Source organism: Schistocerca piceifrons, chromosome 4 (assembly GCF_021461385.2).
Source record: "Schistocerca piceifrons isolate TAMUIC-IGC-003096 chromosome 4, iqSchPice1.1, whole genome shotgun sequence".
NCBI lineage: Eukaryota > Metazoa > Arthropoda > Insecta > Orthoptera > Acrididae > Schistocerca > Schistocerca piceifrons.
Genome location: NC_060141.1, coordinates 413,179,871 through 413,251,959, shown reverse-complemented (window position 1 = coordinate 413,251,959; position 72,089 = coordinate 413,179,871). Strand labels below are relative to the sequence as shown.

Below are 72,089 nucleotides of genomic sequence, written 5' to 3'. Positions count from 1 at the left end.
TTACATTTTTACATAAAACAGCGAACCTTTTTTGGCATTTACTTTCTGACTTAACCATATTTCAATATGTTAGTTCGATGTGATTGAAAAATGGTTTGTACTCAGGTTTTGAAGATGACCGTTATAGACCAAAATTAAGTAGATGAACTTGAGTATTATGAAATAGTTGCGCAATATGGTATGCCATGATTTCTTATCCATCGAGCGGTGCTCTCAAACAGGAGATGCATCGTCTGCTTCAAAACGTTCGTTTGATGCTCTGTAGCGAGTCCAATTCGTCTCCAGATATCATGTGAGTTATGACGAAGAAAAATTGTTTTCGTAAGTTGACAAAAAATTTTAAGTTTTAAAAATTGTGCCATAATTATTGAAAATGTACACTAACAATTAATACCATCCAATTTATTAAGTAAAATAGTCGTAAATCGTTATGAATTACTCCATTTTTGCTATGGCTCGAGTTGGTTCTGCTTTTGTGTTTTGAGGTCCAACATGGCCTGTCGGGCAGTATAGAATACTTTGTATTTCATAAAACTCAGCTTGACTGTGTGGGTGCTGAGAGCAAAGATTGCAGTTTTGATTTACGCAGATAGTTGAAAGTAAAGTTCTGTTACTGATAAGATTTCTTTTAAGAGTTTAAGAGCAATCTTTGAATTGTATTTTGTGTATATAAAATATGTTTCTTCCTAAATTCACGTGATTATCTGCATTGTTTACAAACCTGCTCCACATTTGGTGATTGTTCCATATTATCTTACTGATGTAAGATTTTTAAACTTTTTAGTGGTAATTTTTATAAATGAAATTAAGAGAAATACAAATATTTATTACTGAATAGCTGAAGTATACGATAAAGTGGTTTTAGAGCTAAGAATGAGTGCACTTTGTAGATACAACTACAAAAGTGAATGGCATTCCATAATGCTAGAACTTCATCTACCTGGTGCAAAATGTTGTAGTCCATAACTGGAATAAATATAAAAAAACAGTATTATAGTCCGTGTTATTACGAGAGTTGGAACATTAATGGTGGCAACTGATGTGAAATAAATACGTGTTTCAGAGCGCCACTTTTCTTCAGGATTGTCGCGAGCATTGTGTACAACCCGTTGCTGGCGATGTAGAAGTCGTAGGATACCATTAGCAGCTCGAGTTGTGTTGATAATTCGAAAGGGAACGGCCTGTGACCGATATATCACTATACCACTTCTGAAACAATGTCACGAAGTGCTTTCTTCTTCTTAGGAATCGAATCAAAGTCACAAGGGATCAAGTTTGGGGAGTACAGTGGATGGTACAGCACTTCTCTGCCCCATCGATCGAACAAGTCAGTCACAGATTACGTAGTATGCATCCAAACAGTGTTCTGCAAAATTATGGGTGGGTTCTGCAGAAAGTGGTGCTGGTTATGTTCCAAAAAATGAGCAGTAATACAGCACATTGACGGTCTGTCGTTGGAGAACGATATGTGTTAGAAAGGCATCGTCACAGTCGTATGTGTACATCGTCATAACTTTCCCATTGAAAATGGCAGCCACCTTTCTTTTCGAGAATAGTACCTATCTAATCCATGCAGCCGAGGCGTTACTAACTGAATTAGCCAGTAGTTATAGATGAAGTCTCCAAAACGAGCAGATGCGTCGTCTGTGATGGAAGCGTTAAGTGAAGCGGGGTATCCCATTCCCCTTCACTATACAGTACCGAAGGACCTCTGCTGCCTAAAATAAAACATTCCAATCTCATTTAGTAATAGATATAACAGTACAAAAGTTTATACAATAACATAGAAGATTTCTGCATGGATTTATCTGTCAGGTTTTCCGCCAATGGTAGGCTTCTTAGATGATCTTCGTAATGCTCGCCTCCCTATGTCTTTGTTTACTGTGTACAAGGCGGCGTCCATCCTTGTACCCTTCAACAGTATTACACCATATTTAGTAACTCTGAGGAAAAACTATTATGTCCAAATATACCGGAACTGTTACACCAGGTGTTCCTGCGGGATGATAAGCACTAAACTCTACCGTGTCTCTCCGACTAGCTCATGAATCGTTTGGCGTCCGTCAGCTCAGTATCCATGTTAAGATTTGACATTTCTTCTTCACTGATACGGAGACGACTAGGACCAGGATATCTATCACATTTTGAAGATCCTCCTTGAAGCCTGTTATCGACCTTGTCACTATTTTGTCAGGAAATGCAGATTGTCTGCAAGCCTCTTGAAGACTTTAGCGACATTATCGTGCTGTACATCCTGCGGCACACTCAGTTTTTATCCAACTTTGTTATTCTTGCTTCGAAAATATCGCAGGCAAGACACCAAGAAACTTGTTTACTGTTAAGCTATAGTTTCCTTCCTAATGCTTTCAAGATAAGTTCATCAAAAATACTTTCTGTCAACTGTGAAGACTTTCTTGTATTTCTCGGCAGTGGAGGTGCCTCGCGGACTATTCTAGAATAATGGAATTTCTCTTAGCTGAGAACGCCTCCGACTGCACTGCCGCTGCATTTCATTCTCATGTTAATGAGGATATCTACATCAGCGTTCTCTTCCCACGTGTTTTCCACACCGTGGGTGCAACAGCATCTGATACAAAAACAAAGGCTACCAAGAACGAAATGTTATCCGGCACCTACGTTCGCTGACTGCATCGATGTCTTTCGCAACGACAGAGGATATAGCTCTTCCTCATCAGATTATCTTGTTGCCACTTAGACAGAAAAAATAAGGTCTGTGATAGTCATCTAATTTCAGGGAAGAAAAGAGTGCTGCTGTTTCGTATCGTAGAGAGCATTTCCTTTAGAAAAACCGGGTCAGTTTTAAACTAATCGTGAAATTATCGTTATTCCTTTGCGTTGCTCTTCAAATCACGACTTTCGGTATATATTCCGATCACTTTCCTAAATCAGACATTTGCGTAATTGAACTTGTGTCTCATTCATATCTATTGTCCCCGTATAAAAATTTTATCACTTACGTACGACCCTTGCGTTTACGAAAAGCATTTTTGTCCCCATAGTTATTGGGATTCATGAATAAGAGGATGTTTAGTTGCATGAAATTATTGATATTTTTTGAATTTATTAGTACGCAGGGTATATGACATTCGTGATCGTTGACGTTTCCCGGCGTAATGAGTAATCTCTGAGCTTTGTGATTTGCAGCCGGATGACGTCGACGTCTTGAGACGATACTTCCGTTGACAATTCATCCCTCTTCAGATGAGTTTTACACTAGAGATCGTGATTCACGCCGCTGACCTTACACCGAAAATTGTCGCTGTAGCACAAGCATATAGTTTATAGGTTTTCGCTGCATGACTGCCCTCTGTCGAGTTTCGTGCCGTTTGTCGAATATTGCTCCATCTGAGCCTCGCAGGCGCATGCACAATGGTGATATTCCATGGCCCTCTATAGAATGCAGGCTAAGGTAAGTAAGACGATAAAACTGTTGCTGGACGTGTCATTAGGTGTAAAAATTTCGTCTTCTTGAGAATATAAAAGAAATTACTGTGTCCAAGCTTTATCAAGTTGAATGCCACCATCACGATCAATAAGATCTTCCAACAACCGTGCTTGCATGATTCTTTAGTAATTGAATCCCAGAAGGATTTCGTCATGCCCAAGACGTTCGTGATACTACAGTGTTGTGGAGATACGATGCTCGGATACGATGCTCGGATATGATTCTCGTATTGCCTGTGAAAGGCGAGTGTAGCAACCATGTTCCACGCGTCTTTCATGAAATGTGCAATGAAGGCTTTTCCACATTGACATGTTGTTCTGTAGACTACTTGAGTAGGAGAGTAGTGGGCATTGCAGATAACCTTCAAATGACCTTTTCCAGGAAATAGTTGATGTCAACATCAGCATTCCTGGAATCACGTCAGTGGTCTTTTTTCCTGGAATTCTTCTCCCCCCTCCCCCCATTTTCCTGGAATTCCTTCCCCCTCCAACCTTCTCCCATGGGAAATGGCGTTATGTACGAGCATCGACATCATCATACTCTCGGACAATCTCGGCCTATGGCACTGGACAATAGTAAGCAAGCTCAGGCCCCTATTCCTCGATTTTTATATTTCGACATCATGAGTCCCATCATTTGCTGTTTGCACTTCATGTAGTTGAGAGGACAAAGAGGCCCTTCTGGTGTAGGACAACATGCTCCCCGTTCTAGCTCGGTGCTCTGTCATGGGAGGATTATGGTGTGGATATTTGTTATAACAAATTAACTTTTTGTTGTCATTCAGGTTAAACAAGTTTTGTCATTTGCCATATTGAGAAGACCAGCAAAGTTAAAAAATTTGAGGTAAGATATTTGGCGCCATAAAATAAGGACATCGTAGCATAGCCTGCAAAATAATGGAACATGTTAGTCGACTGGCACCAAATCTGGAAATTGGCACATTTGTAGTATATTGAGAGTACTGGGTGTACAACTGGCAAACTGGTAGGACGCCAAATCCGGAAATTGGTAAAACTGGCAGTCAAATAAGATGCCAAATCCAGAAATTGGTAAAACTAATAGAATAAGCTAAATTGAAGGTATAACTTTAGGCGCATGTACTTCTACCTGCTTCATAAATGGATCCACTCTTGCAGGAAAATATGCATGCAATGCGGATGAGCATTTATATTAACTCAGTGATGTATACTATGCATTAATGATTGTTACAGACAAACTGAAATACTGGAATCCATTTATTAGAGTATGATTTTGTAAGGCATTTGTTTGTTATTATATGAAATGCATGACAGTCAGTTAGCAGCATTGCAAGCCTCAGCCAGTCCTGAAAAACAACACATGCACTTCGACTAAGTCAGTGACTGCTAGAAGTATTGACTCACTGACTAAGTGCATTTGCTGGTCCCAGCTGCTCAGCACTTGTTGATATGAAATTGCAGAAAAACATTCTGTCTATTAAATGAAATGGATGTTGTATGCAAGCCACTGCCTAGGGCACTGCATAAGTGCCTTTTTAAAGCAGGAAGAGAAAGATATTTTTTCATCACAATACCATCAGATAAGGGTATTACCGAATTATGACTGAGTCCTACAAACCATTTTAGTTCATGGGTGTTAAGGAAAAGAACCAGTGTATCTAATACAGACTATTATCTACCTATTTGCAGTTTTAATTATTTAAGGAGGAAACCCATACATTATTATGTAGGAGGTGGTACCACACCTTGCAGAAAATGTTTGGTTGTAGTATGCTCTGGGTGTATATCCACTCTCAACTCTGTCTGCAATGCAAGACAGCCTCCTTGTGAGTAATGAGAATGTAATAATTTTTCTTCCTCTGGTTCTATGAAGTGTGGGAGGATAATTTCCATTGTTCTAGCACCAGAGAGTACTCTGGATAATCTAGTTTTGATAACAGTAGGAGATGTGTGTGTTCTTACATCCAGGGTATCTACAAAGTATGTACTTCCCACACATGGATGTCTGACTTTTTACACATACTCACAAATGTATCACTGCAACATTGCTTGGAGGCTGCAAGTGTTCTCAAGCCACTCACTGGTTCATTTCTGAGAGATGTGCATGGCTATGAGTGTGACCCAGTAGCCTGCACACATCTGGTGCACACTGTTTCTCAGTAAACAGACACTGTTCTGCCTTCTGTTGGATGTGAGGTCTGAAATCAGCAGGCAGCTGCATACAAGCGACCTAGAATTCTGAGAATAAATTTCACTGACATTGTATTTCTAGGAATGCTGATGCTGACATCAGCGATTTTCTTTTCATAACAGGCAGTGATACCCTACTTATTACATGCACAAACAAAGTTGACACTCGGCGCAGTGGCTGATGGGAGCGACCGTAAAGGCATTTCCCATTTACAGTCGCTCCCATCGGCCACTGTGCCGAGTGTCAACTTTGTTTGCACAAGTAATACTCGGTTAATATACACACACCTATTGGCCTATACTGGCTCACCACCTTGCAACAAACCATAGGTGCACTTCGAAATCAGGTGGCCTGGGCACTCACAGTATCTGACAGAGACACCCTAACCAAGGGTCACACAACTGTTCATGAAAGGTGCATGGAATATGTTGTCACAATCTGAAAGCCCAGTAAGTCAGCCATAGCCAAGTGTTGCCCCTCCACAGCATTGGACGTTCTATGGATTATCCTAATCTGCCACAAAAAACTTGGTCACGATGAGATCCTTTAGACATTGAATTACTAAGGAATCTATGGAAATATGTTTGGTGGAAGAAATTAGTAAGCATGATGGTGGCATTCAACTCAATAAGGCTCAGCGAATGGGTGAGGTGGCACAGTGATTAGCTCACTGTGCTCACATTCAGGGGGACAATCGTTCAAACCCACGACCTGATTTAGGTTTTCTGTGATTTCCCTAAATCACTTCAGGGAAATACCAGGCTGGTTCCTTTGAAAGGGTATGGCCGACATCCTTCCACGTCCTTCCCTAATCCAATGGGACCAATGACCCTGCTGTTTGTTCCCCTCTCCTGAATCAACCAACCACCAACCAAGGCTTAGGACCAGATGATTTCTTTTATATCTTGAGAAAAATAAAATTTTTGTCCCAAATGACAAATACAGTAACAGTTAATTTTGATATTTTCATCACTCTGTATTAACTCTGAAACCTGTTGTTCGATAGGTACCATGGAAAATAACCATTGCGGCTGAGCCTGTGCACCTCAGGTGGAGAAATGTTCAGCAGAGAGTGGTAAACATGACAGACAGTAGCTAATGAGACAAAGAAAATGTACATGCTTGCATCAGCCATCAAATTCTGGCATAAAGTCAGTGGTGTGCACCAGCAATCTTCAGTGTGAAACTCACCTAAAGGTAGGTGAATGGTTTTGAGCCAAAAAAGCATGGTGACATGCCAATGTCATCTGGCTGCAAGCCCAAAACCACATGGAATATATGATAATTAATAGCAAAAACTGACAAGGATGTGAATGTGTACAATAACAGGAGCAAACCCATTCCAGTAAACATGGGTCTGCAAATGAACGATTTACAAGATAATTGTCACTGCGTGGTTACAATCTGAGTCTGACTTCAGTCTGAGATAGCGACATAAATAATACAGTACTGTATTTGAAACGTAAATTTTTAAGTCCCAGCTAATTTGGGCGAAATTCTATCCACGGCCATTGGTTGGCAAATGTGGTACAAGCATGAAGGGGTGCCAGACATCAGATCCCAAACAGTAAATAGGGAAAAAATAGGGAAAAGACAAGATGGCTGTGAGGAAGAGAATGCAGAATCGCCCAAGACAAGGTTAGGTAATAATATCGATTCCATAAATACAATGGCATAATTAAATTTTCACTGGAAGAAAAGAAATTATCATATAAAATCAAAGAAATGAAATGAAAGAAATAAAATTGTCAAACAAAAGAAAACCATATTGTACAAAAGAAATAAAATTCTCAAATAATAGACTTGAAAGTCGCATAGAAGAAATGAAAGTGTGAAATGAAAGGCAAGAGGGAAGAAACTGACGAATTAAAAATAGAGGCGAAATCAGAACTTCAAGGCATAAAGGATAATCGGGAAAAACAAAGGTTGCACTTTAAGAAAATATACAAAACTTCGAAAATAGGAATAGATGAGGAAATAAAATTGGTAAAAAGAAGAATAATAGAAAACTAACAACAAAATAATGTCAAAGTTAGTGAAACGAGAAATGTAAACATAGGAAATCTGAGAAAAACAAGAAAGACAGCAAGAAACAATATTGAAGAGGCTAGACAATGTAAAAGCACAAACACAGGTAAATATGCGTAAGAAAGATGAGGTCACATTATGCATAGTGCAGGTAAAACAAAAAGTAGACACTGTTAGTCAAGTGGTACAAGAAGTACAACAGATAGTGGAAAGACACGTAAAAAAGTTATAAATCGTTTGTTATGTCTGGAAGGAGGATTAGTTGGCAGATATCTGGCAATAACTGCTGAAAATGTTACTCAGGTGAGATTTTCAGTGTATTCGTTCAATTTTGAAATGTGGCAAGAAAGAATGGACTGTAAACATTTTCTTGGGAAATGGTACGAAATAGACAAAAATTTGGAGAATCAGTGTCATGCCCAACTATGCTGTGAGATTTGTTTCGCTGAATGTGAAAGGGAATTATTATCTTCCATCTCTGATCCCAGAATGAATTCAAAAAACTCTTCACGTCGCTATTTCTCACCATTTCGAAGAACTTGTAGCAGCTTAAATCTGTATGGTGTGAAATGTGAACGTCATGCATAGAAGGACCCTTTTGGTTCTCACAGTATCCCTCAGGAGGACATCCAACAACACATCAATGTGAAACCAAATAACTGTTTCCATAAGGCATAGAGGTGGACCAGCACGTTACTGACTTCTCAATTTGGAAAGCTCTTTCTCTTGAGTAAACCATCCAATTTTCCTGAAACTGTAACCATTTCTGCGCCTGTACATGTACATCACATCTACCGATGTTCGCCCCTTGGTGATAATCCCTTTGTAGTGAACCTTTTTTTTTTTGTCTTAGAGTGGAACAAGGAAACTGAACAATTGCCCAGTCCATACCAGAGTTGATATTCCAGATAAGTAAGTATTTCATATAGGCCACATAAATAGAGTCTGATGGTGTGTTAAGCTGTTGCCTGTTAGGCAGATGAGAGCAGCAGTGTCTTTGGTCATAAGCAAGTTGTTTCCTTCTTGTACTGCCAGGAGGTAGCTTTGCTCTCCGCTCACCATGATTGGTCATTTTAAAGCTATTAGGCACTGGATCCTGTGTAGTGTTTGTCTGTTGGCAAATGAGCAAAAATTGTTGAATTAGAAGCAGACATCCTGAATATAGAAGATTCCACAGAACAGCGATGACCAACATTGAACATGTTACATGTTATAGTATTAAGGTAATGTCTTGTGTGTGCCACTCTTTTTTAGTATATATATATATATATATATATATATATATATATATATATATATATATATATATATGGGCAGCAGTCATCATTAATTATGTCATTTATCAGAACTAACATGTCATTGTGCCAATGATGCAATCTGTTACTGGTCATTCAAACTTCTCACATCATCCCACTTTATCATCAGTTTTCTTCTGTCTCGTAAACTTCGTTATGTATCACCTTGGCACTTAAAAGAAACAGCCCTGCATAGGTTCTCAGCTGTCATACACTTCTTATTCGGAAAGCCTGGGCTGCGTTCAGGACTAGACTTTTAAGTACACCTCTCATTACTGCCATCTATGATACCTGCTCGCTAAAAGCAGTTATAACAGGATAAGTAATTCAGCAGACTGTCCTGAATTCTAGGGCATTGTGTCAATGAGCAGGTACTGTATCAGGAATACAGTATTGGTTTATGAAAATTTTATGTTCACCTATTTCAAGAGCGGTGTTTTGAAATGTGAGAACATTAACAGCTGTTATAAGAGGATGAAATGTTCTGCAACTGTCTTTGGGTCCAGAAATGAGTGGGCGTTGAGAAAGAAACTTTGGAGGGCATTGATTTTGTCGTTGCTTTCATGAACGATTTATCTATATACGCACATATATTCTCCAAACCACTGTGGGATGTGTGGAAGAGAGTAGTTCCCACTGTTCTATGTATTATGATTAACTCCTGTTCCATTCACATATGGAGTACAGTGAGAATGACTGCTTAAATGTCTCTGTGCACTTGCTAAATGGTCTAATCATATCATATGCGGTATGGTCGAGGCAGTAGTATATATCTGCACTCCTCACTGACTACTGGTTCTTGAAACTTTGTAAGTATATTTCCATGGGATAGTTGGAGTCTATCTTAAAGTGTCAGCAAGTTCAGGTTTTCTTTATCTTTGTGACCTCTCCCTTGGGGCAAACAACACCTGGGGCCATTTGTGTATAAATTTTGTATAAATTCATTATCCCTTATTACGCTTGTTTGGTAAGTGTCCCAAACACTTAAGCAATGTCTAATACTGGTCACGTGAGTCTTTGGTAAGGAATCTCTTTTGAAGACTTTTTTCAGATACTGTTTCATTAAAGATTACTACTGTTGCTATTGTCTACCATGTCGTTAATACACAATATGAACAGCAAGGGTTCCAAAACACTTCCCTTGGGCAAGCCTCAAGCTACTTTTATTGCTTCTGTTAATGATTCTCCATCCAAGACAACATGCTGCATCGTCCCTACCAAGAAATCATCAGTATAGCCACAAATTTTATTTGATACACTGGAAGTCTGTATTTTCGTTAATATGTGTTGTTGTGGTTGGTGTCAGAAAAGAAATACATTATTTACCTAATTTCTTTGATCCATGGGATGTCACATGAAAGAAGTGTGAGGTGGGTTTTACATGATCGATTTTTTTTGGAAGAAAGAAGGAAAGAAGATTAGAGTTTAACGACCTGTCAAAAGTGCGGTCATTGGAGATGAAGCACAACCTTGGACTGCAAAAGGATGGGAAAGAAAACTGAAAGAGCCGTTTTCGAAGGAACTATCCTGTCATTTACCTGGAGCGATTTAGGGGTGTCATGGAAAACCGTACTCTAGATGGACAGATGGGGATTTGAAGCATCATCCTCTAGAACATGAATCCAGTGTGCTAACAAACGCGCCATCTTGTTTGACCCTATATTTTCTGAAATCAAGCTAGATGCCATGGAAGAGGTCATTCTCTTAAAGATGCCTCATTATGTTTGAGTGAAGGATATGGACTGCAGTTCAACAAGAGATGGGTGCTAATGATTTTGGATAGTAGTTTTGTGGAACACTTTTGCACTCACTTAGAGAAGTATGACCTATGCTTTCTACTGGACACAGTCTTTTGCTGAGAGATATGTGGTGTATTATAGTCAAAAGAATCGCTAATGGCTGCTATGCTAAAAACAAGTCTGACACAACATGGTTTGCATCACAGCACACAATCGAAATTTTGGCAGGAAATCTCACCATAATGTATGCTAACTCTCTCGCAGCAGTTCTCACAAAAGTTGGATGGGAATCTCTGTGTTGTTTTCGTATTTACTAACCAAACGTCTGATGAAGCACATTGCTTTACTTTGGATGTTTTCTGTCTCCTCTAATAATTCCACCTAGCTAGGGTCACAATATGATAAGCAGTATTTAAGAGGGTTTTGTAAGCAAATATTATGAAAATGATAGACAGCTACTCACCATATAATGGAGCTGTTGAGTCATGTAGTGAGAAGCAAAACAAAAATATTGGCTTTCTAAAGTAGACAACACATACACACACATTCACAGAAACACAACTCGCACACGCATGACCACTGTCTCTGGCCACTGAGTGTCTAATATACAACAGTCATTTTGTTGTGAAACTTCCTGGCAGATTAAAACCGTGTGCCTGACCGAGACTCGAACTCGGGACCTTTGCCTTTCGCGGGCAAGTGCTCTACCAACTGAGCTACCGAAGCACGACTCACGTCCGGTACCCACAGCTTTACTTCTGCCAGTATCTCATCTCCTACCTTCCAAACTTTACAGAAGCTCTCCTGCGAACCTTGCAGAACTAGCACTCCTGAAAGAAAGGATATAGCGGAGACATGGCTTAGCCACAGCCTGGGGGATGTTTCCAGAATGAGATTTTCACTCTGCAGCGGAGTGTGCGCTGATATGAAACTTCCTGGCAGATTAAAACCGTGTGCCCAACCGAGACTCGAACTCGGGACCTTTGCCTTTCACGGGCAAGTGCTCTACCAACTGAGCTACCGAAGCACGACTCACATCCGGTACCCACAGCTTTACTTCTGCCAGTATCTCGTCTCCTACCTTCCAAACTTTACAGAAGCTCTCCTGCGAACCTTGCAGAACTAGCACTCCTGAAAGAAAGGATATAGCGGAGACATGGCTTAGCCACAGCCTGGGGGATGTTTCCAGAATGAGATTTTCACTCTGCAGTGGAGTGTGCGCTGATATGAAACTTCCTGGCAGATTAAAACCGTGTGCCCGACCGAGACTCGAACTCGCGACCTTTGCCTTTTGCGGGCAAGTTCTCTACCAACTGAGCTACCGAAGCACGACTCACGTCCGGTACCCACAGCTTTACTTCTGCCAGTATCTCGTCATTTTGTTGTGCCTGTCTGTGATTCATCATCTCCTCTATATGGAGTGTAGCAATCCATCCCTTTCATAATACTGTCATTATTCCATTCTGGATTTTCCATTGGTTGGTTTTGTAAGCTACCTCTTTACAGAGTTTCCTTGTGATTCTTCCAATGAATCTCGGTCTTGCACAAGATTTTTAAACAATATTTGCATGTAATCATTCATAATTCAAAAATTAAAATAACTGATTGTTTAATACTGGCTTAGTCTTATTGCCAATAATATTAGCACTGATTAATTGCCACAATGCTAAGATACAAATCTGGTAGTGGGTAAATATAAGTAGAAGCTAAATATTTTCTTAAATACTATTTATTGTGCAGAAGTGGTACAAAGCTGTACCACTTTTCAACATAATCTCCCCCACGCTCAATGCAAGTCCTCCAGCACTTACAAAGTCCATAAATTCCTTTCGAAAAAAAAATCTTTTGGTAGTCCGCGCAACCACTCATGCACCATGTGGCGTGCCTCTTCATCAGAACGGAATTTCTTTCCTCCCATTGCGTCTTTTAGTGGTCCAAACGTATGGAAATCACTTGGGCCAAAGTCTGGTGAGCATGATGGTTGAGGAAGACATTCAAAATGCAGGTCTGTGATTGTTGCAACTGTTGTGTGGGCAGTGTGGAACCTTGCATTGTCATGTTGCAAAAGGACACCTGCTGATAGCAATCCATGTCGCTTTGATTTGATTGCAGGCCGCAGATGGTTTTTTAGGATATCTGTGTATGATGCTCTGGTAACAGTGGTCCCTCTAGGTATGTAACGCTCCAAAATGACGCCTTTTTCATCCCAAAAGAGAGTCAGCATAACCTTCCCTGCTGATAGTACTGTTTGAAACTTCTTTGGTTTTTGTGTTGAGGAATGGCGCCATTCCTTGCTCGCTCTCTTCGTTTCCAGTTGGTGGAGGTGAACCCAGGTTTCATCCCCAGTAACGATTCTTGCAAGGAGGCCATCACCTTCTCGTTTAAAGCGCCAAAAAGTTCTTCACAAGCATCAACACGTCGTTCTCTCATTTCAGGAGTCAGCTGCCGTGGCACCCATCTTGCAGACATTTTGTGAAACTGGAGTACATCATGCACAATGTGGTGTGCTGACCCATGAATAATCTGTAAACATGCTGCAATGTCATTCAGTGTCACTCAGCGGTTTTCCTTCACTATGGCTTCAACTGCTGCAATGTTCTGTGGAGTCACAACTCGTTGTGCCTGACCTGGATGAGGAGCATCTTCCACTGAAGTCAAACCATTTGCGAGCTTCCTACTCCAGTTGTAGACTTCCTGCTGTGACAAACATGCATCACCGTACTGAACCTTCATTCATCCATGAATTTCAATAGGTTTCGCACCTTAACTACGCCAAAACCGAATAACAGAAAGCTGTTCTTCCCTGGTGCAAGTGGGGCGGCCGCCTTTATACTGATACTGAGACAGTATGTGTGCATCTGCACTATGCTGCCACCTACCGGCCATTCTGCATGCTGTTTGTAGAACGCTTACCAACTTACAATATAACAGCATGAAATTTCAATTTGTTATTACAAATTTTAGGTTTTTATTTGACTCACCCTCTTGCAAGACAAAGAGTGAATAGAAGTGTCTAGTGGTTGACAGCTTCTAGGAATATGGAGGTAGCCCACAGAAATGCTGGGTTCTATTATGATGCAACTGGCAGGTGCAGTGGAAGTATATGTGACTACTTGGTGAAAACCTGAGAAAATTGTTGCAAACTATGCTACACTACTACAGATCATCAAATTAAGCAAATCATGGACAGTTGAATCATATGAACAACAGTTAACTAAGAACAAAAAGTAAAACAATGAAACAATGCAGAGGTTCTCGAATGTGGAGAAAACTAATTTAGGAGCAGTAATGGATGTAAAAGTGAAATCCATGTTAAGCTTTCAAGTGTGGTCACTTCTTCAGAAGGACATTCTTGCAATGAAAATCAGAATCATAGTAGATATCAAGCTTTGTTTTAGAGGAATGTGATATTTTACATTTCTCAGGGCAGTTCTTCTGCATTAACAGTAGATAGCACAATAACTAAGAAAGGCCTAAGTGAACTATAATATGAAGTTCAGTGTACATAACATTTGCAGATATTCTTAAAAAATAGATTGTACAATTTCTTACAGTAGAGAGACATTCTACAATCAATCATTTGCATCTCATAGGTATATATATTTGTTTACCGTTTGCTGAAATTTAGATGATTTTAAAATTCACTTAATTATTCGTTTACTGTTTGCTGAAATTTAGATGATTTTAAAATTCACTTAATTTATTGCACTACAGTGTTTCTTTTCTCCATGCAGCATAACTGTTTACAGCAGGAACCAAGGAGAAAAATACCTTGTGTCCTAAATATTGTATTGTGCCATACTCTGTGAAATGCATTGAAATGAGAATGGTAAAATCGCCAAAAAGAAAACGGCCTCTTATGATGTGACACACACAGCAGTCTATACAGGTATAGTTGTGGAATTCATATCTGAGATGTTTACGTATAATATCCAAGGATAATCAAGTCAATTTCTGTTATCCTCTTACATCTTAAAACTATTTCTTAATTGCTCCCTCTTTTGTTTCTCCTCTACTTCGTGAAAGACTCTACATCACTTTAATGTCTATAACTGAAGAGCACTCCCAGAGTGTATTTCTTTTTATGATTATCAAGAAAAAGGATTATTACACGTGACTTCAACAACCAAGTACAATGTTATGATGGAACATTCGGTTTCTGATGTGGCTAATAATATTTATGTAGCACTTTCACATGATTCAACAAATTGTTTAATGTTGGCACTCTAGTCTTTCTTCAAATATATTCAGCTTTCCCAACAAAAGTAGTTCATTACTGTAGAAATACTACTCACTTATAAATTTATCAGCCTTTTCCCTGTCACATCACCTATGTATGTGCTTGAAACATAAACTGAACATACCTCCTTCTCTCCCTCTGGGTCCACCTCTTCCTCACTCCCTCTGTCCACCTCACCCTGCCACCTCTGTCTGTCTATCTCCTCCTCCCCATTATGTCTCTTCACCTCCTCCTCCCTCTACCTTTTTGATTTCCTCCAACTCCCTCTGACCATATCCTCCGAGAACTATGTCAAAGTTCAACTGGATATGAATACGATGTCTTCTGTTCTGTGTTGAATGTTATCTCACTAGCTAGAAGAGCTTATGCTGTAATTGTACCTAAGTAATTTTATTATTCAGCAGATTACAAGAATTGCACTTGTCACACTTTTATTTCACACACATATACCAAGCAAAACTAAAATAATTTTTATACGCAATGCACAGTCACATCCAACCAGTTTCACAGTGTCCAGTACATAGCAAAAAGTCAACTGTTCTGAGATTAGTTCATCTGAGATGACTTAACTATTATTCCTAAAACTGGTTAGACTCTAGCGATTGACAATGACTTAAAGAGTCAATAAGAGCACATAGCTTCCATAGTTTACATGAAAATACAAGATACCAGTATTATCACTTTCAAACCTACACACAACATATACATGACTGCTTCAGTTATGTAATGTGTTTCCAAAACTATTGCTTTAATGGTAATTCTGTTATTTGCAAAGACTCTAAAAAAACTCTTTTAATTACTATGGCAAAGCTATTCTCAATAGATAACCACTCTAATTAATTCGAGGTTGTAACTTCACAAAACAATCCGACACAATTCAGTTTAATTAATCCTGCAAAATTTTCAAGAATTTTTGGTTTATTCTCGTATACTGTCATTGATTGCATAATATATTGACACTCTTTCTGAAATAAAATAATTCAAATTAATTGCTTTAAACCTTTCATATGTGATTATTCTTCAAATCTTGTTATATATTGTAAAAATATATCTCTTCTTTTGTTGACTCAAAGATATGATAAACTTTCTCACTCAGATACTAATACTACAAAAATAGCGTCCTTGGTCTGGAATGCTTACTACTGAAGTATTAACGATAATTTTATTTAACTTTATTTTTTATCTCCACTTTGTAGTTGCTTTCTGTTAAATATTATCTCTTTTAATTAGTTTCATGTTTTTGTATTTTTAATTACTGAAATTTCATGTGACATAACACAAAGAATAACAAATACCTTTGGTTGAAAATACTGTTATGTGTCAGACACACTCACAAACAGTTTATCATGTGCAAACTTCTCTTTATTGAACCTATCTCCCTGCTTAGTACATCTCTACCCTTGAGTTTATTTTAAATTTGCATTCCCATATACTGGGGTGTCGGTCAGTAGAGTTTTAATTGATGTTGTGGAAGCATGAAATTTTCTTTGTGTCTAGTGTCATACATAAGTTTCAAATAGCTTTCTTCCATTAGCTCAGGGGTACTATGTAAAAAGATGATAATGTCAAATATGTACGATGGAGGGATATGTAATGTTTTTAGGTTTTTGAATAATGGGTGACAGGGAGTTCTTGGAGGGGCAGCAAACATTTCCCTAACAATTCTTTTTTGAAGTAGCTGGATTCGTTACATGTGGCTTGAATTTCCCCAAAAATTCAACCATATCTAATTATGGATTCAAAGTAACTGTGGTACAACATTTTTCTATAGCTTATGTCTGTTATTCCAGATAGTATATCCACTGCAAAGGCAAGGTTGTTTATTTTTGTAGTTAAATAATCTATATGTGCTTGCTAGTTTAGATTTTTGTCCAAGTTTAGTCCCAAGAATTTAGTGGACTGAGCTTCATCCATAACTTGATTTTTATGTACAACACTGATGTCACTGATTTATGATTGTTTGGTTCTAAATTGTGTAAATAAGGTCTTTGAAAAGTTAAGTTTAAAGCCATTTTGTTGAAACCATATATCTAGGTTGCTTAGTGTGTTTATAACACAATCCAGAATTTCTCCCATATTTTGTTTTTCAAGGAGTGCTGAAGTATCATCAGCAAATATGACTGGTTAGGCATTGATATTAAGAGGTAAATCATTTATGTACAGGACAAACAGTATTGGCCCTAAGATTGAGCCTTGAGGGACTCCTTGTGATACTGTATCCCACTGAGATGCATAATTTATGGTGCTACATGTTTACGATTATCTTTTGTTTCCTGGATGTCAGATAAGACCTAAGCCACTGCAGAGCATTTTGCATAATGCCACATCTCGTGGAAATCATGTTTCTGCCGGATATCAGTGTCTTCCAACACGATATTTCGACGTCATTACTTGACGTCTTCATGAAGAAGCTGCTTGCTACGTTGAAATGTTTCGGTTTATTTCAAAATTTTATGGAGTCACTAGTTAACCAATGCTAATTTAAACAAACAACCTCGATATTTTTGCTTTGATTGAGAGTAATCTGCAGTTCTTCAATTTTGATACTACCTACCTTCAGACCATTTATATTCCAATGGATTAATAGCGTTTTCACTTTTCTTTATCTGTCTAAGTACACATTTTCGTAGATTCTAATCTCAGTGTTTCCTTCTCATCAATTACTAATAAAGAATCCTTCAGATGGACTGGTGGTGAGACTCTTCTCTTGTTAAGGAGACAGGTGACTGCTGTTGCTCTTGCTGTTGTTGATGTGTTTCCGTTATTGGTGTTGCTTTTTTCCTTTGACTCACTTCATTAGACATTACAACTGGTGCTCTTACTTCCTGATTTGTTTCCACAGGAGAGGCTGGAACTGCTGCTGCTGTTTTCATGGTGCTAGAATAACTTTTCCTCTTAACTATCCCTTGTGTGGTATCTGCTGTTGACGTTCTATATGTACTGTCAATCTGAGTGATCTTTCTTTTGTTCCGTTTCTTAGTTTTGGGATATGTCACTACACTTTGTATGAAACTGTTTAGCATTTTGTGGAACTTTGTAATTTTCTGAGATAGAAGAATGGCAGTTGAACTAGATGTGTGGGGAATTGTCTCCATAATTGCTACGATTTTATTACAGATGGCAGATTTTCCAATGGCCATGTCTGATGAAGAGATCATGGTGCATATCCCCCTTGTGGAGAAAGAACGTGTTCTGAAACGCTTTGCAAATTTTATTGCGTAGTGTTGGCTTTCTTTATCTCTTTGTTTACACAGGAGATATTTGGTACATCATATCTGTGCGGAATACCTACCACTATCGTTGTTTGCTTTTCCAGTAACATTAGTGTTTTTTTTGGTATCTTGTAGCTCCTTTAAGATCATTTTTATAAACATCGTTTGCGCCTGCTATTAGAACCGGACAACGTTTATTATTGGAACAGTTCTTGACGATTTCACACATTGAAGCTCCTGATTTAACGAAACTAGTGGCGTTTACTTGATGATAAAATTTTAAGAAGTTTACGATTCCTCTACCATGACTGTCGGAATATAAACACATTTCACAGTTATTCGTCAGATCTTCACATAGTGATGAATTGTCACTACTAATTGCTTTCGTCTTGTTTACTGCATGTGGAATGAATGAAGATTTATTCGCTGCATCTAATGACGGGGGTGATTGCTCTGTGTTGCTCTTGTGTTTATTATTTACCTCCATTATTAATTTTCCGTTCTGACTAATCCTTGAATTAGTTATATTTGGTGTCAAATTATCGTATTTGTTAATTGGCACCACATGACGGTTCGTCCATTTAGGCATGGGATATAAAGTTTTTTTGTACTCACTGATCTGAGACACATCATTTGTTGACTTCACAGGAGTTTGAGTAATACGCTTAGCGAATCTTCAAGCATCTTTTTATTGTATGTTCTTCAGTGTTTTCCTATTGTCAGTTCATCCCATTGCACATGTCTGGTACATGACTTCGAAAAATCTGCTGGTAAAACACTGATCTGAAAGTTGTGTTTAATTGTGAGTTGCCTTCATAGTCATCTTGTGAAAGGTCGAATGAGGAACTGAAACTGAGAATTATATTCCATTTTTTTCGATTTTCGAACTTTATGAAGCGAGTTGTTTTGATATTCTACAAGGATAAAGAACACATGTAAATCAAAAGCTTATGCCCTAAAATTACAATTAGAATAAAAATAAATTTTGTTAATTGCTTGCAGCAAGACCACTCTCGAGGCCGCCCTCCAGACTTGCTTAAGGCCCGTCCACACGCAACGATCTGTCTGCGCAAATGTCTGCGTACATCACTTCTGCGCAGACAGATCGTTGCGTGCGGACAGAAGATTTGCACCAACCTGAGGTGTGTGCAAACCTGGAAGTTGGAGTTGGAGGTTTGAGCGAAACCTCTCAAATCTGTGGGTTCAAACCACATCTGCGCAGACAAGTTGGAGCGTGTGGACAGGAGATCGCCGCAAATCTGGCGCGAAACAGCTGTTTGCTCAGTCTAGTGTTTGTGCGCACAGGGCATTAAAATGGCTGATACTCTCAGTGTTCTCGAGAGTTTGTAAGTGAATTCATTGAAATATATAGAAACCACCTATGTTTGTGGAAGATTGAAAGTAAAGAATATAGTGACCGAGACAAAAAGACAGCAGCATACAACGCTGTAATTGAAAAATTGCGGGCAGTTGACGCCTCGGCAAACAAAGAAACAGTAATAAAAAAGTAAATTCGTTGCGAACTGTTTTGTAGCCTGGAACAAAAGTTTGTAACAGGTTGCTTCTACACAGTAGCGAACTGAAAATGCCTACTCAGAAACAAAGTAAACCATAGCTCATTGGCCATGTCGGTATATAATCTCTAATAATATAGGCCTACTGTGTTTCAAACACGTCTACAACACCAAAAATATTATCTGTAACTTTACAGACTTAATTTACTTGACTTGCCTTCATGAACTCATCCTTCAGGACAGCGTAACTAGCTTCTCATGTGTTGGGTATTATTTCACTCAACGCTTGTTTCGATATTGCAGTTGAAAATTCCAAATCCGTGTAGCTCCTTCCTGTTGCTAGGAATATTAATGTTACCGCCAGCCGTTCAAGAGGATAAATTGCCCTTCTCATACAAGCATTTTTTTTCATAATATGAGAGGTTACAAGCTTTAAGAGATAATTATAAGTATCGACATCCATCAGCAAATAATTTCGCCAGTCGTTAAATTCGCCCTGCAACTCTCGCAGTAAAATTACGTGAGAAAACTGCTTTCGCAGCCACTGTCTACACCATTTTGACCGCTTTCTCTGTTTCCTGCGGTTGGTCTGAATGTTTTTTGCAACACAAGTTGCGAACACAGACCACAACAGAACTTCCTCCATATCTATATTTCAAAATAACTGAAATAAATTTTTGACGTTTACGGGGAGCGTAGTCGCTTGCCACTGATATTTCTTTTCTACACCGACAGATGGCGGGCGAGTAGTAGATTGGGGTTTGTGTCGTGTGAACACACCTGACACCACATTTGCAGCGATCTTTTGCATGTATAGACATCTGCGCCGATGTCTGTGCAGACAGATCGTTGTGTGTGGACCGGGCTTTACTAGGCAGTGACTTGCCGGCAGCGATCATAGCCTGGCGACGGTTTCATCTTTCGTGTATAAACTTTGGCAGTGTTGTGATGAAAGAATTGTTTACAAACCGGTGTTATGTAATTGGTTAAATGTTTGAACATGCTGAATAAATGTGTTCGAAAAATAAAACATGGGAAGGTGAGGTTCTCATTTAGTTGGCCTTCTTTTCTATTCGCAAATCTGTTCACATTTATTTACCCCGTCTAATGAAGAGGAATGATTATCGTTCTTTTTGTGCTAAAACTCCCTTCATTTAAAGCAGTGTACGTAGTACTTGGTTTAGAATGAACAACGATGTGTTTCATTTCACATATGAAAATAAATCAGCAAGCATTTAACTGACGATGAGTATTATTTTTCCCTTCTTGTTTTGTATAACTGTTCATAAATATGTCAAGTTAAATGGCGTTAAATATAGTATTCCCACACCGATACGATGTATTGTGCAAATGGATATAAACATGTACTTTACTAACATTAATATTTATATGATTTTCCAGGAACCGGTAATAGAGAACAATCATTTGTACTCTGATTTTTGTTTCAGACATAAGCTGTGGAGAGCACAAGCCAAAAAGATGAGAAGAAAACGAATACGGCAAAGAATAGCAAGGGAGAGGGATGCTTTGTTACAGAAAGGTTGATAACCGGATGTTTTAAATTTTTGCTGTTCCTAAAACTCCTGAGGTTACGTAAAGTAGGCCTGCTGTTAGGTTCACAATTATATTGTTTCTCTGATGTATTTGTCACTTCACACGAGTACTAAAGTGAGCTCCTGTTCTAAAGATTTCAGATATTCTCTTCAAATATTTTCCACCCCTTGAACAAATCAACTTTCAAATTTCTGCTTTTCCACATGCCATATGACAAAATTAACACAAGTTTCACAAAAGTTAGATTTTTACCTCTGTGCTCTTTTTATTTATATATATTTTTTGTGTGTAGCCACAGCTGGTGAAAACTGTTATTTATTTCATAATTTCTTCTGACTAACCTTTTTCCCCCAGTTAATTGACACTGAATGCTTCTCATTATCATCATCTTTTTGACCTGCCGTGGTCCTAATAAGATTGTTACAATCTTACCTCCAAGTTTTCTTTTCATTTCATCATGGGATGTTCCAAAATGCTTCTCCTGCAGGACTAGCTATAATTGACAACTGTGTATGGGATTCTTCAGTTAGGTATTCAATTGAGATATTGTTGCCCTTTTTACTGATGAATGTGTACTACAATATTGTTTGCATTTAAAGTTCTTGTAAGCTCTCATGTGTTTTTGTGTCCAGTTTTGTGTAGGTTGCAGTGGAGTACATAAACTTCTTATTGGTCATTATTCTGTTCTCCTGCCTTGATATCATAACAAAGTGTTTGTGTACAAAATTTCATTTCCTGTCTTATTTATGTAAACACGATTCATTGTGTAAGTGCCCGAATACAAACCCAGAGCCCCAGTGTTTGAATCCCAGTCACTCCAAGGCAGCTACAGTAATACTTTCTTAATGTGAAAAATGCCAAGTGCCATTGTGCTTCCTCGCTGTTTGGTCCCGTCCTCCAGATCAGCCAACCAACCATTGTGCATTAGAGTCCGTGTTACACTATAAGTACACCAATAACTGGATGAGTATGTCAGTTCAGTGCTCAGTAGTTACAAAGAGAGAGAGTGAGAGAGAGAGGGAGGATACAACTTGCAAGCTATCTATACAGTCAGCATAAAATATTCAGCTCTTACAATCAAGATGTGGTGCACAAATAGAGTGAAATTCAAACCATTATACAGTATGCTTTAGAGATGTATGATCTGAGCAAGATTGTAAGTTAAGGAAAAGACCCTCTGTGGTTTAATAGCTGTATTAGAAATTTGCTACAAAGCAAAGAGAGCTTAATCTGCGATTTAAGTAAGGTCAAAGCCTACTTGACAAGCGTAAGCTTAATAAAGCCACTTTGATTGGAAAGAGAACAATGTGAGAATCATTTGTTGAATTTGAAAGTAAAATTCTGCCAAAAGATCTGACCAAAAACCCTTAAAAGTTTTGGTTGTACATCCATACTCCGCAAGCCACCTGACGGTGTGTGGCGGAGGGTACCTTGAGTACCTCTTGAAATTAAGTTTATGTTATTCTACTTATTTAATCTTATAAATGTTTTTTGGTCACACTCCTTTGCTCACATGTTTCATGTATTTTTTTATCCAAAAAGGTTATGCAAAAGCGTTACCGAGATGATAGATAAACTCCAGTGGAAGACTCTGCAGGAGAGATGCTCAATAGCTCAGTACGGGCTTTTGTTAAAGTTTCGAGAACATAACTTCAGCGAAGAGTCAAGCAGTATATTGCTCCCTCCTACGTATATCTCACGAAGAGACCATGAGGATAAAATCAGAGAGATTAGAGCCCACACAGAAGCATACATATAATTTTCAGCTTCTCTTTCATTGGTAAACCTCACCACAAGAATTGATCTATTAGTTGAATCTGTTCTATTGACACTATTGCGAAGGAGGTTATTAAGAGCTGCGGAGTGCAGTAAGAGAAGGAAATGTCAAAAACTAAATCTGTTTCTCGGTTAACATGAACGATTACTACTCTGCTACATTCTACTGATAAATATCCAGGACAAAAACAGGACAACACATTAACCTTCACAAATTGTGAAGTCAGTGGTTGAATATTAATAACTGCTGCACTATAGACTTTGTGCAGCCTCTACCATATGTATCACAGCTGTTGTGCAAGTTTGTGGGAATGTCCCATATTCAATTTTTGAGCATACAGGCTGACATTATTCAATTTTCTTGACAGCTCAGTGCCTGGACATCAAAATCTTCTAAAGCAGTGTTATGAACTTAAAAAAAAAACTCACAAAATTAATTTTATGATTTCTGAATGCTGGCACATTGAAGTCTTGATTAACAAATAGTGAATCATATTTTTTAATAAAAATAATATCTTTCTGTTTTTAATTACTATTCTCATAAAAATAGAAGTACTCACAATAAATTAAAGTTTGGCATAAAAATGAAAAACATCAAATCTGCACTAATAACAGAACTGTGAAACCATCGTGTTTGTCTGTTTAACACGCTAATCTCCAAAACTACTAGACGAATTTTTATGGCGTTCCACATGTAACTTGGCAGTAGCTTGGGGAGCAACAAATAGGCTTTATTTATCCAAAACTAGAAAAAAGGTTATTGTAATTTCAAGTTTTATCTTTATGGGGCTTCGGAAGGAACAGGCGGCAAGCTAGGGTAGTCTGTGCAGTTATGCAAAGCCACTGTGCTGGGATTGCATAGTATTAGCGCATCTGCCTAGTAGTGAGCAGAAGACCTGGGCTCAAACCCTGGCCGTGGTACAAATTTTCATTTGTTACTTCAGTCTACATGTATACAACATAGTTGTTTGAGACTTGAAAAGATCTCTGGCATCATATAGTTTCATTTGGTTAAAGCACATATTCCTTGGTTTCAGGCAATATCCCCTGTTTCAGTCATTGATGATAAGATATTCCAGTATAGTTGGAGAGCTTCTTCTGCGCTGTTCGAGTTTAGTGGGAACAGAAAGTGGGCTGAGGCATAAATGGGAATTTGGAATGAGGAGGAGGCATGCTAGGGGTAGTCCGTGCAAAGCCGTTGCCAGGATGGCATAGCGGTTAGCACATCTGCCTAGTGAGGAGGAGACCTGGATTTGAATCCAGATTTTCATTTATCGCTTCAGTTTGCATACATACATTATATATGTTAGAGACTTGAAAGAGTCTCTGGAACCACATAGTTTTTTTGATTATCCAAAACTGTCTGTTCAGCTTAGTAGTTTGGATGTTTAAGCATCAGAAAGTAAACCATATAACCAGTAGATGACACTGTTAGTTTTGTACTACACCAAAGAACCAATAGGTGGCACTGTTAGTCTTTTCAACTCAGTGAAAAATGTATTTTTGTAACTTTATGTCACTGACAGAGTTAAGCTCTGCAGTCTTGTCTTTACAAATACAAACCAACAGTGAAATTGCTTGGGTAGGATGTACAGATTTACTGATTTCACTTTGTGTATTAAAACTTTAGGACATTGCTTTGCTTCTTTCATTGTGTTTTATTTATGTTCTTTGCTAAGAAAAATGAATTTACTAAGTTTTCTTTGTGATTTGTGTACCTACTCATTACATTCTGATATCATGTTCACGAATAAAAATGCCTTGAAAACAGTTGAGACTTTCTGAATACACCAGAACACCTGAAAGACTGAAAACTGTGTGGTCTTAAGACTCCAGTGAATGTCATGATGGGAGACTAGTTACAGATCGAAAACATCAGACTTTAAGTCACACTTTGAAAACTCCTCCCAAAGAGGTGCAATATAACTCTGATTGAGAGTGTCATGCATTATCTCTTATCTCATTTCTCAGAACCTATCACTCATAGAGGCTTAAATTTGCTTCTCTCAAATGTAACACCATAGAAGAGAAAAATTTTGACAGGAAGTGGCAGAGGTGGGCGAATTTTTATACCTAAATCTTGATTAATCCTGACAGTTTACCATATTAACATGCACAGTTCCTGGTGAGCTTATGTTATGCCACTACAACAAGCAAACTAAAGACCAGATGCTGCAAACTGTACATGACTCACCCGTATTAATGAAGCAAATGAGCCCTTCCTTCCTGTCCCCAATCATACTACTTCAAATGTTGTATACAAAGAAGCTTTAAAAGTCAAAAGTAAATTCCAGGCATATAAAGTCTCAAACACAGCTTTAAGTAAATAGTTGTGCTATGCCAGGTTTCTTACCTAGTAGACAGTAAGCACTTTTTTTTATTTCAAGAGATTGAACAACATTTTTGTACCAAATTTTAATTTGTAGTGAATATTCATATTTGTGAAAGTACACACCAATGACAGAATAAAAATCAGAAGTCTTAATTTCGAGCTTCAACCCCCCCCCCCCCCTTCGGAAGGTCACAGTAGCAGACACACTTTTTTTTTCCTCCCCTCTCTCTCTCTCTCTCTCTCTCTCTCTCTCTCTCTCTCTCTCTCTCTCTCTCTCTCTCTTACAGATCAAACACTACTTTTACTTATTTCAGGTTATTGCTTGGCTACACATATGTTATGCACATATCTTTTTCAGCTCCTTTATTACCTTTAGAGGAGGTCGTGTCGTAAGGTTGTCTCCTTTGAGAGTTCCCTAGTATGTACGAGGGATACTCAAAAAGTAAGTTCCGATCGGTCAAGAAATGGAAACCACTGTGAAAATCTAATAAAGCTTTGCACATATGTGTTCGACAGTGTCCCTAGTATGCCTGTCGATTACATCACTTCGCTCTTTTCAGTTCTGAGCGCATGGTGAGCACATAAAGATGCGTAGAAAATAGTGTCTCCCTCTCCAAGATGAGGTCCTCATGAGAGATTTAGCCTGATGTTATGCAGCCCACATTGCAGAACTGTCATACAGTTCCTACTTCGTGACAGTTCTCGGTTGGGGCATTGAAAATGCTCCTGCAGCGTTTTCGATGGGAAGTGTTTGATCACCCGCACTACAGCCCGTAATTGGCTCCCTTTGTGTTTCATCCCTGCTCACATTAACTACTGGCTATGAAGACAACATTTTCGCACAGACGACGAGCTACAGTTGAGCGTAGAGAATTGGCAGGGAAGCACAGGCAGCTGCCTTCTATGACAAGGATATTGGAAAGTTGGTACAATGCTATGACAGATGTCTATGTCAGAGTGGTGACTATGTAGAGCAGTGGCTGGAAGCTGTAGCTAACTGTTGCAGATAAAATATTTCTGATTTTCAAAGTGGTTTCCACTTCGCGATCAATCGGAACTTACTTTCCGAATAGCCCTCGTATGACCTGTGATGCTAAAGTGGGGAGGGAGGGAGGGGTGGTCAGAGAGAGAGAAATTGGCTGTTTTGTGATTCACAAAGGGACAAACCATTACATGATGCTCTGCCATATTTGTGGAATGAAACTAGAACAAAATGAAGATGGAAAAGCAGAACATAAGAAAATAAAGTAACTGTGGAAAATGACAACAGCAACAAATCAAAGTGTCATAGATTTTAGGATAGCAAGATACAGAGCTAAAATTTTATAACTTTGGATTTCAGAAAAGCTTCACTAGAAGCAGGAGACCTATGATTCTACTAATCAAACAAGGCTTATATGTTGGATAAGACTTACATGTGCAAAATAATAGTTCACCATTCTATTAGACTTCATCTGCTGTAATAGCTGACTCATATTCGTGTGGGCAACAGTCAAATTCCTGTTCAGCCATCCAGATTTAGATTTTCTGTGATTTTCCTTAACAAATCCCAAGATGGTTCCTTTGAGAAGGTATATGGACAGTTTAAAATCCAGGATGGAATGTAACAATATTATGAGAAGGAAAGTTGCTACTCACCATATAGCGGAGATGCTGAGTCACAGATAGGTACAACAAAAAGACTCTCACAATTAAAGCTTTTGGCCATTGGACTTCGTCAGCAATACACACACACTCACTCACTCACTCACTCACTCACTCTCTCTCTCTCTCTCTCTCTCTCTCTCTCTCTCTCTCTCTCTCTCGCAAACGCATCTCGGTAAGTACCAACCAACTTTCCTTCTCTTAATATATTGTTATATCCTTTTCTTAATATATTGCTATATGGACGGTTTCCTTCCTCATCCTTCCCGAGTCTGAACTTGTGCTCGATCTGTAATGACCTCATTGTTGATGGGGTGTTAAACCCTAATATTCCTTCCTTTATGTGCTGATTATCATATTTTATCCTGCAAAATCTGTGAAGTTGCTGAATCTGTAGTTACTTGACATAGAGGACATAAAACATGTTTCGTCTTGCATATGATCAAAGCATGATACTGTGCAACACATGACCTAAAATTTGCTGTTAGGGCACTGCCAACATTTCATGGCAGAAATTGTATGCTCATGTTTAGCTTTCTGATAAGAGAACTTGATTGATTACCTTAATTGTATAGTCTTTATACAACAGACGTCAAACAAAAAGAGAATTTAATGATATTTGTGTAAAAAGTGAAAAATGCTGTAGTGATAATTGCTTCAGTAAGTGTGCATTGCATTGAAATAGCCTTAAATTTCATTGTTATTGACATTACCAACCCATCAATCAATTTCAGAGCAAGAAGAAAGGGAGAAATCCCCCAGGTATCAGGCATGGAAAGCGTCTCAGGAAGAACTAGAAAAATTCCAGGAAGAGGAAGAAGCCCGTTTGCACCAAGAAAGGCACAAAAAGTGGGAAGAAGATGAAGCAATGGCACAAAAATTGTGGCAGGAAAGACAGGAACACCTTGCAAGAGTTAAAAAAGAGAAAGAACAGCAAGAGGTAATGTGATCTGCCAGCAAATATCTTATTTTCTAGTTTATGCGGGATGAAAGATGGGTTTTGTGCTCCCCCTCATCCCTCCTCTCCTCTCATCTCCTCTCCTGTCCTCTCCCAGGTCCTCTCTCACCCTCACCTCCATTACAGCAGTAAAGTAGTTCAACAAAAGCTTGAAACATGTGCAATTTTCATATGCTTAAGTTTACCTGGGTGTGCCACTCACTATTCACCTACAATAATGTCATTCCTCATTTTTCTTCTTATCCAGGAATTTCTCTTATTGAAATGCAGTGTAATATTTTGAAGAAATGAATGCACTGCATTTACCAATTTGTGTGACTTTTTTATTTTTTTTATTTATTTTATTTTATTTTTATTGTTTGCATCCCTGATTGGAGTAGAAGCTATTGCACATTGTAACACACTCTTGAAATATTTCATAACAAGAATGATGACAATGCTGTTCTTTTTTGACCATTCACAGTTATCACTTGACTCAAATTAGGCTGGTTATTTATAGTTATGTGTACAGGATAGTCACAGAACCAATAAACTGTGAATAACAGTAACAACACTCAATAACCATTCAAATTATCGTAAAAATTATAGCACTTAGGATACTTAGTGCAGGGAGCACCAGTTAACCTTCTGCATAAATAAATGTAACGCATTTTACAAAAACAGGCAGAAGGACTCATTATTGTTCAGTTGCATGATTGGTGAACAGCCATTTGAAGCAGCAATAAGCATGGAATATCTGGGGAGTATGCATCTCGAGTGTCCTAAAGCAGGACAATTATGCAACATTAGTTACATGAAACTCAGTTGCCAAAATGACATTCAGTGGATTAATCGTAGAGAAATGAAAGTTTTGGTGGATTAATCCTACAGAAATGAAAGTTTTGGCTTACAATACCTTTTTTTTTTAACCTATTCTTAAGTATTGTTTGTGAGATGAGGAACTAGAGGAGATAGAGAAGGTACAAAGAAGACCACATTTTGTCATGTGTTTGTTTCGTAAACATAAAAGCATCCGGTCGCAGGTTCGAATCCTGCCTCGGGCATGGATGTGTGTGATGTCCTTAGGTTAGTTAGGTTTAAGTAGTTCTAAGTTCTAGGGGACTGATGACCAAAGTAGTTAAGTCCCATAGTGCTCAGAGCCATTTGAACCATGGAGATGCCCATCAAAATCCAATGGCACACACCAATGGAGAGGTGATAGTGCATCATGAAGAGATTTACTGCTAAAGTCTGAGAATGTAGATTCAAGGAAGAGTCATGAAGTATTGTTTCATACAATATTAATATTTCATGCATGGGAGTTTGTTGAGTTTGTAACTCACTTTTCCACTCCTAGTCCCATCTAGTTGCATCGTGCAAACTGGACACATCAGTTTGTCCAGTATCATCTGCTGCCTGTCGAAAAATGTTATAAATTTCAGTGTTCCTAGCTGGACCTTCCAGGGCCTTTGTGCAAGCAGGTACTGCTGAGCGGCCATTGAGAATGGATGCATCAAGTAGCATTGAGACTCTGCAACTAGCATTCGTTTGTATTGGCCAGCCCAGGGCCGCAGCTCGCGAACACATTTCGCAGTTTGTTATATTATGGAATGAACATATTTTTATATAATAGGTTGTTTTCCGTTTTATCATTGGAGTGGAAATGAGGAGGGAACAATGAGTCCTTGTGCACTATGTCCTCAAACTCAAATATACTAATGCAGGACCAGAGGCTTATAAGTGAATTGCATACAAGATGAAATAGACGTATATGCTTCTTTAATGCATAAGAGTAAAAGATAAATGTGGACTTTATAGTCAAAGTTAAACAATGGAAAATCCAGTTTGGAATAGCAACAATATGAATTAGGATAGATTGCTAATAACGACATAGAGGAGGCATCGTGTAGTAAGCAGTAGACTTTTGGATATGAATCAGTTAGTCTTTATGTTATTATCAAAGTATCTATAATCAGCTTATCATAAAACAAGAACAACTTCAAACTTATTAAAAGTGTTTTTTTAGCTCCTTATTCGGCAGGAGTGGGAAGAGCAGCAAAGAAAAGAACATGAAGCTGAAGAGGCTGAAAGAAAACTTAAGGAAGAAAAACAGCGTAAACAGGTAAATTATATTTCCATCAGTAGAAGTAAATAAAACTATTACATGACATAAAAACATTCAGTGAATGTAAGAAAACCTTGTGTTTTACAGATGAAAAATTGGGGCAAAAGTCTTGTCTTGTAGTTGGTTAAATATAGTGTTCACGGTAAAGCAACTGTGTTTCTATTAATGATGAGCCATGCATTACTCTCCTATTCAACCCCTTATTCACCATACTTCCTGCAAAACCTTGTTAGGTTGTAGTTTGGTGTATTATGTTCTTTCCTAGTTTATTCTCTGTGTGAAAGCTGAAAAATATGACCAGGAGTGCGTAAAATCAAGATATATATACAAGATACAAAGAACATACAAATTTAAGTGAAAGCAGCCTCTCCACATTTAGTGCGCATCTTCACAAAAATCATTACACTTCATCTTCATTTTCTTGTGCTTTCATTCCACTTTGACCCAGAGTCAGCATGGCTATTAGTGGATGTAGCATGGATTCCCTTCCTGTCACCACCCTGTTATGCCCTCTCCCCTCAGGACAGAATGTGTATACTCCATCTGTCTTCATGCAGTGTTATTCATCTAAAAGTTGGCAAAGGCGTTCTAAATGTTTGAGAATTACATAACTGAGGTTTGACTTGGGTACTGGCCTGGTCCTAGTGGGATGGGGGAAACCACCTAAAAACCACATCTAGGCTGACAGGCACACTGACCCTTGTTGTTAACCTACTGGGTGGATTCGATCCAGGGCTGGCGCACCTCCCCATTGTGGAAGCTACGCCTTAACACACACTGCTATCTGGGTGGTTTGACACTCTACAAGAGACATCTATGCCAGTCTTCCAATTGTCATAGAGCTGAAAAAAGAAGTTACATGAACATCTTAGAGGAAATCGAAATCAACACGTCTGGCAAAAAATCCATATAACATTTTAAACAAACAGACAGAACTTAGAAATAAAAAATTATTATTGAGGACCTTTGACAATTGTTGTTTTTTTCAATGAAAGGTAGGCCTAATTCAGAACAGAAAACAAACGATTTCCATCAAAGATGTAAATTAAATGACAAACGATATCTCTATTACGTAAATTGATATTGTAACAGTCATGCACAAATATTACAAAAAAAGTAGGTCATAATTGAAGAATAACATATAAGATCTTGTAACACAAGCAAAAATTATACACACAACCAAATAATACTGATAATAGCTCAACTGTATGTAGGTACCATTTGGGAATGACCCATCAGTCAAAACTGGTAGTGGGAAATAAATACAACCGTATACATTCCATACAATTTTTTTAGGCTGCGAACAGCATACACAAGAAATATTCACCAAATGTGGGAGTTTTAAAACTCCATCTGAGTGGTAGGGAACATTCAGGAAGGCAACTTGGTGTTCAAAAAAGCCTTGGATATCTTATATAGGAAGAAATGTATAATCATTAGGACATCAATAGTCTCTCAACAGATTCTGACCAGGGATCCTCCTTGCAGATATAGGGTGCACCACTGTTGCGATCAACCACAGTGATTACTTTGCAGATGGTCTCCACTTTCAAGCCTAACTGCAGGGATTTCATGCCTGAAATTCAGTATGACCCTTAGCGTATTTCCTAATCCCTGGAAGCTTCCTAGAACCATTCATGTGGTTCTGTCTTCCTTCTTTTATTTGTTTCCAAAAATTAATGACCCTAACACCACATTTTAGCTTTCTTAGTCAACAATCATCGCCACCTAATTATCCACAGCTTAAATCAAACATAAATGTTAAGAACCACTTCTTTCATGGCTTGTCTACAATTCTTATCCCATTATTATCTTGAGTTTTATCTGTCGCTGACAGTGCGACATCCCGATGCATTAATATCTGCCATACTGATTGCAATGCTAAAGCTGTCTTCTCCCATCATTTTGATAATTCCAAACCTGCCATCTCATTATTTATAAATACAACACACCATATCATCCCTCACACCTACAGCTTTGCAGGGAAGATATACAAACAGATTTGTGACATGTTCATAGGCACTTGCTTTGTACCCACATACGCAAATTTGTGTATGGACTCCCTAGAAAGGTCTTCTTAGTCACGTTCGATACCTCAGTTGGTAAAAATGGAATCCTTATCAGACCATTTTGTTGTCCTTCTGCCTCTCTGTCTGTATATCTCACTTTTAAAAAACCTTTTTCTCAGGAACAGGAAGGTGTATCAAGCTGAAATTTATGTCACTTACTAAGGTGTATGGTCCCTTGTCAGTATAATAAATCTTAGCTTCGAGGTTTTTAGTGCTCAAGAGATGTGACCATTTATATCACATTTTTTTAATGCAAAGTCACTCATCAAAACCTATCATGTACTTCCTGTTGGTCTAAAGTCACAAAATTTGGCAAGAAGAAAGATTCCACTGTGCAAGTAAAGGGAAACATCCAGAAGTGTTAATTTATAATTATATTACACGAAAATAAATTGTCATATGTTAACTGACTGCCAGTCTGTCCCTCCATCAGCAAGACCCCTTTTCTCAGAAATTAATCTATGTATCAAGTTGATATTGTGTCGTATATGGAGGTCTGTGGTTCTTTGGTGGTGTAAAAAAAGTTAAGCTTCTAAGTCAATGAACTCAAAATGCATGGTCATTTAATTCATGTATTTTGGTACCCACAAACTCACTCATTAAAACCTACATGGTACTTCCTGTTGACTTGGAAAAATGGAATTTGGCAAGGAGCAAGGTTTCAGAATACAAGTTAAGGAAAAAAAATCTGAAAATTGTTAATTTGTACTCATACCACAGGAAAAAAATATTCCTTTGTCATTTATTATCTGACTTCAAACTTGAAATTAAAATATTCTCGAAAGCCTTGAAATCCCTGGGATCAATATTCTGCAAGTATCGATGTTGATAACAGGCAAAAATTGTTAAGATCCTTAATTTCCAGAATGGATGAACTGCCTATATACACAGTTAATTCTCTACGGGACACTCAGTGTGTGAGTTGTACTCACACCTGGCCTTTTTTTTTTTTTTTTTGTCATTGTTATCTGTACCAGGAGCAAAACAGTCTGTCATCATTTTTTTAGAGTCCAACCCGTTCTCATCTATACATTTCAGCTGATGATCAGCTCAACTAAGCACCTTTCTATGCACAAACCTAGACTTGTCTGATGACTCCTTAAAACTCTCCTCTCATGTTGCACCCACCAACGAGATACACAACCATTTTGATTGCTGCCATCATTTCCCACCAAAAGATCTTTACCATTCAGGCTTGCCATCTGCAGATAATGCAATTGTGCACATTGTGCATTTTGGTTTCACAGCCTTTCAATTATTCCAGCCAGTCAGGGAAAATTGCGACTGGTTTCATAGAGTAGTTCATGTGTCTGCTTATCATAAATTTACTCAACAAATATGACTCTCTTCAGCTCCCCCTACAAATAAAAGACAAAGGGATTTATTTACGATGAACAGAGCCGTACAGGAGGGTTCAGCATCCTAGCCATTTTTCGAGGGGCATGTTATTGAAAGTAGCATGTGCAGAGCTGGACCCCTGTTTGCTCAACCATCACACACATGGCTGTACTTTAGGGACCAGATATAGCTCTTGCTTTACATCAGGAAGTTGTTTGTCAATAGACGATTCATTGGGCTGTTTACTGCCAAGCCTGCTGCAGCCACCACAGCATCTTGGGGAGCAAGCCACACTCATGTGTGGTGCACAGGACATGGTAGACAGCACTGTCAATCTTCCATTGAGAAACAATCTCCTAAGGTAAACCGGGGTCTGTACCTGGTCTGCAAAAGACATCAGTGAGTATGGTGGCCAAATATGCAGGGTCCCAGCCTGCATGTTTTGCAGAATTGTTGGTGAACAGTAGTGTAGAAATTACCTCAGCCTCCATTGTATGTAAGCCAAAAGATCTGTCAGTTTGCAAATGATATTTTCTGAAGCACTAAAGGTATGGAATTCAGCAGGAGTTTGAGTAAGTTTGTCCAAGAAGGATCAAGTGAATGGTCACTGACAAAACCATCTGAAACATTCTCATCAATGACAGTTAATGTGACAGTTCAGACATTAGTAAGGTGTCCTCCAGTACCAGATGGCAGACGTATGAATTGATTATACCATTTCTACCAAAGGTCACTTCATTAGTAAATAGGACTGCTTGACAAAAGTCAAGAATGGTTGTGGCTTGTTGCAGAAAATATTGACAAGATGTCTTTATGAAGGAGAAAAATATACTTGAGAGGTCGAAAATCATGGTAGGTCACTGGATGTGATGTCGCTCATCAAATGCTGAAGCATACGTGGAACGTTTTTTCTTCGTATAGTCCTGATAGAAAAGAGTTCTGGTCACCCCACACTCAAATTGATGGTGATCTGGGTCACAGTAGACCATCAATCATCACATATGACTGTGAGTGCAATGTGTTGTTTATTCGTCAGATTATTGTCGTTGTGTTCTGTGATGGGTTACTCATGTAGGCACAGTTTCCTAGTGGTATAGAGGATCCACAGTGAACACTGTCGATCTCAATAACATGAATACATGTATAATTTCTGCTATTATGTGACCATGCATTTTGCACCAATTATCACCCACATTCCAAGTCAGTTAACGTGTGATGTACTAGCATGTCTGTCTATAACAGATTGTATAAGATAACATGTCTACATTCACACCATACCTTGCATCTAGCTGCAGCATTCATACTCCATACATTGCACATCTGCAAATTGGACATCCATTCCTGAGATTTTTGGCCATTCATTTAACATTTGTAACAATTTTTGCACATGCCACAGACGATAGGGATAGCAGTGGTTTTCACGTAAAATACATAACCAGGCTCTGGACATACACCACGGTGGTAGATCAGTTCCCTAAACCTGTTACTGGATTGTGCTATATGCCTTCTGCAAGCTGTTGTTCCATTTCCAATGTACTAGTTTGAAATGGAAATCGTTTCACAGAAATGCTGATAAAGATATAGAAGTTATTAACTTTCAGTGATACTCTCTGTGGGTATATTGTGCGTAGAAATTCTGTATTGTGTCCTAATATTTCTAGTTCAGTTCACCATCCCATATTGTTTCAAATATCAATAGCCCTTAATGTAGTTCATGCAGCAGACATTGCACAACAAAAATTTGGCATAAGAGAAATGTCATAAAGTCATCTATCAAGCAAAATATGTTTTTCTAGGTTAATATAAATCAACTTGTTTTTATGTGAGTATAGGTTTTACCTGTCAGTCACAGCCACTTACAATTATTATAAACTTGATGACTTTGTGTATTATTTTATTATTGTTGTTGGACCCTTTTCGGAGCAGTGGTAGTTCAACAGAATAACTTCCAATATCTTATCACATGCCCTTCTTTTTCTGTGATAAAAGTCCTGTGTGGAAAGAAGAGGAAAGTTACGTAGTAGTTTCGGTGTTGCAATTTTGTTCAATTACTTTTTCACTATAATTAATGTAAGAGTTCATTTATTTAAGACATGGTCATTCGATATGTAATAAAAAGAACAGTGAGGTGATTGCTGACACTCTGCATGTGTTTTATTTCATTTGCATATATTCTTCCAGAGAAAGATAGAAATTTTTTGTTCTCAGTGTGTTACATTGTTGTAAAAGTAACCTCAAGTTTTATTCATAATTAGTTGTGGAAGGTAAATTAATTTTTATTTCTCATTCTTATGTTTCAGGATGAATTGCTAAAGCAGATTGATGACTTCATAAATAAGGTGAGATGTGCTCCTTGTTTTTGTTGTTATACCAGTAACTTAAATAGTGTAATATTGCCTCCTCCTTTATGTTAGACCACTGAAAAAGTAGATGTCACCTCTCAGCACAATTTAATACATAAAAAATAGAAGGTGTTGAACTAATACACATATGCCAAAACCAAAGATTTACAAGCTTTCAGAACCTTGAATTTCTTCACCTGCAGCAAAGGACTAGAGAAAGGTACACATACAGAAACTGTTGTTATTGCCATATGTGTGTTGATACTTAGCTTGCCCTGTCCTGATAGGTGTTAATTGATGTATGATCCAAAAGTGTCTCTGAATGATCTTTTAAATTTTTAATTTTTTAACATTCTCTGTTGCTCCAACAACACAAATTATATTAAGCACAGATTATTTATTGGTAACTCTCAGAAAGTAGTAGTTCCTGACTCTTCTGGAAATACGCAAAATGACAGCTTCTGTAGCTGGATACTGCATGGACAACACTGTACTCTGGAAATGTTTTGAAATACTCACACTTTAGTGCAGGAGAATACTGCTTATAAATTCAACTGGGCAGGCATTCAGTTGTGAACCATGTGCTTGTGCACCCACATGCCTTTGGTTTGTTCACAGATAACACAACTGTCAGTTGAATTGTGAGCAAAGACTGTACTGAATTAAGTAGGCACTCAGGTAGTATGCCAGCCAAATGTCGACAGTAGGTAACAACAAAGTCTGAATTGCAGTCCAGGAGAAAACCGTGTAAGGCAGGCACATTATCAATAGGTACACTTGAGAGCCTGCTGTAAAAATTGGCTGAATGCGACAAGTAAGACCATGATGGTATGTGGCAGCCCTTGAATCAGCTGGAAATGTGTTGCCATTTGACCTTGCACCAGCAGATGTGGCCTTCCGCACTGTGCGTAGCAACCTCACTGGATTTGTATATAATAATATTGACTGATCCATTAATATGTCTGGTGGGATTACCAGACTTTCCTCCTCCTTTTTATTAGTGAAAGGATTCTGGTTTTGAGAGCTTGAAGTAATGATGTGAATTAGAATTTGTAATTAATTATCTGAAATCTATTTTCTTTTCAGGGAGGAGAAATGCCACAAGCTATAAATGTGTCTACGGAAACCAATCCAGACAAACCTCTATGTCCATTCTTTTCTAAAACTGGTGCCTGCAGATTTGGTGACAGATGTTCCCGGTATGTGATCTCTCTCTCTCTCTCTCTCTCTCTCTCTCTCTCTCTGTGTGTGTGTGTGTGTGTGTGTGTGTGTGTGTGTGTGTGTGTGTGTGTGTGTGCTGGCAGATGTATGTGCAAGCATATTCATGGAAGCTCTTGCATCAAATGTTTCTCAAGACCTGGATTTATTATAGCAAATCTTTACATGTTTCTCTGGGTTCATAATCCATATTGATATGTTGTTCGCTCCACTGTTTTGACTTATTTGTCTTATTTCATCTCTGTTGTACATTTTATATGTTGAAATTTGTTTGCAACTATTTATTGCTATTCTGTACTAATTGATACAGTAGCTGAAGCTAACAGGCTAAGCTTTTCCTCTGAGTCCAACTTATTTCTGGCACATTTTTTAGATGTTGTATATATATTTTTTATTGATAAGCACTTGGGTTGTAATTTTTTGCAGGTTGGACAGGGTATCCTTTACGACTTATTCAAAATTTTACCTCACCATTTATAAGAAAAAAGGAGATGTTTGAGATATCACCTATGTGCAGTGTATTATGAATCATATATTGTTTTAATGTTGAAGAAATGTTGTAACTTTATTGTATTATTATTATCAGTGCTATATTTAGTGTGTGACCAATTACTGCTTCCTTAAGACATAAAGTGAATATTTGTATTCTGAATTCTCCCTTCGCGAACAAGAGCCCAGAGTTAGCTTTAACATGATTGTCAATAGAAATCAGTTGTAAGTGTTAATTATCTTTACTTCCAAAAATATATAAATAACTTAATTAAAAATGAACTGAAAAGTGAATTTGGTGAATTTGTCACTTTGTTCATTGTCTTGCAGTTTACATCTGCCTTAAGTAATCTACTGCATTTGTTATGTAACATCACCCACTTGCATATATCAGTAACAGAAAATGTTGTACTGCATAGAATATCTACATGTGCAACCGTGCATCCTGTGCATAACTGGAAATGATACCATATTCATGAGCTTATATTATCCAGTGTGCAGACTGTTGCAAAACACTTTAAACATAGCATGTTGCAGTTCATTATTTCATAAATAATGAGTCTGCCATTTCTTTTGTCATAAAATTCAAATAACTAGGACAATTTTTTGGTATACATCAGATCCTGCAGTTCAGAAACAGGCAAGTGTAGTTGGCCATTCCCAGATTGTGCTTTACACATGACATCATGTGTGAATCCAAAGGCACCACAAGGTGTTTTAAGGTAACTAATGTAGTAAACAGATCTGGTCAGATATTAATCGGAGAAATCAGTGACTGCAGCTCACTCACATTGTGTGTCACATCATAGATCATGTGGAATTTTTTTGTAATGTATATGTTTCCGTGGTAGCTGTAAAATAATGTATCTACATACTTTAACAATGTTTGAAATTTTTGCTGGCCCCTGATCCGTGTTACCATCTGTTATGTTGCTAAACATGATTCATTTTAGTTATTTTCAGTGTTGCATCAATTGCATCATAGGATTTCCCAGGTCTTGTCGAAGAGATTCTGCCACATCTAGGTATACTTCATGTGTTGCTGATTGTCTTACACAATTCAGAATTTCTTCTGAGCATCAGCATTTCTAATAATCTTGTAGCAGCAATTTCTTATTGTGTCAATATTGCATATTATATCTACTTTTACTTTATTTTTATAGTACCATTTCCATGCTAATGAAACAACTATTACCATTACTGTAAGTGGAGCTCTTACTACCCTTATTAAATTTATTTCAATCAGTCTGCACCATTACTCTTTTTAAAATTTGATCAAATAGTGTTTTTACTTTCTAAATACACGGAAGAGCCAATGAAACTGGTTCACCTGCCTAATATTGTGTAGGGCCCCCACGAGCACACACAAGTGCCACAACGCGACATGGCATGGACTCGACTAATGTCTGAAGTAGTGCTGTAGGGAACTGAAACCATGAGTCCTGTAGGGCTGTCCATAAATCAGTAAGAGTATGACGGTGTGGAGGTCTCTTCTGAACAGCATGTTGCAAGGCATTCCAGATATGGTTAGCAGTGTTCATGTCTGGCGAGTTTGACATGCGAGGTGTCACATTGCCTGTCTGGAATTGCCCAAGTCCGTCGGAATGCACAGTGTACATAAATGGATGCAGGTGATCAGACAGGATGCTTACATACATGTCACTTGTCACAGTCATGTCTAGACATATCAGGGGGCCCGTATCACTCCAACTGCACATGCTCCACACCATTAAAGAGCCTCCACCAGCTTGAACAGTTCCGTGCTGACATGCATGATCCATGGATTCATGAGGTTGTCTCCATACCCGTACACATCCATCTGCTTGATACAATTTGAAACAAGACTCATCTGACCAGGCAACATGTTTCCAGTCATCAACAGTCCAATATCGGTGTTGACAGGGCCAGGCAAGGCATAAAGCTTTGTGTTCTGCAGCCATCAAGGATACATGAGTGAGCCTTAGGCTCTGAAAGCCCATACCGACGATGTTTCGTTGAATGCTTCACACGCTGACACTTGTTGATGGCCCAGCATTGAAATCTGCAGCAATTAGTGAAAGGGTTGCACTGCTATCACATTGACCAATTCTCTTTAGTAGTCACAGGTCCCATTCTTGCAGGATCTTTTTCCAGTCACAGCAATGCCGGAAATTTGATGTTTTACCAGATTCCTGATATTCACGGTACTCTTGTGAAATGGTCGTACATGAAAATTCCCATTTCATCGCTACCTTGGAGATGCTACGTCCCATCGCTCATGCACCAACTATAACAACATATTCAAACTCACTTAAATCTTGATAACCTGCAATTGTAGCTGCAGTAACCAATCTAACAACTGTGCCAGACATTTATTGTCTTATTTAGGTGTTGTCGACCGCTGTGCCCTTTTCTGCTTGTTTACATATCTCTGTTTTTGTGTAGGACTTCAGTGTAGTTTGTTACAAATCCAATTACTCATAAACAATTTCACTTTCTTCCGCATATGCTCCATTGCAGCTATATTGGCAACAGAAAGTATTCCACGGTGAGAAATGCTTCTGATGCCAACATATTTGCATGGCAAAATTCTGTTGTATAAATAATAGCATTTTAATTATTGTGTTATTGACTTCTTGGTTGCAGGGTACATATGCTCCATTTGAGATCAGATTGTCGTCACTAAGATGGAATTTCTCAACATGACAATCTGTATCATTCTAGTTCCTTTGATTTTCTGTGAGTGTGATACAATACTTTTGAAGTACTGGAATTCGGTTTCTGTTGTAGTTGGCTGGATAGTACTTGCATGGTTTAGTGCATGTTTCTTCCAACTTTTGGCCTCACAGTTCTTCACTCGTATTCATTTTCATCTTCAATAGCATCGTCCAACTGAACAGAAAGTGGCGGTGTGTTCCAAGAATGCAGCACCACCCATCCTTTCGTTATATTATGCAGACAGTATTTTTTATTTTTTGCCACATTGTCTCATGGTTAAAAATCTCCTTCATATCCATTGTTGCTGCCCAGTACTATCCAGACCAGCAGAGGACACACTGAGATTGTGGCTCCATTTGCGTCTGTTTCTGCCAGCGTATCTATTTGTTTCTTGTCTTCTGATTCTGTAAGATATTACAAAGGACTGTGACCCAATAGTTGGTGCATCAATTTTCTTGGAGGGTTTATTGTTGTAATGCAAACTTTGCCTGGTGAATGGGAAGAAACTGTAGGTTCACCTTCCTTTTTCAACATTATACCATTGTTTACAAATATAATTAAGAACTGACTTTTTATTTTTGTCTTTGGCCTCTTTTGCTACAAGATTCTGGAGGTCATAATCATTTTCCATCTCCATTGTACACGTTTGATGCTTATGGATTTATTTATCCAGTGGACATGTTTTGATAACAATTTTTAAAAGTCTCAGTATGACTCTAGTATCCACCTGGATAACTGAGCACATTAAAGCACCCACTTCAGGAACACAGGGAGGTGCACTGGCACCGGATTGAATCCTCTCTATGGACAGACAATGAGGGCAGTGTGCTGGCCAGCCCGTACATGGTTTTGTAGGTGGTTTCCACTTCGACTGAGGTTAATGGTGGTTTCCACTTCGACTGAGGTTAATACTGAATTGGTTCTCATGTTCTGCCTCAGATACACTATGCATGAACACTTTGAAACACAGTGTCACATTCGATCGTGCTGTTCATTAGATGTAAACAGAAGACATACACAGATTCCTCCACAGTGGGGGAGTTGGCAGTAGCTTTAGAATGCTTTTGGGAGGGATTACCCCATTGTAATAATACTGTATACAAAATTATGGTTGATTCTCTGTGAAACTGGTGAATTAGCATATCAGTCCCAAATCAGCAATGGCTGTATAAAGGGCAGTGGAAAGGAAGTAAGTGTGCCTCCGAACATATGCCTCTACATACAATGTATGTGGTTATTTGGGACTGTATACTGACAGCTTCACTCTTTGGCACCATTAATGTACTTCTTAAAAACTGTTATAATTTGTTTACGTGTTCTCTCTCCCTTTGCAAGAATCATGTCATCTGCATGTACCACCACATCTTTTATTCTTGTATTATTTTGCATTTTTATGAGGAGTGGATATGATGTCAAATCCCACAACACGGGGTCACATGTGGTTTCTCGTTAATAGCCCATGAAGGACCTTTTGGTTACACATTTATCTGGATAATCCTTAAATAAGTTTCCTCAGTGACCTCCACCTTGTGCTAGTTTTGCACAAATTGCAAATTAAACTTTCTGTTGTATCAACAAGAGCAGGTCATTAAATGTATTAACCTATAACAAATTCACATAACCCTTGTAAAAGGTCATAATTTGATCCCAAGTACAAATATCGTATTTACAACATGAAAAGTCCATATCTTATAACTGAAGCAAAGGTGGAAAACAAAAGATTACAGAAGTTGTTTGGGAAGACACACCAGAAATCCTATTGCGAATCAGAAATGTTTTGTATAGCTTTCTCAATAGTTGATATAATAGAGGGAAACATTACACGCGGGAAAAATATATTTAAAAACAAAGATGATGTGACTTACCATACGAAAGCGCTGGCAGGTTGATAGAAACACAAACAGACACATACATACACACAAAATTCAAGCTTTCGCAACAAACTGTTGCCTTATCAGGAAAGAGGGAAGGAGAGGGAAAGACAAAAGGAAGTGGGTTTTAAGGGAGAGGGTAAGGAGTCATTCCAATCCCGGGAGCGGAAAGATTTACCTTAGGGGGAAAAAAGGACGGGTATACACTCGCGCACACACACACATATCCATCCACACATATACAGACACAAGCAGACATATTTAAAGACAAAGAGTTTGGGCAGAGATGTCAGTCGAGGCGGAAGTGCAGAGGCAAAGATGATGTTGAATGACAGGTGAGGTATGAGTGGCGGCAACTTGAAATTAGCGGAGATTGAGGCCTGGTGGGTAACGGGAAGAGAGGATATATTGAAGAGCAAGTTCCCATCTCCGGAGTTCGGATAGGTTGGTGTTGGTGGGAAGTATCCAGGTATCCAGATAACCCGGACGGTGTAACACTGTGCCAAGATGTGCTGGCCGTGCACCAAGGCATGTTTAGCCACAGGGTGATCCTCATTATCAACAAACACTGTCTGCCTGTGTCCATTCATGCGAATGGACAGTTTGTTGCTGGTCATTCCCACATAGAATGCATCACAGTGCAGGCAGGTCAGTTGGTAAATCATGTGGGTGCTTTCACATGTGGCTCTGCCTTTGATCGTGTACACCTTCCGGGTTACAGGACTGGAGTAGGTGGTGGTGGGAGGGTGCATGGGAAAGGTTTTACACCGGGGGCGGTTACAAGGATAGGAGCCAGAGGGTAGGGAAGGTGGTTTGGGGATTTCATAGGGATGAACTAACAGGTTAAGAAGGTTAGGTGGACGGCGGAAAGACACTCTTGGTGGAGTGGGGAGGATTTCATGAAGGATGGATCTCATTTCAGGGCAGGATTTGAGGAAGTCGTATCCCTGCTGGAGAGTCACATTCAGAGTCTGGTCCAGTCCCGGAAAGTATCCTGTCACAAGTGGGGCACTTTTGTGGTTCTTCTGTGGGGGATTCTGGGTTTGAGGGGATGAGGAAGTGGCTCTGGTTATTTGCTTCGGTACCAGGTTGGGAGGGTAGTTGCGGGATGCGAAAGCTGTTGTCATGTTGTTGGTGTAATGGTTCAGGGATTCCGGACTGGAGCAGATTCGTTTGCCACGAAGACCTAAGCTGTAGGGAAGGGACCGTTTGATGTGGAATGGGTGGCAGCTGTGATAATGGAGGTACTGTTGCTTGTTGGTGGGTTTGATGTGGATGGACGTGTGAAGCTGGCCATTGGACAGGTGGAGGTCAACGTCAAGGAAAGTGGCATAGGATTTGGAGTAGGACCAGGTGAATCTGATGGAACCAAAGGAGTTGAGGTTGGAGAGGAAATTCTGGAGTTCTTCTTCACTGTGAGTCCAGATCATGAAGATGTCATCAATAAATCTGTACCAAACTTTGGGTTGGCAGGCCTGGCTAACCAAGAAGGCTTCCTTTAAGCGACCTATGAATAGGTTGGCATACGAGGGGGCCATCCTGGTACCCATGGCTGTTCCCTTTAGTTGTTGGTTTGTCTGGCCTTCAAAAGTGGAGAAGTTGTGGGTCAGGATGAAGCTGGCTAAGGTGATGAGGAAAGAGGTTTTAGGTAGGGTGGCAGGTGATCGGCGTGAAAGGAAATGCTCCATCGCAGCGAGGCCCTGGACGTGCGGAATATTTGTGTATAAGGAAGTGGCATCAATGGTTACAAGGATGGTTTCCGGGGGTAACACATTGGGTAAGGATTCCAGGCGTTCGAGGAAGTGGTTGGTGTCTTTGATGAAGGATGGGAGACTGCATGTAATGGGTTGAAGGTGTTGATCTACGTAGGCAGAGATACATTCTGTGGGGGCTTGGTAACCAGCTACAATGGGGCGGCCGGGATGATTGGGTTTGTGGATTTTAGGAAGAAGGTAAAAGGTAGGGGTGCGGGGTGTCGGTGGGGTCAGGAGGTTGATGGAGTCAGGTGAAAGGTTTTGCAGGGGGCCTAAGGTTCTGAGGATTCCTTGAAGCTCCGCCTGGACATCGGGAATGGGGTTACCTTGGCAAACTTTGTATGTGGTGTTGTCTGAAAGCTGACGCAGTCCCTCAGCCGCATATTCCCGACGATCAAGTACCACGGTCGTGGAACCCTTGTCTGCCGGAAGAATGACGATGGATCGGTCAGCCTTCAGATCACGGATAGCCTGGGCTTCAGCAATGGTGATGTTGGGAGTAGGATTAAGGTTTTTTACGAAGGATTGAGATGCAAGGCTGGAAGTCAGAAATTTCTGGAAGGTTTGGAGAGGGTGATTTTGAGGAAGAGGAGGTGGGTCCCGCTGTGACGGAGGACGGAACTGTTCCAGGCAGGGTTCAATTTGGATGGTGTCTTGGGGAGTTGGATCATTAGGAGTAGGATTAGGATCATTTTTCTTCATGACAAAGTGATATTTCCAGCAGAGAGTACGAGTGTAGGAGAGTAAATCTTTGACAAGGGCTGTTAGGTTGAATCTGGGAGTGGGGCTGAAGGTGAGGCCTTTAAATAGGGCAGAGGTTTCGGATTGGGAGAGAGGTTTGGAGGAAAGGTTAACTACTGAATTAGGGTGTTGTGGTTCCAGATTGTGTTGATTGGAATTTTGAGGTTTTGGAGGGAGTGGAGCTGGAAGTGGGAGATTGAGTAGATGGGAGAGACTGGGTTTGTGTGCAATGAGAGGAGGTTGAGGTTTGCTGGAAAGGTTGTGAAGGGTGAGTGAGTAGCCTTTCTGGAGGTGGGAAACCAGGAGATTGGATAGTTTTTTGAGGTGGAGGGTGGCATGCTGTTCTAATTTACGGTTGGCCTGTAGGAGGATGCTCTGAACAGCCGGTGTGGATGTGGGAGAGGAAAGATTAAGGACTTTTATTAAGGATAGGAGTTGACGGGTGTGTTCATTGACTGAGTAGATGTGTAGGTGAAGGATTAGGTGGGTGAGGGCAATGAATTGTTCAGTTTGGAACTGGTATAGGGACTGATGGAAAGAAGGGTTGCAGCCAGAGATGGGAACTTTAAGTGTGAGGCCTTTGGGGGTAATGCCAAATGTCAGACAAGCCTGAGAAAATAGAATATGGGAGCGTAATCTGGCTAGGGCGAAGGCATGTTTGCGGAGGGAATGTAAATAAAACTTTATGGGGTCGTTGTGGGGGTGTTGTGAGGGTGACATGGTATTAGAAGGTGGAAAGTGTATCATGAGGAAATGAAAATGAAAATAAAAATATATGGGGAGGGATAAAGGTGGACTGGATAGTAACTGGAGATCTGCTGTGAAAAAAGGCGAAAAGGTGTTGGTTACAGCTGGGCTATGTTGGACTTGGGTTGGTAGACAACGATGTGCACAAAGGTTAGGTGGTTGCGTTGCCGCCAAAACACGTTAGAGGATGGAGAAATTCGGGAAAATTTCGAAAAAACTGCGTGTAATATATTAAAAGGAGTGGTTTTGTGGTGGCAGATTATGAAAATGAGGCTAACAATTGTCTGACGAAGAAATAGTGACATTAAAACCTGTGGGAAGCGGCTAAAAATCATCAGTGGTGTGGGAAGGTAAGTCTTTCCGCTCCCGGGATTGGAATGACTCCTTACCCTCTCCCTTAAAACCCACTTCCTTTCGTCTTTCCCTCTCCTTCCCTCTTTCCTGATGAGGCAACAGTTTGTTGCGAAAGCTTGAATTTTGTGTGTATGTATGTGTCTGTTTGTGTTTCTATCGACCTGCCAGCGCTTTCGTATGGTAAGTCACATCATCTTTGTTTTTAAATATATTTCTCAATAGTTGCACACACAAATTTACATGAGAATTTAAATTTCTGGAAATCTCAATGGAAAAAATATTATCATGACATGCTCACCATAAATTATGTTCTTATTTATAAACTGGTAGATGTACTATTTTAAGTTGGATAAGTGCTGCTTACTAATTTCAAATATCATTTACTTTGAAAATGTTTTTTTAAAACCTAGAAAGTTCTGCAATAGTTGAAGCATAACAATTTCTATCATATTTCAGACTGACAGGCCTTACAGCATTTCTCTTCTGGGTGTATTTTGGCATTAAAAGAGTGAGCAACATTAGATTGACTCCAGTGCTGACTTTATGTCTCCAAAGAAGGAGAGTGCTTGATATATGAAAGTGTATCCATTTTGTGGATTATCGTTTCAGAATGGAAGCTATATCCTTTACCAAATAAAATAAAAACATTTCTATTAGCAGAATCAGTTATTTCGATTAGGTATAACTGTGTGAAAGAAGCATGAGAAATTTTTGGATTCTTATAATGTAAAGTTTTGAGCGATACAGGAAAATAGATGTATCACAGTTTTTTCCTTGATGTTTCCCAGATTCAACCAAATTTGCATGTTAGTTCTTCTTGAACGTGGATCTCAAGGCAGGTGGAAGACTTGTACAACTTACTTTTAATACCATGACAGTTAATCTTATCTCATGTGTGCTATTATTAACTGCTTTTCCTTAGAAATCATCCAAGGCCAGGAATAAGCAAAGTTCTGTTGATTCCAAACTTTTACTCACATTTTGGAATGGATCAGTCAATGGCAGATGAATATGATACAGATGTTCTTTTGGAATATGAGGACAGTGAAACTTACCAGCACTTCAAGTAAGTATTTATCAGGTTTGGCTGAAACCTATGTAGATTTTTTCATTTTAAGCACATATTTACTAACACTTTATTTAACATTCATTATTATATTAATTCTGATATTTCAGAGATTTTTACGAAGATGTTCTGCCTGAATTTGAAATTTTTGGTCCAGTGGTGCAATTTAAAGTATGTTGCAACTTTGAGTCACACCTCAGAGGAAATGTTTACATAGAATATGCAAATATCAGACATGCCGTTGCAGCATTTCAGAAATTTCATGGTCGATGGTATGGTGGAAGACAGCTTAATGTGGAATTTACTTGTGTATCCTCTTGGAAATCAGCTCTTTGTGGTAAGCTGGATAAATGATACTTGAATCAGTTAAAATATATTGTGTACTATTTAATATTTATTCTTAGAGAAATTGTGGTAACAATGGAAACAGTTTTTGCATGTAAATTATTCAAGTTCTTATCTATCAGTAATAAGTGATTTCATATCCAGAAGATTATTTTTATTTGTAATTTTTTGAAATACACACACATACAGAAAGAGAGAGAGAGAGAGAGAAAAAGTGACTGTATTGACTGCATAGCAATACTTAATTTGAAAATGCACTATTTTCACTTCAACCACATAAAGTGGGTGGCTGGACCATAGTTTTTTTTGCAGCTCATCCTTTCAGATTTTGTATGGTTTTCCTTATTGTAATAACTTACAAAATATTCCAAAATCACTAGGGGTAAGATAGATACTGCCTACAGGAAATTTAAAGAGACCTGTAGAGAAAAGAGAACCACTTGCGTGAATATCAAGAGCTCAGATGGAAAACCACTTCTAAGCAAAGAAGGGAAGGCAGAAAGGTGAAGGAGTAGATAGAGGGTCTATATAATGGCAGTGAACGTGAGGGCAATATTATGGAAATGGAAGAGGAGATAGATGAAGATGAAATGGGAGATATGATACTGCTGAAGAATTTGACAGAGCGCCTAAGTCGAAACAGGACCCCGGGAGTAGACAACATTCCATTAGAACTACTGATAGCCTTGGGGGAGCCAGCCCTGACAAAACTCTGCCATCTGGTGATCAAGATGTATGAGACAGGTGAAATACCCTCAGACTTCAAGAAGAGTATAATAATCCAATCCCAAAGAAAGCAGGTGTTGACAGGTGTGAAAATTACCGAACTATTAGTTTAATAAGTCACGGCTGCAAAATACTAACACGAATTCTTTACACACGGATGGAAAAACTGATAAAAGCCAACCTCGGGGAAGATCAGTTTGGATTCTGTAGAAATGTTGGAACACGTGAGGCAATACTGATCCTACAAATTATCTTAGAAGATAGATTTAGGGAAGGCAAACCTACGTTTCTAGCATTTGTAGACTTTAGAGAAAGCTTTTGACAATGTTGACTGGAATACTCTCTTCAAATTCTGAAGGTGGTAGGGGTCAAATACAGGGAGTGAAAGGCTATTTACAATTTGTACAGAAACCAAATGGCAGTTATAAGAGTCGAGGGGCATGAAAGGGAAGCAGTGGTTGGGAAGGGAGTGAGACAGGGTTGTAGCCTATCCCTGATGTTATTCAGTCTGTATATTGAGCGAGCAGTAAAGGAAACAAAAGAAAAATTTGGAGTAGGAATTAAAATTAATGGAGAAGAAATAAAAATTTTGAGGTTTGCCGATGATGTTATCATTCTGTCGGAGACAGCAAAGAACCTGAAAGAGCAATTGAACGGAATGCACAGTGTCTTTAAAGGAGGATATAAGATGAACATCAGCAAAAGCAAATCGATGATAATGGAATGTAGTCGAATTAAATCAGGTGATGCTGAGGGAATTAGATTAGGAAATGAGACAACTAAAGTAGTAAATGAGTTTTGCTATTTGGGAAGCAAAATAACTGATGATGGCCGAAGTAGGGAGGATGTAAAATGTAGACTGGCAATGGCAAGGAAAATGTTTGTGAAGAAAAGAAATTTGTTGACATCCAGTATAGACTTCAGTGTCACGAAGTCTTTTTTTTTTTATTTTTTTTTTATTTTTTTTTTATTTTTTAAGTATTTGTATGGAGTGTAGCCATGTATGGAAGTGAAACATGGATGATAAATAGTTCACACAAGAAGAGAATAGAAACTTCCGAAATGTGGTGCTACAGAAGAATGCTGAAGATTAGATGGGTAGATCATGTAACTAATGAGGAGGTACTGAACAGAATTGGAGAGAAGAGAAATTTGTGGCATAACTTGACTAGAAGAAGGGATCGGTTGGTAGAACATATTCTGAGGGATCACCAATTTAGTATTGGAGGGCAGTGTGGAGGGTAAAAATTGTAAAGGGAGACCAAGAGACGAATACACTAAGCAGATTCAGAAGGATGTACATTGCAGTAGTTATTTGGAGATGAAGAAGGATATAGTGGCATGGAGAGCTGCATTAAACCAGTCTCTGGACTGAAGAACACAACAACAACAACAGTAAAATACTTTCATATTTGAAACTTTGATACATTTATGTTTGATTTGGTGAAATTCACATTTCTATTGACCATATTCCCTAAAGTTTCACAACTTATTTTTGTGAAGAAAAGAGATACGTATTTAACTTAAATATCATTTTAATTTTTTTCATTCATCTTTTTAGTGCGATCAAAATTTAAAATTATTTATTAAGTAATAATATCACAGAAGATTTGATTGTGACAAAATATGACAAAAAACTGTATTGAATATAAGAAAAATTGTCATTAGCTTTAAGTTTGATGTGAATCTAATGCTTCATGAATCATAATAGAGAAGACACACCATTATCATGCTGGAATATTGTAACCAGTTTATGTAGGCATTTGCGGGAAAGAATCCTTCGTTTTATTCTGAATTTTTGCTTGTGAGGTAACTTATTATTTTTCGTGTTGACAGAGCTTTTTTTAAATACAAATTGTTCAGATCAGTTCATATATTTGCTGTTATCTGTTTCTGAGACCTTCATGGTGAATTCATAATACCTTAGACCGGGGAATGCCTAGTCCCACACCTTCAGATCTGTCCTCCAGGGGGTAAGACCTGTCGATGTTTCCCATTGTCACCATTGGAGGGAAGATGAAGAAAACAATGAGAGGGGTTATCTTGAGATAATTCCTGGTGATAATGTGTTGGCTCCCGCGCAATCTGTATCCATTAATCTGCCAGTTTTGACAAGCTTAGTGATGAACTGACATTGGATTCTCTGTCATAATCAACTAAAAATGGGGACGGGAGGTTAGGGTTTACCATCCCTTCGACACTGAGGTCATTGGAAATATTGCACAAGCTAAGATGGGAAGGAAATCAGCCATGTGTGCTCCTGGTATCATCCCAGTGTTTGCCTTAAGTAATCCAGGGAAAGCACAGAAAACGTAAATCTGGATAGCCAAATGGAGATATGAACTACTGTTTCAGATGCAAGTCCAAATCTTGCCAATACTATATCTCAGTCAGTTCCATCATACACATCAGTTCAGATTTCTATGAATTAAGAATTCAATCATTTTTGTCAGTGCCACACTCGACTATAAACTGAATCATGAAACTGTAGTAAGGGAAACTACTTTAGCTCCTAAAACTCTTCTGTATTATTCTTTAACAGCAGTTGAAAAATGTGTTAGTAGTTGCAGTACCTTTCTTCACCATGAATTCCTGATTTAGTATATGGATGAAACTTCCTGGCAGATTAAAACTGTGTGCCCGACCGAGACTCGAACTCGGGACCTTTGCCTTTCGCGGGCAAGTGCTCTACCAACTGAGCTACCGAAGCACGACTCACGCCCGGTACTCACAGCTTTACTTCTGCCAGTACCTCGCCTCCTACCTTCCAAACTTTACAGAAGCTCTTCTGCGAACCTTGCAGAACTAGCACTCCTGAAAGAAAGGATACTGCGGAGACATGGCTTAGCCACAGCCTGGGGGATGTTTCCAGAATGAGATTTTCACTCTGCAGCGGAGTGTGCGCTGATATGAAACTTCCTGGCAGATTAAAACTGTGTGCCCGACCGAGACTCGAACTCGGGACCTTTGCCTTTCGCGGGCAAGTGCTCTACCAACTGAGCTACCGAAGCACGACTCACGCCCGGTACTCACAGCTTTACTTCTGCCAGTACCTCGCCTCCTACCTTCCAAACTTTACAGAAGCTCTTCTGCGAACCTTGCAGAACTAGCACTCCTGAAAGAAAGGATACTGCGGAGACCTGGCTTAGCCACAGCCTGGGGGATGTTTCCAGAATGAGATTTTCACTCTGCAGCGGAGTGTGCGCTGATATGAAACTTCCTGGCAGATTAAAACTGTGTGCCCGACCGAGACTCGAACTCGGGACCTTTGCCTTTCGCGGGCAAGTGCTCTACCAACTGAGCTACCGAAGCACGACTCACGCCCGGTACTCACAGCTTTACTTCTGCCAGTACCTCGCCTCCTACCTTCCAAACTTTACAGAAGCTCTTCTGCGAACCTTGCAGAACTAGCACTCCTGAAAGAAAGGATACTGCGGAGACATGGCTTAGCCACAGCCTGGGGGATGTTTCCAGAATGAGATTTTCACTCTGCAGCGGAGTGTGCGCTGATATGAAACTTCCTGGCAGATTAAAACTGTGTGCCCGACCGAGACTCGAACTCGGGACCTTTGCCTTTCGCGGGCAAGTGCTCTACCAACTGAGCTACCGAAGCACGACTCACGCCCGGTACTCACAGCTTTACTTCTGCCAGTACCTCGCCTCCTACCTTCCAAACTTTACAGAAGCTCTTCTGCGAACCTTGCAGAACTAGCACTCCTGAAAGAAAGGATACTGCGGAGACATGGCTTAGCCACAGCCTGGGGGATGTTTCCAGAATGAGATTTTCACTCTGCAGCGGAGTGTGCGCTGATATGAAACTTCCTGGCAGATTAAAACTGTGTGCCCGACCGAGACTCGAACTCGGGACCTTTGCCTTTCGCGGGCAAGTGCTCTACCAACTGAGCTACCGAAGCACGACTCACGCCCGGTACTCACAGCTTTACTTCTGCCAGTACCTCGCCTCCTACCTTCCAAACTTTACAGAAGCTCTTCTGCGAACCTTGCAGAACTAGCACTCCTGAAAGAAAGGATACTGCGGAGACCTGGCTTAGCCACAGCCTGGGGGATGTTTCCAGAATGAGATTTTCACTCTGCAGCGGAGTGTGCGCTGATATGAAACTTCCTGGCAGATTAAAACTGTGTGCCCGACCGAGACTCGAACTCGGGACCTTTGCCTTTCGCGGGCAAGTGCTCTACCAACTGAGCTACCGAAGCACGACTCACGCCCGGTACTCACAGCTTTACTTCTGCCAGTACCTCGCTTCCTACCTTCCAAACTTTACAGAAGCTCTTCTGCGAACCTTGCAGAACTAGCACTCCTGAAAGAAAGGATACTGCGGAGACATGGCTTAGCCACAGCCTGGGGGATGTTTCCAGAATGAGATTTTCACTCTGCAGCGGAGTGTGCGCTGATATGAAACTTCCTGGCAGATTAAAACTGTGTGCCCGACCGAGACTCGAACTCGGGACCTTTGCCTTTCGCGGGCAAGTGCTCTACCAACTGAGCTACCGAAGCACGACTCACGCCCGGTACTCACAGCTTTACTTCTGCCAGTACCTCGCCTCCTACCTTCCAAACTTTACAGAAGCTCTTCTGCGAACCTTGCAGAACTAGCACTCCTGAAAGAAAGGATACTGCGGAGACCTGGCTTAGTTTGGAAGGTAGGAGGCGAGGTACTGGCAGAAGTAAAGCTGTGAGTACCGGGCGTGAGTCGTGCTTCGGTAGCTCAGTTGGTAGAGCACTTGCCCGCGAAAGGCAAAGGTCCCGAGTTCGAGTCTCGGTCGGGCACACAGTTTTAATCTGCCAGGAAGTTTCATATCAGCGCACACTCCGCTGCAGAGTGAAAATCTCATTCTGGAAACATCCCCCAGGCTGTGGCTAAGCCAGGTCTCCGCAGTATCCTTTCTTTCAGGAGTGCTAGTTCTGCAAGGTTCGCAGAAGAGCTTCTGTAAAGTTTGGAAGGTAGGAGGCGAGGTACTGGCAGAAGTAAAGCTGTGAGTACCGGGCGTGAGTCGTGCTTCGGTAACTCAGTTGGTAGAGCACTTGCCCGCGAAAGGCAAAGGTCCCGAGTTCGAGTCTCGGTCGGGCACACAGTTTTAATCTGCCAGGAAGTTTCATATCAGCGCACACTCCGCTGCAGAGTGAAAATCTCATTCTGGAAACATCCCCCAGGCTGTGGCTAAGCCATGTCTCCGCAGTATCCTTTCTTTCAGGAGTGCTAGTTCTGCAAGGTTCGCAGAAGAGCTTCTGTAAAGTTTGGAAGGTAGGAGGCGAGGTACTGGCAGAAGTAAAGCTGTGAGTACCGGGCGTGAGTCGTGCTTCGGTAGCTCAGTTGGTAGAGCACTTGCCCGCGAAAGGCAAAGGTCCCGAGTTCGAGTCTCGGTCGGGCACACAGTTTTAATCTGCCAGGAAGTTTCATATCAGCGCACACTCCGCTGCAGAGTGAAAATCTCATTCTGGAAACATCCCCCAGGCTGTGGCTAAGCCATGTCTCCGCAGTGTCCTTTCTTTCAGGAGTGCTAGTTCTGCAAGGTTCGCAGAAGAGCTTCTGTAAAGTTTGGAAGGTAGGAGGCGAGGTACTGGCAGAAGTAAAGCTGTGAGTACCGGGCGTGAGTCGTGCTTCGGTAGCTCAGTTGGTAGAGCACTTGCCCGCGAAAGGCAAAGGTCCCGAGTTCGAGTCTCGGTCGGGCACACAGTTTTAATCTGCCAGGAAGTTTCATATCAGCGCACACTCCGCTGCAGAGTGAAAATCTCATTCTGGAAACATCCCCCAGGCTGTGGCTAAGCCAGGTCTCCGCAGTATCCTTTCTTTCAGGAGTGCTAGTTCTGCAAGGTTCGCAGAAGAGCTTCTGTAAAGTTTGGAAGGTAGGAGGCGAGGTACTGGCAGAAGTAAAGCTGTGAGTACCGGGCGTGAGTCGTGCTTCGGTAGCTCAGTTGGTAGAGCACTTGCCCGCGAAAGGCAAAGGTCCCGAGTTCGAGTCTCGGTCGGGCACACAGTTTTAATCTGCCAGGAAGTTTCATATCAGCGCACACTCCGCTGCAGAGTGAAAATCTCATTCTGGAAACATCCCCCAGGCTGTGGCTAAGCCATGTCTCCGCAGTATCCTTTCTTTCAGGAGTGCTAGTTCTGCAAGGTTCGCAGAAGAGCTTCTGTAAAGTTTGGAAGGTAGGAGGCGAGGTACTGGCAGAAGTAAAGCTGTGAGTACTGGGCGTGAGTCGTGCTTCGGTAGCTCAGTTGGTAGAGCACTTGCCCGCGAAAGGCAAAGGTCCCGAGTTCGAGTCTCGGTCGGGCACACAGTTTTAATCTGCCAGGAAGTTTCATATCAGCGCACACTCCGCTGCAGAGTGAAAATCTCATTCTAGTATATGGATGGTTCCAGCATCCACTCAAATGAGTTTTTAGTTCACAGATCTGTAAACTATTTTCTGTGATAGAAAGTCCATTGTCAGATAGATACATTGTTGGGCAAGCGGTTGCATACAACCAATACTTAATAGTTTCCGAATACTGGAGCATTCTTGCCAAATGAAATTACCTTTTAATGTTTGCTTCCAGTCTCTGGAAATACACCCAAACAATATAGCTTTTCAAACATCACTAAATGTCATAACAGTGATGCTAAATAAGCTTAAAAATGCATCATGATGCAGAGCATCCAGTGTGATAAGTGTTAACTGCCACTTGTATCTCTGTGTTATACCGACTACTTATACAATTATTTCTGGAGACATTTTATAATTAATTTAGAATTGAGTAAAATAAAGGTGTGTGTGTGTGTGTGTGTGTGTGTGTGTGTGTGTGTGTGTGTGTGTGTGGGCACGCGCGCGCGCGTGTGCGCACGCATGCATGCATGCACTGTAGCATCGTCAGTCACATCTATACTCCAAAAAATCACCATTTTGATTTGATATTGTATGACGATGTGCTATATAAATTAAACAGTATAGAAAAATTGTGTCAACATGTTTTGTAACCCAAGGCCAAGAGCCATAGTCGAACATGACTTAGTAATCTGTAGCCTTTTGCATTGTACGAATGAAGCTTGATTTAACACTCTCATCTACTATAAGCAGAGTTTGTTGGTGTCTTCGTATGTTACCAGATGTATTAATGTGTGTTACAATATTAGAATATTGCTCATTAATTGCATTTATTCACATTTTAGAACCGTACATATATTTGTATGTTATGTTTCATTTGTGTATCCAGTTATTTCTGTTCCATGTCCTGTATTATATGTCTCTTTATAATGTGACATATGATCGAAGGATGAAAAATAAATAAATATGGGATTAAATCCCTGTCTAGAATCACTATTTACATTTTTATTGTTTTTATATATCATTGTAGAAGAATGTTATGATAGTTCTGCGAATAGGTTATTTTCATCTCAGGTCCTGCTGCAGCTGAGTTAGTGCTTCAGTTTGATGACCACCAAATGTTGACAAGACATTTGACACTAACCTTCCTTGCAATGTTAATCACTTGACCGATTTCAGATACGATTGTATCTTCTTAGTGCTCTTTGATACTATCTAGATATAATTTACTTCTCAAATGTATTAAAGACTTCTGTCAATATTGTCCCATAGTTTCCATTTTATGTGCTTGTCTGGAATCTTACCTTGTAATTCAACAGTTCATGTGTCATTGTTACTTTTCAGTGTTCTTTTTAAATACAGACCAAGCAATGTGGTACAATAATGAGGCATTGGATTCATTTTCAGGATTTCCATCCAGATTTAGGTTTTCATGATTTTGTTAACTTCCCTATGGCAAATGCTGGGATGACTCTTTCGAAAGGGCTCAGCTGATTTCCTTCTCACTTCAAGCATGTGCGTTGTCTCTGATGACCTTATCATCAACCGGCTTTAAATTCTAATCTCATCTCCTTTTTTAAAGACAGGATATTTTTAGCAGGCTTAAATATCCTGTTCTGTATATGTTAATTGTTAATGTCATTTCCTCTGCTTTATTCATTACGTGCCATGCTTCTAAAATACGTTCTCATTATTTGAGGAAAATGAGAGGCGTAAATCTCTGCCCATCAGCCTCTCTGATCTGCAACCTTGACCACATTTTAAGGTGCCAGTAAGCCACCTAAATCCCTAATATTGTCTGCTTATCCCAAACAAAACTACCTTATTACTAGCGGTTGCCCGGTTTGAAAGTCACTGCTATTTATATTACGTGCTATTGAGAATTCAGCAGTATTGTGCATGTGTAAAACTACCCTCATGAAAATTCTGACATATTTGTATGTTCAATTTTTCTATGTACCTTACCACACTCTAAAGTATTATTTAGTACTGACAGTCAATTAATTTCTTCTGGTGTACGAAATATAGGTATTAGTAAATACAAGGTATGTCCACAAAGTAAGTTCTGTTTGGTTATATAAAACAAATGTGTACAGATACAGAAAAAATATTTATTGTTCAAAAATCTACAACTGTTAAACAACATTTCTAGATAGCTTCCCAAATTTTGTAGGCACTTGTCATAGCATGGCACAAGTTTTTGTATGCCTTCCTCATGGAAGGTTGCCACCTGTGTATTCCACCATGTGTTTAAATGGTCTTTCAGCTCATCATCATTGTTGAAGTGTTGACCACCAAGGACAGATTTTTAGGTGTAAGAAGGGATGGAAGTCGCTAGGAGCGAGCTCCGGGCTGTACGGAGGATGATCAAAACGCGTCCCTGTGAAATTCCTGTGAGTGTTATTTGGTCACATTAACCGTGTGAGGTCAAGCATTATCGTGGAAAAACACCACCTTTTGACAGTAATCCTCGGCGCTTGTTCTGTATTACACCTCTCAATTTCTTAATGGTGTCGCAGTAACCATGTGCACTGGTTGTTTGGCCTCGTGGTAAGAAATCAATCAGCAAAATGCCTTTTCTGTCCCAAAAAAACGGTGCACATTACTTTTCAAGGTGTCAAGATTTGCTTACGCTTAACTTTCGTTTTCAAAATTTCAGTTTTTCAGTAACAATTTCATGAATTAGTGCTCATGAGATTTGCATAACTTCCATAGCAAGGGCACAAAGTGTAAACTTACGGTTGTGCTTAATCTTCTCTTCAGTTGGGTGAAACAGTTCATCAGTAACCACAGACGCGTGTTCACTTCATTCTTCATCGTACACTTGATCACATCCTTCATTGCGCAGTCTGACCCATCTTCTAACCATTGAATCACTCATAGCATTTTGTCCATAAACCTCGCAGATTTGCCAATGAATTTCCTTTGGTTTAACTTTCTTTACATTTAGAAAACGAACCACAGATCCGATTTCACACATGCGGCATTTTTAATTACAGCTGACATTATAAAGAAGCACTACAAAGCATACGTAAGCAGCAGCAATCTGAAAATGGTGTACATATCTTCTCCTTGAGTCAGAGTAACTGCTGTGCATGCTCGGAACTGCGATCGTATGCTGTCGCGGATAGAAATAAAAATGGAACTTACTTTGTGGACGACCCTCATATTTCCAATTTCATGCAACTAATACATCTGTGATTTGGCACTGAAGGAATGTAACCATTTATTCTCATTGTAGGTTTATTCTTCAAAGGAAAGTGCCCAAAGGGTAGAAGTTGCAACTTCCTTCATGTATTTCGTAATCCTTCAAATCAGTTTGCATGGGCTGATAGAGACTTCCAACATTATAGGCAGAGGAAAAGGCATCGCTCCAGATCAAGATCTCCATCAAGCTCTTTCAGTCCAAAGCACAATGGTCAAAGGTAATTAAATTAGTTTCCTTTTTTTTCCATATTTTTGTAGGTGTGTGATCAAGATAACTCTTATACACCTGTGATTTGACTTTTTTGTTCTTACTGCCAAATATTCATTTGTTTGATGTAGCCTCTAAAACCATTTTTGAAGTCCTTGATTTTCTGTTATTTTGCATGAACGGCATGAAATCGCCTGAGAATTGATATTTCCCGTCAAACTTGTTACGTTGTTCATTCAGTGCAAGTTTTCACAGCCAATATTTGTGTCGTTGCCTTTTTTTCTTTTTTTTTAATGGGCAACAGATGCAGACATAAATTTTCATAACTGTAAACTATCTAATGAATGAAGATTTGTCCGTACATTACATAACGTGGATTTTTAAAATTGAGTTATAGAAGTTAGGCTATACTTTTGTTACAAGTTTCATGGAAGAGGCTAAGCGTGCATTCTGGGGCATTCCAAAAGGATATAAGAAGTTAATCTCTGTAATGATAGTTTTATTTAGAGCTATAACATCTTTTATAAACTAAGAATTTCTGAAAGTTTCCAAAAAGCAGAGGCATGAGATCAAGAAAGTGCCACTTTTGAAAAGAGAGAAAATAAATAATAATTATTTGCCTGTTGATGAAGGCATGCTAATCCTGTGTTTTCTTGCTGAATACTTTTATGAAACCTACCATAAATCTCTGCCAATTACAGTTCAGTAGTAAAAAATATCCTACCTTCAATCTGATTTTGTGAATGTCATTTACATGTTTGAGAGTTTGGCAGTTGACAGTCATGAGAGTGAACATACGGATCTGAAATTCTGTTTCTTGTCAGGCAGCAGAACTATTATAATGTCTCAAAAGTTTCTAGGAAGGAAGTTAGGGCACAGACAAAATTTACAAAATTGCTTTCCCAATTTAAAAGTAGTCAAATACTGCCCCCAGAATGCATACCGAGTAGCTTTTATTATGGAAAATTTTGATCATGTTTGACATTGACACAACAGTAGATGAATTAGTAGAACTTATAAGAAACTTTTACAAATTTTTTTGAAGTTTCAGTTTTCATAAATTATGATGGACATTTTGAAGCTTAAAGACATTACTGTGGATTCCTTACAAATGTGCTTTGCAATGCATAGAGGTGCAACCATTAAATGTTTGCCATGAATTGAAGGAATAGGCAGAAATGAATACAGAATTTTTGACTGTGTCATCACAGGTGATAGATTTTGGCCTTGTGGCAGTTGCTGAGAAATTAAGCTGTCATCTGGTCAAAACTACAGGAACAAAGATGGAAGATGGAGTGGATCCAGTGTGTGGTAAATCAAGTTGATGTTCTCGTTTCTGTAAAAAGCTAACAAATATGTGGCTCATATTCATGGCTTTGTGTTCAGTAGTACTATAATTAATCAACATTACTACTGTCTGTCTTAATGGTTGCATAAGTGCAAGTCAATGAAGAGAAAATACCTACATTGTGTCAAATTATGGCAGTGGCTCCACCACCCATACAGTCTTCTTTGTGTGCATGGAGCATTGATTTCATATAATTTTTGGCACAGTGTGAAAGTATTGAAGTGGTTTCTTGGGAACACAAGGTTACACCTTAGCCACATAAGTTGTTTCTTTCTTTTATAATGAAGAGATCAAGAAAGAAATATTTTAGAAAGAGGCATTTTCATAATATGAAAATTGTTGGAGCAAATTTACTGGTGGCAGTAAACATCATTGCTGTGGATAAATTTAAAAACTCTTTCCAGTGTTTGGTGAAATCTTACAATTGATGCATTGTTTGAGGGACATACTTCAGAGATGTTTTGAGTTCTGAGATACAGTCACAAATAGTGCTTAAGCAAATTATTATTTTCACTTTTGTGCATCACTTTTTATTTAAAACATTTTTTTGCCATAAAATGTAGTATAGGCAATTAGCAATAAACTTAACATTAAAGTTGGCGACCACAATGTAGATGAACTTTAGCAATTCTGGTAACTTGGAAACAGAATAACACAAGATGGATGAAACAAGGAGGACTAAAAGAGTAATCTAGTACAAGCAAAGAAGGCCTTCCTGGCCAAGAGAAGTCTGCTAGTATCAAATATTGGCCTTAATTTGAGGAAGCAATTTCTGAGAATGTATGCAAGGAGCACAGAATTATATTGTAGTGAATCATAGAAGTGTAGAAAAATCAGAAAAGAATAGAATTGAAGTGCTGGAGATATGGTATTGTAGAAGGATATTGAAAGTTTGATGTATTTATAAGATGATGATTTGAAGTAGTTCTCCACAAAGTCATTGACATGGGAACATTCGAAATCCACAGGCATGAAAAAGGGACAGGTAGATAGAATATGTGTTAAGATGCCAGGGTATAATTTCCGTGTTACTAGAAGGATCTGTAAAGGGTAACAACAAATAATCAGCGAAGTATGGTACAAGTTCTACTCTGATATGAATAGGTTGCCACAGAGAGAAATTCTATCAGTCAGAAGAATGGTGATTTAAAAAACTGTGGCATTATAATACTTTAAGTAGCAGACACGTATGCTGATTAACATATGAAACGTTACAAGTACTGCTATTAACTTTCATAAATGTGAACAAGTGCTAACAGGTTCCCCATATATTATTATTTATTTCCATGGCATGTAAATGCGAAGTGGCATAGTTCCTCTTAAGTCAAACACTTAACATGCAGTTCCACTGAGCTCACAGACCTGTACCCAAGTAGTGACAAACTATAAAAGATCTAAACTGGCTCGTTGCTCCCCCTTATGTAGTTGTACATCAGTTTGGGCTCCAAAATAATTGCTAAATGCTAATGGAATGATTTGCCTTTTGAATTTAGTGTAAATGATGTAGAAGAAACATCCAGCATTCCCCAAGAGAAAGTTACGGGACCATTACATTTCACAGTACATGATGATGACCTAGGGGATAATATTTTAACTTTCATGAAACTTTTCATGGATGATGCTGTTGCATTCAGAGAAATTGTGGCTAAATGCAAGATGACCTGCAGAGGATCATTGCTTGGTGCTGGGATTGGCAGTTGACCCTCAACATAAACAAGTATAAACTATTGAGCATAAACAGGCAGAAAGGCCCATTATTAAATGATTACATGATTTCAGAACAATTACTGGAAGCAGTCACATCCATAAAGCATCTAGGAGTATGCCTACTGAATGATTTAAAGTGAAATGACCACATAAAACTAATCACAAGTAAGGCAGATTCCTGACTGAAATTCATTGGAAGAATCCTCAGGAGTATAGTCCACTCATAAGTGAGGTAACTTACAAAAACCTTGTTCGACCTATACTTGAATATTGCTCATCACTCTGGGATCTGTACCATATATGATTTAAGGAGGAAATAGAGAAGGTCCAAGGAAGAGCAGCAGATTTTATTAAAGGTTCATTTGCCAAGTGCTAAAGCATCATGGAGGTGCTCAGCCGACTCCAGTGACAGACACTGCAAGAAAGACATTCTGAATCACAGTGTGGTTTACTGTTAAAATTCTCAGAATATATATTCGTGGAAGAGTCAACTAATATATTGCTTCCGCATACATGTATCTCACAAAAAGACCATGAAAGAAAAATTAGAGAGATTTATGCTTGCATGGAGGTTTACCAACAATCGTTCTTCTCTTGAACTGTTTGTGACTGGAACAGGAAAATGGGGGACAGTGGTACATGAAGTACCCACCACCACACACTATGAGTTGGCTTGCAGAGTGGGGGTGTAGGTATAGAAATTAGGTTCAAAGTTAATTAATATGTTAGAGAGGCACCTCTCCTTGCTGTTCATTTCCAAACCTTCATCCTGTGTCCTAGATCACTAACAAGACTGGTGACAATGGAATTTTTTTCATAAAGGTAAAGGGTTTTGCTTGTGTATTTTTGGGTGCTGATTTCAGGTAAAACACTTATAATGTTCAGTCACAGATAGGCACAACAAAAAAACTATCACAAATAAGAGCTTTCAGCCAGTAAGGCCTTCCTCAGAATTAGATGGCAAACACACACTCCTACAAACACAACTCTCTCTCTCTCTCTCTCTCTCTCTCTCTCTCTCACACACACACACACACACACACACACACACACACACACACACACACACACGACTGCAGTCTCAGGCAGTTGAGGCCACACCGCAAGCAGCAGCACCGTTGCAAGATGGGAGTGGCGACTGGGTGGGAGTAAGAAGGCTGGTGCAGGGAGGGGGAGGGATAGTAGGGTAGGTGTGGCGGACAGTGATGCGTGTGACAGTGTGGAGGGACGAGGTGGAAAGAGGGTAGGGCAGCTATGTGCAGTCGGGAGGTTAGGTAGAGGGAGCGGAGAGGTGGGAGGGGATGGGGGGGGGGGGGGGTGAGAAGTGAGAAGTAAAAAGACTTTGTGCGATGATGGAGGAACGAGGGCTGTGTAGTGTTAGAATGGGAACAGAGAAGGGTCTGGATGGGAGAGGACAATGACTAACAAAGGTTGAAGCCAGAAGGGTTACGGGAACATTGGATATATTGCAGAGAAAGGTCCCACCTGTGCAGGTCAGAAAAGCTGGTGTTGGTGGGGAGGATCTATATGGCACAGACTGTGAAGCAGTCATTGAAATGAAGGATGTAATGTTTGCCAGTGTACTCAGCAACAGGGTGGTCCACTTGTTTCTTGGCCACAGTTTGTCAGTGGTTGTTCATGCAGACAGACAGATTGCTGGTTGTCATGGTCACATAGAATGCAACACGGTGGATGCAGCTTAGCTTGTAAATCACATGGCTGGTTTCACAGGTAGCCCTGCCTTTGATGATGGGATAGGTGATGTTTGTGACCGGACTGGAGTAGGTGGTGGTGGGAGGATGTATGGGACAGGTCTTGCATCTAGGTCTATTACAGGGGTATGAGCCAGGAGGTAAGGGGTTGGGAGCAGGCGTTGTGTAGGGATAGGCAAGTATATTGTGTAGGTTCGGTGGATGGCAGAATACCACTATGGGAGGGGTGGGAAGGATAGTGGGCAGGAAATATCTCGTTTCGGGGCACGACGAGAGGTAGTCGAAACCCTGACGGAGAATGTAATTCAGTTGCTCGAATCCTAGGTGGTACTGAATTACGAGGGGAATGCCCCTCTGTGGCCGGACAGTGAGCCTTTGTGAGATGGTGGGAGACTGGAAAGATATGGCACAGGAGATTTGTTTTTGTAGAAGGTTGGGAGGATAATTAACTGCAAAGACCTTCATTATAAGAATATACAGTAGTAATAATAATGGCGTGTGATGAGGGCCTCCCGTCGGGAGACCGTTCGCCTGGTGCAAGTCTTTCGATTTGACGCCACTTCGGCGACTTGCGCGTCGATGGGGATGAAATGATGATGATTAGGACAACACAACACCCAGTCCGTGAGCGGAGAAAATCTCCGATCCAGCCGGGAATCGAACCCGGGCCCTTAGGATTGACAGTCCGCCACGCTGACCACTCAGCTACCGGGGGCGGACTATACAGTAGTAAGAAACATGCTGCCTAACTTGAAAGTACAGGTTGTTTCAGTGATCTTGAAGCTGCACTTTTGCACTCTTGTGTCAGGTGTTGTGAGTGAGGAACAGGGAGAAAGTTTCCTTCAAGACATCAAACAAATGGAACAGGGGTACAAGGACCAATCGGATGTCAACATGACAGTTGACTATCACTGTATGCTGCACAGGGAGTGTCCTCAGGCAGCACGCAATAGAAAACGCAGTGGAGATTTGACAAGGAAAAGAAAGCCTTTGTTTCAGTCCTGAAGTACATAATCCTTCATTTTAATGATAGGAGGGCAATATTTATTATGTTTTTAATAAAATTTTCTTTTATATATGGATTTTGTATCAATTTTCTGGATCATCAACTTTACTTTGTGAAGAAACCTTATGTAAAAGAGGGGAATCCCTTTGCATTTCTAAACTTAGCATATCAGAAACATTAGAACCATCTAAAATGATTAAGGAAATAATTGCGAATTATAAATTTGTAGGCTTATGTATTTATGAAAATACATTGTCACTTTAGACAATAGAAACATCATTAAATCTTTACTTAACCTGCGTACTTGAGCTCTTTTCAGTGGTAGTGATTTCAAAATTTACAATGGGTGCAACATATTCAAAATGTGTGCCAAAATGAATATTTGCTTTAGTAACTACCAAACACCTCTTCAGTCAAACATCTGATAAATGAATTGGTTGAGATTGCTTTCAGGCAATTTTAGTGGAGGAGTCTAAGTTCTGAGACATTTTGATAATTAAATACATCTGAAATTGCTGTAATATTAATTGTATTTGAGATCATTTGAGGTTGTCGGTGGTGACAACTGACATCTTCACATGCTGTTTGTGAATGTGGCTGTATGTACCTGTACACTGTTAATTTTTACAAATATTTTGTGTAAACATTGACGTATGCAAATGGTTCTTACTTTCTTAAATTTTGTAGTACAGTTATCTCCAAAGTGGCAGTGAACCTATCATACTGACTATCATTTTCCTGTATCTTGAATTTCTGTATATTTATTGGAAGATGTGAGACTTGGTTTCTGTACTGTCAACAAAGATAATTTTCAACTTTTTTTACGGATACTGCAATTTTGTAATTCAGAAAATCTTATGTTTGCATTTAGTCATTTATGTCATGCATCTGAGTCTGTGGAAATATACGGTGCATTTGCCAGAAACTGGAATGCTTACTTTTCTCTTTTACATGGTGGGCAGGAAAATCCAGACCCCCACTGCCATGTGCCATGCTTTTTCACATGGTGGCCAGGAAAATACAGACCCCATGACCATGTGCTGTGTCAGACTGTTGCTCCCATTGCTGTCTTGCTTGCTTGTTCTGTACACAGTTGGTTACAGCCACACCCCTACATTTACTATTCTTGGTCCATGTTGTGCAGACCAGCCAGTGTAATCAAACTTGTGACAGAACTGTCTCAGGTAGTATGTGTGCACTGTAGAGCAAGGTTATTTCAGCTGTGACATTACTTAATATTAAAATGCCGTACCTGTTTAACATTGCCTGCTTCGTGTGTTATATGACAGTTATCTTTCTGAGCCCTCTAATTACAGTTACAATGTACAGAATTCCTTAACATATTTGTGTATGTGTATGTACTGTATGACTGAGTCCCTAACATGTTTCATCAACTGTCTTGCAGAAACCGAGAAGAAAGGAATAACTGGCGTTGGTCTGAATCCCCAGAGCCCATTGACAGATCAGAAAAGAGAAATCCTACCAAAGAGAAACAAGATAAAGCATCATCACACCATAATAGTAAAAAGAAGAGGAGCAAAGCATCTCATAGACACAGCAGCTCAGCCAGCAGCAGCAGCAGCAGCAGAAATGATCACAGGAGCAGAGACCACAAACGAAAGAGACACAAACGTACAAGATCTCGATCTAGATCACGATCGAGGTCATAATGTGAGAGATGTCTGACCTTGTGAATTTGCTCATGCTCTCATTCATATTAATGGTAAGGCAATTTGATATCCAGCTCCATATTTATTTTGATTGAAACATGTAGTTAATGTAACCCTAATATCACTGTTGAACTAGAACAGCTTTATTAACATGAGTTGTAATATTATCATGATACCAACAAGTAGAAAATGCAGGAACAGTTCTGTTGATAAGACTAGGATCAATTCTTTCCAACATCTTTGTACAACTTCTTTTGTACTTGATCACTAAAAAAAAAAAAAAAAAGAAAAAAGAAAAAAAGAAAAGGAAAAAAGGAAAGTAAAGGATAGAAAGAGTCTAAGAGCAGCAAGGTTTTATTTGCTACTCCTAAAATGAATATTTGTTTCTGAAGACTGTTATTAAAGTTAGAACACATTGTCAGTTTGGAAAAGGGTGGGGGAAGGGACTGGTCTGGCTTTGCCAGGTGAACTACTTAATGATTTTCTGAAATGCTGAAGTGAAACAGTTTACGACTTGTCTGAACTGACTTCTCCTGAATATGAATCTTCAGTTTTGTTCTATCGTTCTCTGTCTCATTTCTTTCATAATTACTATCTAACTATGGGAAAATAAAGGAAAGTCTTAAAATGATAAACTGAGTGGATCTTCTGTTATTGCCAAACTTTATGAGCATCAGCAGTCAGTGAAAGAATTATCATTGTGGACTTTAGGTGTGGTTGAAAAAGGTGTACACCCTTCACAGTCCAGATATTATTTCTTTGAAATATAATTTTATATCACTTCGTTATAGCCATCAGTTGTTGTTGTTGTTGTTGTTGTTATTATGGTCTTCAGTCTAGAGGCTGGTTTGATACAGCTCTCCTTGCTACTCTATCCTGTGCAAGCTTCTTCATCTCCCAGTACCAACTGCAACCTACATCCTTCTGAATCTGCTTAGTGTATTCATCTCTTGGTCTCCCTCTACAATTTTTACCCTCCATGCTGCCCTCCAATACTAAATTGGTGATCCATTGATGCCTCAGAACATGTCCTACCAACCGATCCCTTCTTCAAGTCAAGTTGTGCTACAAATTTCTCCCCAATTTTATTCAATACCTCCTCATTAGTTATGTGATCTACCCATCTAATCTTCAGCATTCTTCTGTAGCACCACATTTTGAAAGTTTCTATTCTCTTCTTGTCCAAACTATTTATCATCCATGTTTCTCTCCCATACATGGCTACACTCCATACAAATACTTTTAGAAACGACTTCCTGACACTTAAATCTATACTTGATGTTAACAAATTTCTCTTCTTCAGAAACACTTTCCTTGCCATTGTCAGTCTACATTTTATATCATCTCTACTTCAAACATCATTAGTTATTTTGCTGCCTAAATAGCAAAACTCAGCTACTACTGTAAGTGTCTCATTTCCTAATCTAATTCCCTGAGCATCATCCGAGTTAACCCGACTACATTCCGTTATCCTCATTTTGCTTTTGTTGATGTTCATCTTATATCCTCCTTTCAAGACACTGTCAATTCCATTAAACTGCTCTTCCAGGTCCTTTGCTGTCTCTGACAGAATTACAATGTCATTGGTGAACCTCAATGTTTTTATTTCTTCTCCATGGATTTTAATTCCTACTCCAAATTGTTCTTTTGTTTCCTTTACTGCTTGCTCAATATACATATTAAATAACATCGGGGATAGGCTACAACTCTGTCTCACTCTCTTCTCGACCACTGCTTCCCTTTCATGTCCCTTGACTCTTATAACTGCCATCTGGTTTCTGTACAAACTGTAAATAGCCTTTCGCTCCCTGTTTTTATCCCTGCCACCTTCTGAATTTCAAAGAGAGTATTCTAGTCAACATTGTCAAAAGTTTTCTGTAAGTCTACAAATGCTAGAAACGTAGGTTTGTCTTTCCTTAATCAATTTTCTAAGATAATTTGTAGGATCAGTATTGCCTCACGTGTTCCAACATTTCTATGGAATCCAAACTGATCTTCCCCGAGGTTGGCTTTTATCAGTTTTTCCATCCGTGTGTAAAGAATTCGTGTTAGTATTTTGCAGCCGTGACTTATTAAACTAATAGTTCGGTAATTTTCACACCTGTCAACACCTGCTTTTTTTGGGATTGGGTTATTATACTCTTCTTGAAGTCTGAGGGTATTTCACCTGTCTCATACATCTTGCTCACCAGATGGCAGAGTTTTGTCAGGGCTGGCTCTCCCAAGGCTATCAGTAGTTCTAATGGAATGTTGTCTACTCCCGGGACCTTGTTTCGACTTAGGTCTTTCAGTGCTCTGTCAAACTCTTCATGCAGTATCATATCTCCCATTTCATCTTCATCTACATTCTCTTCCATGTCCATAATATTGTCTCCAAGTACATCACCCTTGTATATACCCTCTATATACTTCTTCCACCTTTCTGCTTTCCCTTCTTTGCTTAGAACTGGGTTTCTATCTGAACTCTTGATATTCATACAAGAGGTTCTCTTCTCTCCAAAGGTCTGTTTAATTTTCCTGTGGGCAGTATCTGTCTTACCCCTAGTGCTATATGCCTCTACATCCTTACATTTGTCTTCTAGCCATCACTGCTTGGACATTTTGTACTTCCTGTCGATCTCATTTTCCAGATGTTTGTATTCCTTTTTTTCTGCTTCATTTACTGCATTTTTATATTTTCTCCTTTCATCAATTAAATTCAATATATCTTCTGTTACCGTAGGATTTCTAGTAGCCCTTGTCTTTTTACCTACTTGATCCTCTGCTGCCTTCACTATTTCATCTCTCAAAGCTACCCGTTCTTCTTCTAATGTATTTCTTGCCCCATTCGTGTCAATCGTTCCCCAATGCTCTCTCTGAAACTCTCTACAACCTCTGGTTTTGTCAGTTTATCCAGGTCCCATCTCCTTAAATTCCCACCTTTTTGCAGTTTCTTCAGTTTTAATCTGCAGTTCATGACCAATAGATTGTGGTCAGAGTCCACGTCTGCCCCTGGAAATGTCTTACAATTTAAAACCTGGTTCCTAAATCTCTGTCTTACCATTATATAATCTATCTGATACCTTTTAGTATCTCCGGGATTCTTCCAGGTATACAACCTTCTTTTATGATTCTTGAACTCAGTGTTAGCTATGATTAAGTTATGCTCTGTGCAAAATTCTACCAAGTGGCTTCCTCTTTCATTCCTTAACCCCATTCCATATTCACCTACTACGTTTCCTTCTCTTCCTTTCCCTACAACTGAATTCCAGTCACCCATGACTATTAAATTTTGGCCTCCCTTCACTATCTGAATAATTTCTTTTATCTCATCATACATTTCATCAATCTCTTCGTCATCTGTGGAGCTCTTTGGCATATAAACGTGTACTACTGTAGTAGGCGTGGACTTCTTGTCTATCTTGGCCACAATAATGCGTTCACCATGCTGTTTGTTGTAGCTTACCCGCATTCCTATTTTTTTATTCATTATTAAGCCTACTCTTGCATTACCCCTATTTGATTTTGTATTTTTAACCCTGTATTCACCTGACCAGATGTCTTGTTTCTCATGCCACCAAACTTCACTAATTTCCTCTATATCTAACTTTAACCTGTACATTTCCCTTTTTAAATTTTCTAATCTACCTTCCTGATTATGGGGATCTGACATTCCAGGCTCTAATCCGTAGAAGGCTAATTTTGTTTCTCCTGATAACGCCATCATCTTGAGTAGTCCCTGCCCGGAGATCCGAATGGGGACTATTTTACCTCCGGAATATTTTACCCAAGAGGACGCCATCATCATTTAACCATACAGTAAAGCTGCATGTCCTCGGGAAAAATTACGGCTGTAATTTCCCCTTGCTTTCAGCCATTCACAGTACTAACACAGCTAGGCCGTTTTGGTTAGTGTTACAAGCCCAGATCAGTCAATCATCCAGACTGTTGCCCCTGCAACTACTGAAAAGGCTGCTGCCCCTCTTCAGGAACCACACGTTTGTCTGGCCTCTCAACAGATACCCCTCCGTTGTGGTTGCACCTACGGTACCGGCTATTTGTATCGCTGAGGCACCCGAGCCTCCCCACCAACGGCAAGGTCCATGGTTCATGGGAGTCATTGGTATATTTTACAAAAAGATAGCATAAAATTAATTCACTGAATTGTGAACTTCTCCATAAAACCGTTTGTTTCCTCTTCTTGCCTTACAACAGCAAGGGACTTTCAGCATTGTACTTGGGTGTTGGTAAATCCTGACTGTGAGACATTAATATGCAAAATAAAGTTGTATACCATTGTTGAATAGAAGTTGCTACATAATTGCAAACATGATTGTAGTTTATGCTTATTCAGTAATCATTTTACTTGAATTACATATGTCATCCTATTGATCTACAATTCATCTGACTTTTTTCTATTATAATGGAAAATACAGGATGTAATGTAACAGTTTATGAAAAGGATAGTTGCTACTCACCATATAGCAGAGATGCTGAGAGTTGCTGATAGGCACAAGAAAAAGACTGTTACAAAGTGAGCTTTTGGCCAACAATATCTTTGTTGAAAACTTGCGTGCCCCCCCCCCCCCCCCCACACACACACACACACACGACCACAGTCTCTGGCTCCAGCTGCCAGAGAATGTAGTCTATCTGCGACTTAACATCTCCGCTGTATGGTGAGTAGCAACTATCCTTTTCATAATATTGTTTTTACTATCTATACCTTTATTGGGCTGTGCAAATCTTGTTCAGTATTGTGCTGCTTATTGGTGTCTACATTTGTTTAATATAAATATGAGCAGTATTTTAGAGCGTACTCACTGTTTTTTTTATCTCAATCACAATTTTGTTGATTTTCATTAAAGATTATACTGAAGTCCATTCTTAGATATCTTGTAAATTACCTCAATTTTTAGACTTTCCAAAATGTTTTTAATCATTTTGGTTGCTAACGTATACATTTACATCTGTTATCTCCAAACCCCTAGTTGTTATATTATTGAAGATACATGTTGTCAATATCTCTAACTTTGATTTCTATAGCAGTCCCAAGTGCAAAAAGTAAATAATACACATATAAGGTCATAATTTCTCTTTATCTTATTGTTATACATTTATAACTTTTGGCACATCTGCTCATAACACTGATAAAGTGAATGTGTATGTTGCCAGTATAAATACCTTTTCCATTTGCTAAGAGACATCTGTCAGTTTAATTTAGTATTGATATCATTCCACAATAATTCACATTTTCTTCTGTTTATGTAACCTGTAACGAGCTTTTGAACTATTTGCACCTATTTCTTTTACAGCTAACAAACTGTATTTTCTAGTCCACCGCAGCCATCACGTCAGTTGTGGATGTCTTCTTTGCCCACTAGGATACCACTTTCTGGAAACTATATTGAGTGTAATACTAGTTATAAAGAACAAGGTTCTGTCTTTTTCTTACTGTGATAAAATGTTCCTGTTGTGTAATAAAAGTTATTTCTACTGAACATTGAGTCCAGTTATTTTTCTCATTGTGTGTTCAAATAACAATAATTACTATATGAGATCTAATAACTAAATTGAAGTAAAATTCAAAATTCCAGCATTGACTGGAAGTAAGTGATGTTGCTAAATGAATTGCTGTTATGAACACTTAAGGATGCCTCAATATTCTAAAACATGTTGGAGCTTTATGAGCTCTGGTTATCTGATACATGCCATCTGATTACAAGTAAAATGTGGTGTACATCAAGAGCTTTGATCCCCAAGCTGCTCCGTTCCAAATAAAACTCTTCTCTTCAAAGTGCTTACCAGTACATTGGCCATACATTCAAAAAAGACTGATAAATAAATGCAGACAAGACAACACTCTTCGAGGATGTTAGAAACTACCACCTTTTAGTTTCCAGATCTTCCTGATGAAAATTTCAAATTTTGAGACAAGTAAAAGATTCTCAAGAGGGTCACTATATGAGTAGGAAAATATAGTGTTTTCCAGTTACATAATATTCTGAGTCCCTTCTGCTTGCAGGGAAAATAAGGCAGTGGTGGTCTGATAATATGTTAGCTTGACTAATCTGGGGAACACAGTGTAAAACCCTGCATTGTTTTACATAAGGCTATAAAAAAACTTTTGTATAAATTTTGTTTTTCTTGGGTGCAGTATATTGGATGAAACACCAAGGCAACTGTAAGTCCATTTGACTTATGTAGATCAACAACATATCCATGCGGTTAATTCAGGTTTGTAAAACAGACATAATGCATGAATGCCCTCTCCCAGGGGACTCACATGAGGCACCCAGCCTTTGCATTGCTATTTTGCTTTCTGTGCTGCAAAGCTAACTTCTGACTGTACTTAAGGTGTGAGCCAGTAGTGACTTAGTACAGACATAGCAAATTTGGGGTTTGTAAACTGGTGGCCAACCAGCACTAGCAGTCCTCAATTCTCTTAACATTTGGGCATGTCTCAGTAGCCATCATGAGCTGTGAAAAGGGAACATTGTGTGTCACAGAGAATTGGAATCTCACAAGGGATTCAAAACAACACATGCAGAAGTTGACTGGGATCTCAAACCTGGCCTCAAACCACTTGGCAGCTGCTCCAGTTAGCATGAGGTTTTTCTTCCTAAAGTAATGTCTACAAGGTATCAAAATCACTAAATCTTTAGTTTATGAGCCTTGTGTTTAGAAATAACTTTTGTTTTTTAATATTATAAAATCCCACCTCTTACTAAACTGATTCTAAGACCTTTTATGTCCTTATTTTTGAAATGAAGTATAGTCACCTAAACCTTTCACAGTAGTGAGCTACTTTTCAAGTAGTCTGAAAGCTCATCATAATCAGTGGGCTACGGGGCTTCAAACATGCCACCCCCACCCCCTCCCCCTCTCAACCCGAGCCATTTAATTTAATTGCTGTTTTACAAAGATATGACAAACCTTTATAAGAAACCTCAGCCTAAAGGTGCACTGTGTTATTAATGAATGATGTTGAGGCACTTGTTACACCCCAGCTTATCCACACATGCAAGCTGTATCTGGATTAACTGCTAATTTTGAAGCTGCTCAGAGGCTGTCTTTGGAACCCATCAACATAACTAAAACAGTGCCACATGGGCAGGATTAACTGCCAGGCTGCAACAGCA

General features: G+C 39.3%; 1 protein-coding gene across 1 annotated transcript; it reads left to right on the top strand.

Moving 5' to 3' along the window:
* Nucleotides 1–20,595: 20,595 nt before the first annotated feature.
* On the top strand, nucleotides 20,596–70,448 carry LOC124795139 (U2 small nuclear ribonucleoprotein auxiliary factor 35 kDa subunit-related protein 2). Its single transcript, XM_047259017.1, has 11 exons — nucleotides 20,596–20,702; nucleotides 21,112–21,203; nucleotides 27,704–27,909; nucleotides 29,933–30,028; nucleotides 35,739–35,777; nucleotides 36,867–36,979; nucleotides 46,574–46,717; nucleotides 46,828–47,054; nucleotides 57,352–57,535; nucleotides 64,704–65,021; nucleotides 70,263–70,448. The coding sequence occupies exons 1-10, from the start codon at nucleotides 20,695–20,697 to the stop codon at nucleotides 64,966–64,968; spliced, it is 1,374 nt and encodes a 457-aa protein (XP_047114973.1). The 5' UTR covers nucleotides 20,596–20,694; the 3' UTR covers nucleotides 64,969–65,021; nucleotides 70,263–70,448.
* Nucleotides 70,449–72,089: the final 1,641 nt, after the last annotated feature.

Coding starts and splice junctions, on each gene's coding strand:
- LOC124795139 (XM_047259017.1), top strand. Junction 21,204..27,703: donor GGATGCTTTGTTACAGAAAG/GTTGATAACCGG, acceptor AATCAATTTCAG/AGCAAGAAGAAAGGGAGAAA. Junction 46,718..46,827: donor GAAACTTACCAGCACTTCAA/GTAAGTATTTAT, acceptor CTGATATTTCAG/AGATTTTTACGAAGATGTTC.